The sequence below is a fragment of the Heterocephalus glaber genome, unplaced genomic scaffold (genome assembly GCF_053883595.1).
Source record: "Heterocephalus glaber isolate CG9 unplaced genomic scaffold, H.glaber_assembly_v1.0 deba00001481, whole genome shotgun sequence".
Taxonomy (NCBI): domain Eukaryota; kingdom Metazoa; phylum Chordata; class Mammalia; order Rodentia; family Bathyergidae; genus Heterocephalus; species Heterocephalus glaber.
This window is the reverse complement of record NW_028258317.1, coordinates 4,095,881-4,167,042: the sequence shown is the minus strand read 5'-3', so window position 1 is coordinate 4,167,042 and position 71,162 is coordinate 4,095,881. Positions and strand designations below refer to the sequence as shown.

Below are 71,162 nucleotides of genomic sequence, written 5' to 3'. Positions count from 1 at the left end.
CAATCAGTAAAGAAATAAAAATTAAACAACTCTGTAATCCTAGCACTCAGAAGGCTGAGGCAGGAGGATCGCTGGGAGTTCAAGGCCAGCCTAGTCTACATAGTGAGTTCAAGGCCAGTCTGAACTACACAGTGAGATCCTATCTTTTAAAAAAATAAAACAAAAAAAACCGGCTTCTTTTCAAAGAATTTTAGATACCTAATGTATTTGTTTCTCTAAAGTCAACGCTTCTGGTGGGGAGTGAAGAAAGTTGCTTCTTGTTCACTTGCAGGACACACATGGAGCCGGGAGGCTTCCTTCTCTTCTGACAGAATGGGCACTGATGAGTTGCCCTGGCTGGGAGCAGAAATATGAAGTTGCCCAAAGTCTGTGGAGGTAGGAAGAGGAGGCTCTGAGCTCAGCTGGAATTCTGGGGGTGCTGCAAAAGAGCAAATCTCTTTGCCTCTCAGAGCCTGTATCCTCCTCTGGAAGTGGGGCTCATGCAACCACTACGCATGGAACGGGCTCTTCTGGATGGGGCACTCAGCAGCTGCTTCCTCACTCCTGCTCTCCCAGGGCTGCTTTCCAAGCAGCCGTGAATCGGGCACTGTGGTCCTCCCCGCCTTGACAATGAGGTGACACCAGATGCACGGGTGTGCATGTGTTTCTCCTGCCACACCGTGGGCCACTGGACAACAGAGGCCATGTGCCCTTCATGTGTTTCCAAGCATAGAAATTGGTATGCTGAGTCGGGCATGGTGCCCCATGCCTGTAATCCCAACACCCTGGGAAGCTGAGACAGGAGAATGGTAAATTTGAGCTCAACCTGGGCAACTTAGTGTCTTAATAAGACCCTGTTTCAAAAGAAAAGAAAAAAAAGGCTGGGGATGTAGCTGCATAGACAGGCTCTGGGTTTAGTCCTCCATACGATGATGATAATAATAATAATAATAATAATAATAACAGTTTTAAATTTAAAAATTGGCACACTGTAATTATTCACCAAATGCTTGGTAAATAGAGTTTAAAAAATGCTGGACACAAAGAAAATCTTAACTTTTCAAAAGCCTGGGTCTTTGCAGTCTGAAAAGTGGAGCCAAGCAATGACCAGGTTTCTCATTTTTAGTTTGGCTTCTAAGTACAGTCATCACCTGATAGTAACTTATTTTTGCTTCCTGTGAGTCACCGTGCAAGAGGCACTGTCTCCAAGCCACCAGGGCAGCTTTTAAACAAACGGCCCCATAATGAATACTTTTGGTAAAGTAACAGCTGTCGTATACCTTGTCATAATACGGGAAAGCTCTCTAATTTGTTCAGAGCCCTGTATTAATATAGTTTGCGTCCTGTCATTTCTAAAGAGCCTGGAAGAATGCTTCCTCAGATGGCCAGCGAAAAGTCCCACGTCAGAGCTGAGGAGAACAGAACTTTTGTCTAACAGCGTGGGGATGGGGCCAGACCTGAACAACGCCACCGCTTTGTCCGAAGTCCTCTACCTCTTCTAGGGTCCTTTGAACAGTGAATTATAGTGACAAAGTAAGTGGTATAACACAGAAGTGCACTTCATTCTTTTTGTTTTGTTTTTGGTTTTTGGAGACAAAGTCTCACTATGTAGTTCAAGCTAGCCTTGAACTCACTGTGTAATCCAGTCTGGCCTCGAATTCTCAGATATTCTGCTTCAGCCTCCTGAGTGCTGGTATTACAGGCACATGCCACCATGCTCCGCTGAGTGTGCTAATTTCTAAGCCATATATAAATGTTAGACATTTTTCCCTGTGGAAAAATGTTTCTGTTGTTTCATTTGGGTGTTTATCCCATGGGGCGGGGGGTGTTTCTGAGGCAGGGTCTCCTTTTGTTACCCAGGATACTCTTGAACCGGCCAGCCTGTCTCAGCCTCTTAGGTGCTGGGATTACAGGCCTGTGCCATCACATCTATCCCATCGGAGTGTGCCATGTTTGAGAACTGGAGAAGTTACAGGGATGACACCCCAAAACCGCTGTTCCCTTATCACACATCCACAAGATGTCTCACATTTGGATATGTGTCAGGAATAGGGATACACAAATGCTCATGTAAATCACAATTACTTCCAAGTAATACTGTATCCTTGCCTTCCCCTCACTTGTCCAAAAGGATTACCAAAACAACAGAACAAAACCAATAGATTTCCATCTTGATGTTTATCTCAGTGCTTTTGAAATAAGTGCCACAAAACAAAATTGAAAGAGGTCTTTATCTTTAGACCCTTAACTTGGGAAGATCCATCACTCCAACTCAGTTCCAAGTACCAAGCTCTAGAAAGATGGCAGAGGAAGCCAGGTACAGTGGCACAGGTCTGGAATCCCAACTATTAGGGAAGCTGGGGCAGGACAGCAAATTGGAGCCCAGCCTAGGCAATTAGCAGGACCCTGTTTCAAAATTTAAAAATAACAATAAAAAATAAAAAGGGCTACCATGCACAAGACTCTAGGTTCAATTCCGAAGGTCTAGGGAGGAAAGAAGGAAGGAAGAAAGGAAGAAAGGAAGAAGGGAAGGGAGGGGAAGGGAGGAAGAAAAAAAAAGGGAAAGGAAAACACAGCTGGCAAGATGACAGGTCATGGGACAAGGCAAGGCCAAGGCCTGAAGGGAAGCTCCCCAGGTATCGAGCTCAGCAAAGGGGTGAGCACAATCCAATCCAACAAATACTTACTAGGCATCCGCTTTGTGCTAGAAATAATGACAATAACAATAACAATTTAGGTCTCAACGCCTCCCATTTGATAGGCAAGAATACTGGAGTTCAGAAAGGTTGCAGGATAAAGATAGCCAGAAACTGGTAGGGCTATTAGCTCTTATTATTTCTAACACACCACTTCCGGAAAGAACTTGAGGCCTCTGTGGGAGAGCTTCCAGGAAAGACGAGATAGAAGGACCCCAGCAGTTAAAACTTCCTGCACCCGTGCTGCCTGGTCACAGACAGGGATGCAGTAGGCGCTGGATGGTTGGGGGTAGATAAGGCTTGCACTAAGCACTTGGTAGAGTTTGTGTTGTTACTAAAAGGACCCAGGACCCAGTTGGTGGTATAGCCTTATAATCCCCGCACTCAGGAGGCCAAGGCAGGAGGATTGCCTAGAGTTCAAGGCCAGCCTAAACTACATAGTGAGACCCTGTCTCAAAAAAAGAATACAATACAATAAAAGGACCCAGGGGCTGCTGGCTGCGGGACAAGGGACAAGGGTTTGTGGCCACAGGGTACTGCGGTTTTCCGGTGCCAGGGGCTCTGCAAATCTTATCCCACAGCCACTCTGTGGGTGCGGTATGAGTACTGCTTTTTCGAAATGAGGCTATCAGGCACTAAGAGAAGAAAACTGAGACCAGTTAGTGTGGTTAGTGGCACGGTGGGGCTGGATCCCTGCCGAGGCCTCAAGGGTCCTTCCCCATCCCAAAGCAGAGGCAGGGGCTGGGCCAGCAGCTCCGTGGCTCAGCCTGCTTAGCGTGCGCGAGGGTTCAGTCCCCTAAAACGAAGCGGGCAGAAACCTGTCCTCCCGCGAAACCCACCCTAGACTGCCACAGAGGGCCAGAAACGTGCCGTCCAGAGCTCGCCAGCTGGGAATCACAAGACTGTCCGCCTTCTGTCCAGGGTCTACTACACAGCAGCCTCTTTATCTCACACTCGCACTTCACGTTGCAAGAACCTTGTCCACGATAATATCCACCTTGCCCAAAGGGAGCCTAGAAGTGCCCCCGGGGGCCCGAAGCCAGTCTGTGACAGCGCCAAGACGAGCGCCCACTTCGAACTGATTTTAAACTGCCCAGCTCGGCCCGGCCTCCGCCGAGGAAGAGCTCAGGCGCCGGTCGGCTCCCGAGGCGGAGCCGTCCTGTCCCGGGCCGGCCGGCGGGGGGCGCTGCAGACCGCGCGCCGCCCACAGCTTGGGCGTCAGAGCACCGCCGCGCCCTCCTGCGCCGGGCCTGGCCTCCCCGCGGGGTGCGGGGGAAGCCGACCCGAGTGGTTGGGGGCGCGGGTGGGGTCCTGCGCTCTCAGTGTGCACGCTTCCAAGTCCGGCTGCTCCGGGTGGGCAGGAGGCCCTGGCCCTGGGTCCCAAGAGGACCTGAGATTTAAACTCGGCCGGCTCCGAGCCGGTGGAGGAGAGGAGACTTGGCCCGGGAGCCAGGGTCCAGATGCCCACTTCGGAGCTGCTCCGCGGCTGCCCTCTCTGTGGCCCTCGCAGAGGCCCTCGAGCCACCACCCGTGTCCCCGGGAGGGCCCCGCGCGGACCAACTGCGGGGAGGTCTCGCTTGTCAGTCACTCCAGTCCGGCCGCAGCGGCCCCGGATCGGCCCTTTGCCCCTCCCGGCACCTGGGACCCGGGGATAGGCGTGGGCTGGTTAATGAGGAGTCCAGGAAGAGCACGTGGGCCCAGCCCCTCAGTCCTCGGCCCAGGCGTTCTTTACAAAGGGGATTTTTGCATAGATTACCCCCGGGGAGTTCTGCTAACAGCAGTGGCTTCGAATGTTAATTGGTCATAATTGCCCCATTAGAAGTCTGTGGACCCTTCCACAATTCTGAGGAGACCAGAGAAAGAATGCTTTTGAGATTTGTAACTGGAGGGAAACAGTCTGGGTTAGGTTATACATTAACATACTTGTTGAATTTTCCGCTTTCACTTTTTAATGTTTTTTCCAATTCCCAATTGTTCTCTGGAAATTTAAAAAGGGGCGGTGGGAGGATTGGTGATGTGTATGCCGCAGATGGCAATGGAAAAACTGCCCGGAACATGTTGACATTTATATAAAAAAAAGTTAACATCCTCACACACTTTAAAGCTATGACATTAGGAACAGCGTCTAATGGCAAAAGTTACTCGTACATCTGTTCCTTCCAATGGGAGGATTTCTCTCCTGCCAAGAATTTATGAATTTTATATAGGAGCTTGGTTCTGTCTGGGGAAAGAAGGAAGCCGGCCAAAGCAGACCCTTGGCTTGGAGGGATGCAGCGGCACTTCCCCTCCGGTGGCTCTCAGAGCGCAAGTCACCATTCTGAAGGATAGGACTGAGAGCCGAGGTCTCAACTTCGCCACCGTTGCCTGGGGGTGCAGCGATGCGAAGCAAGGCCAAGGCAGAGGGCTTGAGGACCGGGAAGGGTGGGCTCTGACTCCCTTCGAAAAGGCCTAATCTTTTTTGAAAAGGAGAGGACAGAGTTTGTTAGAGGGGAAAAAAACCCAAACAACCCCTATCAGTTTACTTCAGATGTTCCGTTCATTTGCACAGTGGCCCAGCAGGTGGTTATTCATTCCTCTCAAAAACTTTCCTCCCTCTCTTCTCCAGTCAGTTGTTTTACAGTTGCTCAAAGGACCTGGTGACTGGAAGGCTTATCTTTAGAAAACCATCAGGAAGGGGCTCAGAACCAGCCAGGGGAATGAATAGGAAGGACACTAAGTGGATTAGCAGTTGAAACAGTAATGATTACCTTTTGACTCACAGCGAGTTTACTAAGCAAATTCCTAGTGGTCTTGTCTTTAGCAATCCAAAGGACTTTCTGCTCTAGACAAGGTATTATGTCTGGGATGTTTGCATTTGAAAGTGGACCACTTTAGGTCCTTGACCTTTAAGTGAAATGTTTTTTTTTCTCTCTTTCAGAGGATTTCAGATGAAACATGAAAAAAAAAAAATTTTCAGCTAGCACCAAGCATGGTGATGCAAGTCTGCAATTCCAGTGCTTGACAGGCTGAGGCAGGAGGATCACAATTCTGAGGCCAGCATGGGCTACACAGAAGCTTCAAGACTGGCCTGGAATACATAGAGAACCCCTGAAAAGCAAGAACAAAGCACAGCCAAGCATGGTGGTACACACTTCTCATCCCAGCTACTCAGGAGGCTGAGGCAGGAGAATTGCTAGTTCAAAGCCAACTTGGGCAATTTACCAAGACCCTGTTGCAAAATGAAATAAAGGCTGAGTTAGGTAGTGTGCTTACCTAGCATGCTCAAGGCCCTGGGTCCAATCCCTAGTGTGGAGGGTGACCACATGTGACATCAAGACGGCATACACAACACACAATCTGATTAAGTATTAGGAGTCTAAATTGTCTCCCTAATATATGGAATTTTAAAAAGATGATGAGGAAGGAGACTGTTACTAAGAGGGGGGCATAGGGAGGGGGCTGGGGAATGTGTATGATCAAAATCTTTTGTAAAATTAATAGGCACCAATAAAAAAGGAAAGAGTCTAAATTGTTGCTGTTGGGCAGGAGAGAGAATGCATAACCTTAAGAGTTTGCTACATTCTTATAAGCCAACAAATGCTGCCGAGGGCCTACCAGGTGCAGGGTGCATTCTGTCAGGCACTGTTCTCCCCTTTGTTGTGGGGTGGGGAGCTAGGAAGGAAAAGATATGGCACACAGCACGGCACACTAGAGGGTAGCAAGGCAGGATGGGAAGCTGCTCTCAGAACTGACATCGAGCAGTCCTTCCAGAATTTCTCAGTGCAAGTGTATGCCAGTCACCAGAACACACTGACTCATTAGATACAAGCTTTTCACCTGATTAAATTCTGGACATAAAAAGCATATGGCTCACACCTGTAATCTCAGCACACTCTGCAAGGTCAAGGCCAGCCTGAAGTACATAGCGAGACCCTGTCTCAAAAAAGAAAAAAGTATATGGGTATGGAAGAGTCAAGTTGAGCTTCATTTCTCTCTCTGTGTGTGTGTGTGTGTGTGTGTGTGTGTGTGTGTGTGTGTGATACTTGGGATTAAATCAAAGACTTTCACACTGATCTATATCCCCAGCCCCAGCTCTTTTTAATTTTTTTTTTTTTTTTGAGACAGAGTCTTGGTAGGTCATTAAGATGCCCAGGCTGGTCTTGAATTTATAGTCCTCCTGCCTCAGCCTCCCAGAGTGCGGGGATTACAGGCATACACCGTCACTTCTGGAATCACTTTTTTTTTTTCTTTAATTCCAGCCAGAGTATCTAAGCCTCAGATCCCTTGTCCTTAAAATGAGAATAGTAATGTCTATCTCATGTGGTTACTGTGAGGACTAAAGGAAGAAAGGCCTAAAATGCTGAGTATAGGAATGAAGAGAAGTAAGCCTTGATAAAAGTCAGCCCTTGCCTTTTCTTATTGGTGCTGGGATTGAACCCAAGGTCTTGTGCACACTAGGCAAGTAATCTGCCACTGAACTCAATCCCCACCCCTTTTCTATAAATTTTTTTTTTGTTTTGGTACCTAGGATCGAACTCCGGTCCTTGCACTTGCGCAGCAGGTGATGAAACCACTGAGCTAAATCTCCAGCCCCCTTTTCTATAAATTTTATTTTGAGACAGGGCCTCACTAAATTGCCCAGACTATTGAATTTGGCATCATCCTGCTTCAGCCTCCGAGTAGCTGTGTTAGCTGGTGTATACCACCACACTCGGCCATAGTCATCCACTCTAAGATGTTCCATGACTTTCATAACTAGGGCCCTGTTGTTGGACACAGAAAGGACTGGATGTATATATTTTTTTCCTTGCCGTGCTGGCAATCAAACTCAAGGCCTTGCCAAGTGCTCCAGCTCTGAGCAACGCCTTTGCCCCATGCAGGACCTCCATGCGGACAATATCTCATGTCAACCCAGGCTGCAGGAGAGGCTCGTGTTCCTGATGCTGAACACACATCCTCATAAAGCCCTGGCTCCTCTGCCACCCCCCCCCCCGCCCCGTCTTGGTGAAGTGACCTCTGAATCTTGCTCAGCCAGGTACCTTAAGAGCTCATGAGCAAGGAGGGTGAGGCTTGGGGATTCCCAGCCAGCATGAGGTTCTGCAGGGACCTGACCAGGAGCACACCGGGCCTCAGCTTCCCCAGTTGTGCAAGGTTGGCTTTGGGTGTGTCATTGCACGGGCCACCTTCCAGCCCAGCTCCTGCGCTTCGCAGAGCCATCCTTGCTGCTGAGGTCTGAAATGGCTCTCCGAGTCATCTGTTCATGCCTATGGCCCATGCCCAGATCTATTTTAGGTTGAGATCCTGGTTAGGGGAAGAGGGATTATCTTTAGCTATTGGGAGCATTAGAAGAATGTTGGCAAAAGGTTTTGGAAGATGGGGAAGACAGAGGAGTGTTTCCCACGGGCCCTGGCTGAGAGTGGGGGCTCGGAACCCTAGACCCACATGTGCCACTCGTAGCTGCTCATTTCCTCTGCTGTATTCTGCATGGAAGGGGACTCAGAATGTGTGACCTTCAACAAGATACTTTCTTTTTCTTTTTCCTTTGACATGAGGACTTGCCAAATTCCCAGGCTGCCCTCAGACTCAAAATCTTCCTTCCCCAGCCTCCCTAATAGTGGGGATTACAAGTGTGAGCCACCGCTCCCCACAAGGTACTGTACTTTCTAAAACTGGCCCAACTATAAACAAGGCTGCTGGTCCTTGTTCTAATTGATTGAATATATGTGTAAAATGCTCTGAAATCTGTGAGCAAGAGATCCGGAAAGAAAGGTCATGCTTACTTACTCTTAGTGTTTGGGTAGAAGCTGTTGGGGTGCTATGATACAGGAAGGATTGGATTTTATTGAGTCGTTGTCCAAGGCAAAGCCTAGAGGAATGTGAGACATTTTTAATAGAATGACAAGTAAGTGTCCTTGTCTCTGTCAGAGTAAGGGACAGGTTAGGTCAATCTGCCCATACATCCTGTCTAGATTTAAAAAACAAGCGTACATTCCTAGGAGTTGAGGAACTCTACTTCATCTGAGAGACAGTCAGTGAATTACGGCAGGAGGGTCCTGGGTTTCCAAATCCGAGAGAGTTGGATCCCCTTCCCAGCTGTGTGAACTCAAAGAAGTCACTTGACTCCTCTGAGCCTTACCCCCTCCCCGAAAATAAAACATGTTTAACAAACCCTAAGTCCAAGGCATCCCAAAGGTGCTCAATGAATGTGAATCCCTTTATCGTCTCCCCATTGCTTTCAGATCTTCCTGCCAGTAACTCCAACTCCATATCTAAGCCCCCCCAGTACATTCAGCCTGGCACGAAAGACATGCTCACCTGCGGTCAGTGACAAAGATAAAGGAGAGAGAAACTAAAGAGTTAAAAAGAAAACAAACAAACAAATCGACCACACGGGCTAAAGCCACAATCTGTGAAACTGTCCCTCCTCACGCATTGCAGTTTCTATTCCAGGTTTTATGTTGCCAATCTGGGAACACTGTCAAAGCAAATGTTAGTTAGAAAATTGTTTACTGAAGGACAGGTAGTTAAACATCATGTACAGATGAGAATATTGTTATGGTAAACCTAAAATAAGTTTTTTCAAACCTTTATTTATAAAGGAAGACCTTGAAAGAAGTGTTGAAATATGTCCCGAGGCAGTCAGAGGATTTTGCCCTTCAGTTCCTTCTACAGATCTGTGGTCTGATCCTATCTCTGTAAAAATTTCTCTCTTCAGCAAGGGCCATGCATTTGAATTAAGGAAATCAATGAACTGTGTAGACCTCCACCTATGAATTGTCAGTGTCCAAATAGATGACGAGCTCAGTATTGCTGGAGCCCAGGTAGACTGCTGCTCCACTCACAGAGAAAGCCATCCTATCATGCGCCCTCAATCAGTGCACACATTTGACACAGCAGTTTTATCAAGCTTTTGGGGGTTTTGTTTTTTTTTCTGATTTTTTGAGATAGGGTCTCACTATTAGTTTAGGCTGGTCTCGAACTCATAGCAGCAATCCTCCTGCCTCAGCCTCCCTAGTGCTGGGATCACAGGCGTGCGCTACCATGCCCATCAGTTTTTAACATCCAGTATCTACTATATATCAGGACAAGAAAATGAAAATAAAGGAGAACCGAACCTGGAAGAGGTCATGTGTTTCCAAATGCAAATTGAGATCCAAACATTAAACAGTTGAGATCTTCTAATCCTTCCACAAAGGCACAAATTGCAAATCAGACTCCCTTGCCAGAGTGGTTTTGCCTAACAAAGTCTTTAATGCAAAGAATTCCCCTAGGCAAAGCCTCTTCTGTCTCTCTAGGCTTTGGCACCACCAACGCCCATGAAGTCAGTTATATTCCTCATCTGGACAGTTAATTGTGCTTAAAACAAAAACCAGTTTGTATCCGAGGCCTACATAATGCAGTCTCCAAAGCATAGAAGCCCGAGGTGTTTCTTGGGTTAACTCCCCCCAAAAAAGATGAAGTTCCATTCTGCCTGAATCACTAATTCCAACAGAAGTTCGTGATATTTTGTTGAATAAGGCCAAAACCTCATGCCAAACCTGACTAACACGTTTTAACATGACGTAACATGCAGCTGGTAACTAATTCAAATGTATCTGAATTATAAGGAATCCAGAAAAGTGTAAGGGGAAATATTGTGGATGTGCCTAGAGGGAATGAGGGTAAGCCTCTCAAAGACCATCTGATCCCAAGAGGGGTCAACATTTCCAGGGGCTGGACGCCAACTTCCCTTTAACATAAACTATGCACTCTGTCCAGTAGTTATGCTAAGAAGAAGTACCTGTGGACATGCACATCTACACCTTCTCATTCGCCTTCCCTTTGCACGATGCTGGTAAGGTAGGCCTTTGAGTAGATCACTCATGTTTGAGTGGAGCTGCCTGGAAAGAGACAGGAGAACACAGCCAGAATGCTACTGGGACGCGGAAGGGAAGGCTCTTGTGCTCTCCAGGAAACATGGTGCTGATTGCAGAGTACTTGTATGGGCCGGTAACAGGACACTAGAGAAGGGTATAGAGCAAATTAAATACTTTTTGAACATGAGAGTGTATAACATTTATTTATTTAGCAGTACTAGGGGTTGAACTCAGGGCTTTTGCACTGAGCTACACCCTCAGCTCTTTTCTGTTTTTATGTTTATTGCCACTAAATTGCTCCAGCTGGGTTTAAACTTTCAATCATCCTGCTTCAAGCTCCAGAAGTGCTGGGATTTCAGGCCTCTGCCACCAAACTTGGTATACACTGAATTTAGATCCTTTGGGGTGCGGTGGTACACACCTGTGATCCCCCCATTTGGGAAGCTGAGGCAGGAGGATTGAGGCCAGCCTGAACTACATAGCAAGACACTGTCTAAAAAAAAAAAATGGAACCCTCTGTTTTATTTTATTTTATTTTTGGGATACTGGGGGTTGAGCATATGGGTGCTCTACCATTAAGCTACCTCCCTGGCCCTTTGTGTTTTTTGAGACAGGATTTTACTAAGTTAACCAGGCTGGCCTTCAACTTGTTGTCCTCCTGATTCAGCCTCCTAAGCAGCTGGGATTACAAGCATCCTATGTGATGTTACAGCTTTGGCCCTTGCAATTTGTTGCCCTTTCCTCAGTGATCATAGTTGTACCTCAAAGACAGGGGCATCTTTTCATTTCATGCACTATTTTTTTGGGGGGGAGTAGAGGACAGGGTCTATATGTAGCTCAGGCTGGCCTTGAGCTCACTATGTAGACTGGCCTCCAACTTTCGGCAATCCTCCTGCGTTAGCCTTCTAAGTACTAAGATTTCAGGAGTGCACTACCATGCCTTGCCATGCACAATTTTCTACAGTGACTTTATTTAGAGAAAAGTAAGACTACTACTGTCTTCCATGCGGCACAAGCAGTCTCTGACTTGAAGAGCAGCAGACCATCTGGGGGCTTCAGCTGGCCCTTCCCATTTGGCTAACTGACCAATCCAGGAGCATACAGGGGAAGGGGACTTCTTAAAGCTTTTACAGTGCAATTTTTTAAAAGTTTTATTTGTTATCTGTCCTTAGCATGAAAGGAAGCATAAGGGATCATCTAAAGAAAAGGATAAAAAAATCTCCCTTTCCTCAATTTTTGCTTTCTGGAAGACATACCCAACAGTCTCCTAATTATTTCTGTAGGTCTGGTGACATTCATCTGCCTCCCCCAAACACCACAAACCCTTTCAGTGAACAAAACTTTGCAGAATCAAAGCAGAGAATCACCTGTCAAGGAAGAATCCTCAGCTGAGTAGGGTGGCACATGCCTGTAATCCTAACACTCAAGCAGCTGAGGCAGGAGGATCCTAAATTCAATACCGGCCTGGATAACATAGCAAGTTCAGGGTTAGCCTGAGCTACATAGTGAGACTGTATCTCAAAACAAACACCCAAAAGGAAGACTCCTCTAAAGAGAGATGCTAGGGTTTTTTTATTAAATAGTCAATTAATGATTAATTTTATTCAATTGAGTTCAGTAACTAGGAATTCAGTGGCAAAGAGGAAAAGCTCCCAGCGTGCTCTGGAAGCTCTCTGGTGGGGGATCCAGACCCATGAGGCCTGGTAATATGGAAAGATCATTGTCTCAGGAAAGACCTAGAGCGAGTAGTGCAGAGAAGCCTGCATAAGAGCCAGGCTCTGAGGGACACAGAGGCTCTTGTTAAGGGAATACGGGTTTTTCTAGAAGCAGCAGAGGCCAACCCTGCAAGCAAAGGCTCTCGGGGTTAAGTGGGCTTTGGGGGGTGGGTGTGAGAGGCGTTGGCATAACCAGTTTGCCTGAGCAGTGATTCCAGAGAGAACTGGACGAGTAGCTGCAGCCACAGCAAGACTGACCCTGTAAATCTGTGTCCAGTGGGCATGAGGGGTCCTGAGAAGAGTAGAGAAAAGCACCAGATGGCATGACCAGGACGGCTACCTGTGGTCTGGGCCAGAAGTGAGAGCCTTTTCTTCCACCTCAGAAGCAAAAGCTTAGATTGTGTTCATGGCACAATGAACCATTTCATGGTTTCATGACCGGCTCAAGAAACAGGTGCAGGAAACTCAGCTTCCCCCGTCTTTCTTGACAAAGGAAACAGAACACTAACAGGGAGACAAACCATCTCCGGCTTCTGACTCTAAACAAGTTTACTGGAAAAAAACCCTGGATGTTAGCAAATCCTTCTGAGTTGTGTGTATCTCCTTTGCCTCTAGTCCTACCTGCCCAGAGGATGGAAGACAGAAGTATCAGAAGTGCTTTGAGTATGTCAGAAAGAATGAGAAATGGAAATAAGACAAGCCTGGTGCAGTATCACATGCCTGTGATCCCAGCACTTGGGAAGCTGAAGCAGGAGGATTGTGAGTTTGAGGCCATCCTAGACTATATGGTCAACATGGACTACAGAACAAGATCCCTTCTCCAGGCGGGCAGGTGGTGGAACCATTGAGCTAAATCCCTGGCTACAAGATCCCTTCTCAAAAACAAACAAACAGAACAACAAAAACTGGTGGAAAATGGATATATAAAGGGAACCTCAGTTTCTTCATCTGTATAATGGGTGTGGGAGAAAATCCCACCCCTGCCTCTTATTAATTGAGGTAGTGGAAAATGTAAATACTTCACAAAGCTCACAGCACTATGCAGAAGTAAAGATTATTAAATATCAGCAAAAAAAGTGACCTGAATTAAAGGAGAGTTGTGCTTGTCCCTGTCGAGAGAATGCCTTAGACACTCTGCTTTCATGGTTTGCACCAATTTACTTATCTCTCAGGCTTTTACCAAGTGGGTCCAGGCTTCCTTCAATTTCTCTGTGAAGTTATTATCTACTTTAAAGGCTTTTGAGTATGTGTTAGAGCACCAGAGTGCACTGGTCATGTGTCGTGGAGATCCGGTCGCTGTGTAGTGAGAGACGGATCCTGTGTGACTACTGATTCAGAAGTTATAAGCAAGATAGTCATTGTAACCCACTCAGTCTCCTGCCCTCCGATGGAATGGACTGGATAGGTTTGACTTTTTGCTGTAGTGGCTCTAACTAGATAATTGTCAAACCTCCATCAGGGGCTCTATCCTATCAACCATCCACCTACTGCTGCATAAAAATCTACTTTTTTTTTTTTTTGGTTTTTTGAGACAGGGTCTCGTTATGTAGTTCAGGCTGGCCTGGAACTTACGGTGATGCTCCTGCCTCAGCCTCCTGAATGCTGGAACTGTGGTGTGCACCACCGCACCTGGCATCTACTTCTCTTGTTTCCTGTTTTGCTTAGATGATAACAGGTAACACAGGTATGAAAAGAAGCATAAAAGCCAAGCAAATGGTCCTAACACAGGTGTATCATAATATTGAGTTCATCAATAAAAACTATTCTTTTAGATGAACTCAGATGAGATCTCAGAGGATCCTCTAAGAGAGAACTTATTTTTGCTGTTATTAAATTGAGGTTCTATTTATTTCCTGCTTTTCCTTTAAGGATAAGTGGAGAAGGACATTTGGGCACACCCATTGCAACATGCTGACTCACCTAGGTGTAGAGAAGACTAAAGCAGTTCAAAACAATCATACTGCTTCAAGGGCTTGATGGAAAACAATTAAAAAGATGGACTGCAGATGGACCTGATTCCAGAAAAGCAATCTGCCTGATGGGCCTGCCTCCTCAGTCGGGCCTATGGGTTGTAGCAGTCTTGACAGCAGCCTGATTCGCTGTGTTTCTGCTAACCTCTTAGCCTTGGCTTCCCTGTTTTACCTGTGACCAGGGCACTGAGGCACCAGGTATATTTCAAGATTTAGGAATGTATTTATTTTACAAGAGATGGTGAGAAATTTACTTAACATTCACTCTTTTGTTTACAGTAAAGTTTTCCAAAAGTTGGTCATTTCCAACTTTCATTTTAGTTTCACTTAATGTAAAATTTAAAGACTTTTATTTTCATACAGCATTGTGATTTTGACAATTTTTTTTCCACAGGTGGAACATTCCATGGTGCATTCCACAGCCTACAGTATGTAGACAATCGTAGTGGTTTTATAGAAAATATTATTGAATGACTCTGCTGGTGAACAATGAAGATAGTTTCATAAACAACCTTTAGGAGGCAGACATAGCTTCAGTTTAGCCTTATAAAAACACATCCATGTACAATAGCCTGTAGAAGGTACTAAGCAAACACAACTAAAATAAATACATAAAATACAATACATAATAAATAAAGTGACAAAAATAAAAACATAAAAGGTTTCATGTGGAACTAGAGGGTGCTAAGTCTGGATCAGAGAGAGGGAGGAAGAAGGTGTATGTGGGGTGGAGGGCTATCTGGTCTACAAATCCACTTTTGCATATGTTGTGCTGAATACAGCGTGAGAAGTCAGAACACAGAATAGCTGGTTGACCCAGGCTGCTAAATTCAGATACTTAATGTACCAAAGTACAAATGGTATCACTACTGCTTGTTTTAATATTCTCCCTGTAGATTTTCTTTCCGAACATAAAGATTATATCCCTTGGGCTTCTTTATATTAAAATTTGTATGTAAAGATTGTTAATTTTGATTATGGACTATTCATGTTTCTAAAAGTTAGAGTAAATTTTTATTTTGTTTTGTTTTTGAGACAGGGTCTTAGTATGTAGTTGGTCTGACATTGAACTCAGGACATAGCCCAGGCTGGCCTCAAACTCACAGCAATCCTCCTGCCTCAATCAAAATTTTTTTGGGGAGGGGTACCAGGAATTGAACTCAGGACCTTGCACTTGCCTGGCAGGTGCTGTGGCACTGAGCTACATTCCTGGCCTCAATCAGAATAAGTTTTGAAAGGGAAAAAGTTATCCCCCTGACCATCCTACTTCAGATGATAGAAGTACCAGTTTGGGTTTTATAAACCAAAACAGGATTGCAAGAGTCAAAGATGTCTTAGGTAGAAAGGATATTTTGCCAGAAAAAGAGGTGAAGTGAGAATCTGTTGATGTGTGGGAAGAACTATTGTTCATCTTTTGTCTCTGTAAGCACTCAAGCTAAAATCTAGGACATATAAAATTAAATGTTATAAGGAAAATATAATAACCAGGCATCTCAATTATTAGGTGCTATTATACAGTGTAAATGGCACTGTGACAGTAATAACAGTGCAGAGTAATGCAGAACTGATAGGTATGAGGGTAGTTTAGCTACCTATGTACATTGAATAGTCCTGTTACATTAGTTTTGTTCTGTTACATTTTTGGCAAATCTTTCCTAGATACTGAAGCTTTCTTTTTCAGGTTAGAAAAAATATGTGTAGTAATGTTTCTGTATGACATCAGAAAAATATGAGTAAATTTAAAGTGTCTTGACAGTTTATTCAGGATGTTTCTTCTATTTTGGATTAATAGATGATTAGCAAAGATCCCAACAATGATTCAATAAACCATTTTCATACATTAACTATGTGCCAGAAGGTTCTGAATAAGAGGTAGAATATTAAGAGCAACCAATTTCAATTTAATAGGAAAGAAAACGTGTTAGAATGTAGGCATTTTATTGACACAATTTTAATTGCTCTTTTAAAAATAAAGCCTAAATATTTTTACCTTAATTCTTTGAAAAAGCTGTACCCATACTTATATTTATTTTAAAATATTTGGAAGCTGGAGAAGAGGAATTTAAACTGAGAAAACTAGTATTAATAATTTGGTGTTTCCTTCCAGTCTTTTCTCTTAATTTCCTTGTTTCTCTTGTCCAACACACACATACATATAACACACACACAATTGGAGTCATACTGTTTAGTCTTATATCCTCCTTTTTCCACTTAACATACCATGAGCATTTTTCCCTGTCATTAAATATGCTTTAAATATGTTCTTGGCCGCATAAAATTCCAGCCTATTGATGCACCTGTTTTCTTTTAAGCTAAGACACATGCCATGTTTTCCAGTCATGCTGGACTCTTTAAAGTCAAAGAAAATACTTTGGGTTGTTCCACCATGAGCCTCTTACGAATTTCTATTTTTTAAATTCCATTTATAAAATGTACTATGGTGCAAATACATTACTGAGCCTTAAATATAAAGGATGGTTAATAAGCACTCTCAGGAAAATGCCAGTCAGCTTCTGTCCCCTTGATGATCTGATTAGTCACCCACATCACCATTAAGTGTCAACAAGTGTCACAAATGCTTCTCCGTCTTGTGACAGACACAAATGGATCTACTTCAATCTCTTGAGCCCTCATCTCAAAACAATTTAAATTTTTTTTTTGGGTACCAGGGATAAAACTCAGGTCCTTGCGCTTGTGAGAAGGCCAGTGGAACCACTGAGCTAAATGCCTGGCCCAAAACAATTAAATTTTAATAATGGTTTAACTTAAGTAACTTCAAAAACATAAATGGTACAAACTTACAAAAATACCATTTAAAAACTGAAATCTATGGTTTAGCTTGGGGAGGGCAGTACTGGGGAATCTAGCCCAGGCTAACGTGCATGTCACCTAGCTCTGCTCCCAAAGCCCCACCTCTGAATTTGTCATTTTTAATTTCGTTCCAGTCTGTTTCCTTGTCTTTAGCCACAAGAGTAGAGAAAGTTTTAAAATAATCTGCTAGAAACTTTCTGACTTCTTTAGGGATAATACATGCTGCATAAATGAATCCTTTAATCCTCAGGAGGGCACTGTGGAACTGCATTCCCTTGCCTGGGGAAGGCTCTTTTGTTACTCAAATTTTGTGGAAAGTGCAAGGCCAGACCTCCACAGAGAACCCTTTATATGTTCATTTATTTTTAATTAAAGACAAACCATATATTTTTTTTTTAAACGCGAAACTAGAATGTGTGTAGTTTTGAGTACTCTCATATTAAAACAGAGCAAACTGAGAAAACAATTGAGCTGTTTCTACCTGGAAAAATCACATTCAGGTAAGGAAACTGCTTCCACGTAGTAGTTTTATGTACATTTGTAAAGGACAAACCCAGATCAGATGTTTTTACAATTTCATAATTTTCAATACTTGAAACTCTCAGCTGTGATAGTACTTATTATAAAACCAAGTAGCTTAAAAAACCAAGTCTTTTACAGCCTCTGTTGAGATGAACTGGGCTTTTTAGTGTGTTTCTCACATGCCCTACACCTCAGTCAGTGTGTTTAAAGTGAAATTTGTTACATGTTTTTTCCAGGACAAAAACAAAACAATGAAATTGTTATTCAGACAAAATATTATAGGTTTATTTAAAACTTATTTCTCACCTTGAGTATGCAAAATACAAACTCCACAAAATGTTCATTTCTTTACTTCGTAGTTTACAAATATACAAAATAGAAGTTTGCTTAAATTTATATTACATATTTATTAAGGCAAGGAACTATATAGAAAAAACACATTTGTCCTGTTTAAGGCATACTTGGGAATAAACCATTGTACAAAGTATTGCACATCTGAAACCACAGTGCATAACAGACTGTCTGCATAAAAATGTTAAAGTAAACCAGGTATATTTACCTGACTTAGGTCATAAATGTAGATCGGAAGGCAAAAATAGATTTTCCTTGTCAAAGTATGCAGCAGTTTGAGAAGAACTTTGGCTTCCTCATTTGGTACCTTTAGAACCAAGACTCACCAAGCACCATCATGTAGGCCATTAAAACACATTTTCTGTACCTGAATTTCTTCCTCTTCTCCTAACATCATACTAATGGCTTTTAGAAGGCAAAGAGAATACAAGGTGATCTTTATACTTATATTGCATCGAAACACAATTCAAGAAAATCCGGGTCTTCCCGCCCTCCCCAACTCATGGATCTAATTTATACCCTGATATCCACAACTTCCAGTCTCTCCCATGGCGTTTTGTAAGTCCGGGCATGTTCAAGTTGGATTTAGAATTGGAATGATAGAAGATCCAGTCACAGACCCCATCTGTTCTTTGATTTTTATGTCTTTTGGATTTCTCCTTTCTCCCGATTAACCACTCTCAAGCGGACCTCCTGGGAACTTGACCGTGATGATTGTTGTGCTTGCCAGCTGGGCTCCTCCTCTTGTGGGAAGACAGTGTAAAAGGTTTTAAAAAAATACTGAATTGTCTCCTGGCAGTGCGGGTCATGTCCACTCTGGGATTTAAAAGTGCCGCTTCATGTGTAAGGCCAGGTGGTCCGACCTGGAGAAGGCCCGGTCGCACTTCTGGCACTGGAAGGGGCGGTGCCCCGTGTGTTTGCGGTAGTGCCTGGTCAGTTCATCGGAGCGGGCAAACTTCCACCCGCAGCCATCCCAGTCACAGTGGTATGGCTTCTCACCTGCAAAGGGAAAAGGAAAAGGAAGCTGCTGAAGCCATCACTACACAAAGAACTGGCCCTTTTCAAAACTGGGGCCAAACATTTAAACCAACTCCCCATTTACCCCATTTCTGAAAGAATCCAGGAATGACCATACCACTGAAGGGTCATATTAAATTTGAGAACATACAAAAGAACAACACTATGACTTGTAAGTATTTGCTCTTAGTTTTAGGGGAATATTAGTTAAGCAATGAAAACACACCACCACCACCTAAGTCTACATTTCTATAGTGGTAATGTTAATTCTTTTGAGCCAAGGTATCACAGAGATCTAAGCAAATGTGGAAATTATGACAGATGATGTCTGTCTGCCCAGAGCAGACAAACTATACAAATACAAATATATATATATATTTATATTTGTTTTGGTTTCTTGAGACAGGATCTCACTATGTAGTTCAAGCTGTCCATGAACTTACTATGTAGAGCCTACGCTGGCCTGAAACTCAGTGATCTTCCTGCCTCAGCCTCACCCAGTGGTGGGATTACAGGCTTGTGACACTACGTCCAATGTCAAGAAAAAATCTTATTCCTCTACAACTGGATCTAAAAAGCTACAGGTGGCTATTTTTTTCCAGTACTGACACTTCTCTTATTTTAATGAACACTACTTCGTTTGTACCTAGTTGTGTGATATGGAAATTTAGGGGCACTCTTAAACACAAATTTGAGGGCTGGGGATTTAGCTCAGTGGTTTCGCCACCTGCTTCGAAAGCCCAAGGACCTGAGTTTAATCCCCGGTACCAAAAACCAAACAAACAAACAAGCAAACAAGTTTGAGCCCAGCCTGGGCAACTCAGTGACTTAGCGAAACCCTGTCTCAAACTAAAAAATAAAGGGGCTGGGTGGGATGTGGCTCAGTGCAAAGGCCCTGGGTTCAACCTCCAGTACTGCAAATACAAATTTAAAAAATAAAGACTAAAATTAAAAATATTAGAATAGGAGAAAAAATCTGGAAAGGAGACAATAAAAATAACCCAGAAGTTAAAAAATTGATTTAAAAAACATTATATTCTTATACTGCAAAATAGAATTTCTTTATTACAAGAGCACTGCTTTGCCCAAATTACAAGAGGCCCACATGCTGGGAATCTCCCTGCCTTTTTTTTTTTTTTGGTACCGGGATGGAACTCAGGTCCTTGAGCTTGCACAGCAGGCGGCGGAACCACTGAGCTAAAGCCCCAGCCCCCCCTGCCTTTTAAAAGCCTGGCAAAACAGAACATTCAAGCACAGATACCATCCATCAAGCAAAAGGCTCCTGGGCAAAAACGTTGGCGCCAGTGTGCTGTCCTCTCTCGTGATCGGAGAGATGAAGCAGATACACCACAGCACCCCAAGGAGGCCCTCGGAGAGTCCTAGCCTATCAGCTCCCCTCTTCCCCTGCTGCTATCCCCCTACCTGTGTGGGTTCGCAGGTGTGCCTTGAGATGAGAACTCTTTGTATAGGTCTTGCCACAGCCCGCATAATCACAAGTATGGGTGGCTGTCCTTTTCCGGGGCCACGACCTTCTTCCCCTCTTTGGCTTGGGCTCCTCTGGCAGGCAGGAACCGGGTGGCATGAGCTCTAGGGGTGAAGAAGTTGGGGTCAACATCATGGGAGCCCAACATACACAGACCTCCCCAGCCCGAGCTAGGAATCCCCCAGACTGACCTTGGTAGTGAATCGGTGGGACCTGCGGCTGCATCTGGTCAGGCAGGAAGGGTGGGTAGTTGGGTCCCGGATGGGGATGGAATCCTGGGGGAAGTGGCAGGGCGGGGTGACAGTCCCTGGTGCTCAGCAGTTCCTCGGGACTCAGGGTCGGGTTAGTCCTGCTCGGGAGCTGGCGCCCCAGGGGGAAGTCGTGTGCGCTTGGCCGGTGCCCGTTGCTGAGCGGCGGTCCAGCACCCAAGTGGGCCTCCAGGGGTCGGCCGACCGTGCAAGAGGGCACCGCCTCCTGCTTGATCTTGGGGCACATGCGCTGCGGTCCGCCGCTGTAGGGCGCCACCACCACCGGGTGGCTGCCGTCTGGGCTGCCTTTGCTAACACTGATGACCGAGGGACTGCCATACTCGCTTCCAGGGGCGCTCAGTGACGCCTTCAGCACAAACTTGCCCATCAGCCCGCCACCTGGCGGCGGCTGCTGCTGCGGCGGAATGTACACTGGGTCCAATTCGGGCCGCAGGAGTTCGGCCACGAAACCGCCCGAAGGGCTCACATCGTTGATATCCGCCAGGTTGAAGGGAGCCGTGGGAGGGGGCGCCGACTCCCGGCCGTACAGGTGGCCGGCGCCAGTGCCGCCCGGGGCCACGCCCGGGTCGCCCCCGGCCCGCATGGGGTAGCTGAAACTGCAGGTGGAGGGCGCGCCGGCCGGGCCGCTGCTCGATGGGGAAGACGAGGATGAGGCTGATGCCGACGAGGATACGGTGGCGGCCACTGACTCTTGATGAGACAGTGAGTTGGCGAGAATAAATTCTAGGTCTAGGAGATCATTGAATTCCTCCGTCTCCCTCCGGGTTAGGTGGGCTGGGTTGTTACCGCTGCAGGCTGCGCCTGCTCCACTGTCCAGGTCTGTGGCCACGGTCGCAGCCGCCAGGTCGTAGGGGCGGCCGGGAAGCACCGGGGGAGGTCGCTTCATATGGGAGAGCTCCTCCCGCCAGCGCTGTAGGGACACGGCGAGGCAGAGGCTGTGAGCGGTGGTCTCTGGTCGCCACCCGACGTCCTAATGGCTCCCGTCCGCACCTCCCAGACATGGGCACTGGGCGGGCAGACACTCCCCGGGACTCCGATGCCAGCGCTGCAGTCTGAGCTAACACTGGATCCCTCCCCTGCCACATCCCGGGGACGTTCCCAGCGCCCCGGGAACTGGGACACCAGCTCTCCCGGTACGCCTTCGCCACTGGCCGCCTACTCGCTAACCTATGGGGGCCAGCTGGTAGCCGGTGTCTCGGGATTTAGCCGCCTACCGCGAGCACCCACCCCACTGCCGGCTCGCCCGGGGACGTGTAAGGACCCGCTGTACGCGTTGGCAGCACCGCAGTGTCCGGACCACACGAACATGCAGCCGTGGCAGGGGCGCTGCACCATCCCGGGAAAGCTGCGGAGTCAAGGTGGTGACCGCCCCTTCCCCCCGCCCGGTGGCTCTAAGTGACCCCCGGTTCCCGCCCATCCCCACCCCATCCACAGAAACTCAACTGGGCGCTCCCCAGGGCCCTGAGCGACACTCACGTTATTCGGGGCACCTGTTGGACGCAGTGTCTTCTCCCTTCCCGCCGGCCCGGACGCGAACGTGGAGAAGGACGGGAGCAGCGCGTCGCTGACAGCCATGTCAGGCTCGCCAGGTGGCTGCCTGCGGCCGGGCAGGGCGCACAGGGAGACAGGAGTGAGGGGCCGTTCGTTCTAGGCCAACGCTCCGGGTCATCCCGCCGGTCCGCACCCCTCCCTGTCCTCGATACCCCGCACTTCACCTACCTCATTAATGTGGGGGCCCAGAAGGTCCTCGGGAGCCCGAAGCAGCGGGGGTACCCGAACTCCAAAGTTAACGAAGAAAAAGAAATCACACTTAGAAACGAAGTCAAAAGCCCCAAACGCCAAAATGCCCAAGATCCTTCTTTGGATTAAATATAAACTAGAAACGTCTCCTTAAAAAAAAAAAAAAAAAGTTCCTTTGTACACAAAAGTTCTTAGAAAAGTTGTAAGCTCTTATAAAAATAGACAATCAGCAAGGCGAGTAAGTAGTCCGGTGGCCAGGCTGCGCTCTCTTTGACTCAGAGGCGTCCCCCGCCACTGTCGTGGTCTCTGCGGCTGTCGTCGCGGGCGATGGGGCTGTGGCTGGGGCGGCGGGCGGGCGGCACCGCCAGGTGAGAAGGGCCGCGGTGGCTCGGAGCTGCGAGCTGGGCGGAGGCGCAAGGCGCGGAGTCCTGGGGGCTGCGCGGAGCACGCGCGGCCATGGGCGCAGGCCGCGGGGGGCTGGCTGGGTGGGGGGCCAGAGGGGCGGGGAGGGGCACTCGGCGGCTCCCGGGGCCGCCGCCGCCGCCGCCCGCCACTGCCTCTGCTCCCCGCGCGCCCGCAGCCGCGCTCGCTCTCTCCGGCGGGGGAACTGCTGGCGGCCGCCGCGCGCTTCTTACTTATAACTTCTTGGCAGCTCTTTCCCCCGCCTCCGACAGGCAACCGCTCTCGGGGTCCGTCGCCAGGCCCCGCCCCCCTTTCTTCTCTCCGCCCCCCGCGCGTTGCCATGGCAGCTAAATAAACAAACTAGGCACACGTGGGGGCGGGGGAGAAGGAGGGGCGCGGGCGGGACCTGGGCGAGCCGTGACGCCACCCGGGCAGCTGGCGGGCTGGAGCCTCGTTGTCGCCGGCGGCGGTGGCGGCGACGGCGCGGGGGAGAGGGCGCAGGTTGTGTCGCCGGGCGACTCGGACCCTCCGCGCCTCCACAGTCCTTTCCGTGGGTTCGAGGCCCGAGGCAGAGAAGGCCGGTGGGGGCGGGGAGGGAGGTGACGCGCCCCTAGCCCGGTTCGCGTACGCGCTCGCCGCGCCATCTGCGCGCTCGGGAAGAGCGCGATTATCCGCGTGACTCATCCAGCCCGTCCCCCAGCGTACGCACGCTGGGCCTGGCCTCCTCCGGGCCTCCTTGGGCCTCCAGCGGCTGGGGGCGGGGGCGGGGAGAGGCGAGTGCGCGGCGCTGGGTGGCGGGGCGTGCGCCTCCAAGGGCTGGACAGAGTTCCGTGCCGGTGACGGCCACAGGAGGCCGGAATGGAGACCCGGGTTTTGTTTTTTGAGATTTAAAGCGGCGAGGAAGGGAGCGAAAGGGCTCGAGGTTTCCTTGGGGGGGGGGGACTGTGAGGCTCGGGGACACCTTTCAACCAGCATCTTTACGAGCTACGCACTCTCCTTTCCACTTTATGGATGAGAAAACTGAGTCATAAAGAGGTGAAATGGTGAGGATGGGGTCAGAGGACAGCTCACTCCCTCCAGCTCAAGTTCCGGGCACGCCAGGCACACTAAAAGACACTTGGCTGGAACGTGGCTAGGTGCCAAGGAATGGAGCGACGCGGTGGGACCCTCGTTCCCAGAAAAGTACACACCGAGCCCTAGCGGCGGCTCTGGCCCCGCGGAGGAGAAAGGGAAGAGCACTTCGTAGTTTCACTCTCAGAACGCTGCCCCCCACCCCCTCCTTAGTTTGCGAGCAGTAATTTTCCAGCCGGGAAATGTTTTCAACTTCATCTCTGCAAACAGTACCTTTTTTTTTTTTAAACGTGAGTGCGGTGTTCAGTATCACTTGCTGAACGTAAATTTGCGAGGTGTTTATTTTGTATTCAGGCTCCACCCGCGCTCTACCAGCCGAGCCCCTCACCAGCGCTGCTGCCGCTTTCGGCCACAGACAGCCAGCCGGGGAAGAGGGGGCTAGGGAGCCGGAGAGATGCTCCAAGCACCGGGCAGCGTGTGCGCGCTCCCCTTTTAGAGCTCCGATTGCCACGTACTCGTCACCTGTTTGAATCCTGCGATCCTGGTACCTATTAGGTTTCTTCGGAATATTTGTTATCCCTGATTTTTCCACTCCTCGCCGACCACACAAGCATTCTTGGAATGTATTTCTCCCCAGTGAATCGAGTCGGCCCATTCTGCCAAAGGCAGGAATCCCTCTTAAGATCAGAGCACGGGACGCCTTTGAGGATGACTACCATCCTCTAGTTTTGCTTTGGCCAAGAGGGCTTGCAGCTGGGGCGAGGGGCGTGCCTTGGCAGGGCAACCGGAGGCCCTCCCTCTGGTGGCCTCCAGCAGTTCAGCCCCACCCCCAAAGGACATGGGTAGCTACACTACAATACTTTAACTCTGAGAATACTGCCCTTTCAAACGGAGGAAGCAAGAGAAAACACCTGCTATCTTACTCTGTACCCCTTTCATTGTGATGGCAGAAACTACTTGGGGAACTAGGACCTGAAGGCTCCGAGGAAAGATAGGCACGTTTCCATGCAGACCAAGGTCCCTAAACTCTAGTGAACTTGGGTGAGCCCTTGGTTGGCAGCCCTCAAACTTGGGATGTAAACACGAAAGTCAGGACTTGCTCCATTAACCCTTCCTCCTCAGAAAAATAACCTAACCGTAACCAGCAGAGTGAAAAAACAATACTGCGCAGATGAATTTGGAAGCCACTATTATTACATCATATAATCAAGACAAGATTCTGAAACCCAGTTGAAAAAGAAGTTTACAAACAGCTTTTGGAAGGATGGAAGCTGGGGCCTCTTTGTGGTAGGCAACTATCTGGTTATTCCTGACTGCATCATAAAGGGGAATCTCTCTATTCACCCCAAAGGGAAGGAACTTGGAGCTGCTATCTCATCTCCTTTCATGACAGGTGCCTGCTGTGACAACAAGGCTATGACCCTCCCTCTCTTCAGAACAGGTAGGGCCAGAAGAGTTAAATCCCTGCCCTGTATAATTTATAAACATGAGGCTGAGTAAACCTTTGATGACTAAATTGCACTCTAAAATAATAGTAATGGAAGACACCCTTTAAAGAAGAATTAAATACTGGTGACTTTATTTCAGCAAACTGATATTACAAGTTTTGTGGTATGGAAGTTAATTATTAATGTCCTTGGAGTTATAAAATAATTTTTTTCCGGAATAAACTGCATCAGTTGGCAGAGGTGTGATGGAAGCCGTGTGTGCTGGGGGATTAACTTGGAGCCTTAGAGGGATGTGACAGATTGAAGAGACAGAATGAATGCTTCCTGGAAGGGCTGTGCACCCATCATGGGCCTGGGCACTAGAGCACCCTGGGGAGCCGAGCTGCCCCTTGGCCTGGGCAATCTATGCATAGCTGCTGCAGGACTCAGGAAAAGCTGCTTTTTAATTTATTTTTATTTTTTATTATTTTTCATTGGCAGAACACTCAGATAAAAGCTACTTTTTTAAAAGCCCAAAGGTTTTAAGTACCCAAGTGGCTTTAAAATGCAATCCCTACTAATGAATAACTGGGGGGGGGGGTTGCAACTTCTGCAAGGTGGCAAAAATTTTATTAGCTTCCACTCCCATCTACTTGTAAACTCCAGCCTCATTTTAATCTCAGGTTTCTTTTCTTCCTTTTTTTTTTTTTGAGAACAGTTCTCATATTGCCTAGGCTGGTCTTGAAATCTGTGGCTCAAGCAGTCTTTCCTCAGCCTCTGGAGTAGCTGGTGTTGGCCTTCACCTCTGTCTTAGGTTAAGAAAGTAGGCTTTAACACAAGATTTCCTCATCTGACTGCTTTCTAGCTGGCCAAGTGACCTCACTTCACCTGTTTCCTCTTCTGTAGAATGGCAGCAGTAATAGTATATACTTCTTTTCTTTTGGTACCGGGAATCGAACTCGGGTCCTTGCACTTGCAAAGCAGGCAGCTAAACCATTGAGCTAAATCCCCGGCCCAATAGTATATACTTCTTAAGAGTGATGAAGATCAAATTAGATCATACAAGCGCAGGATTTGACACTCAATCCATACTAGCTATTACTATCACCGGTATTCTCCAGGGCACCCAAAATAAACTTCAAAAGGGTAGGAGCTATTGTTATATTCTCTGCTATATCCCCAGTTTAGGGCCTGCTTAGCACATGGTCATCGTCTATAAGTATTTGTTGAACGAATGAGTACTGGACTTTTCCTTTTTGAACAGTCTCTTAGCAGGAAGTTGGTCTTTCAGCTTTCACCACAATCCATGCAGACTTATAATTTCTTCAGGCTCTTCTGGCTTCTTAAACTAGAAACCTAGATTTCTCTGTTTCTTCCTCATTTTCTTCGACCTGGGCACACAGGCATCGACAGAATCCATCCATTTCTATTCCTAAGTATCTCCACTGCACTTTTCCTACTGGAACCGCCTTGGTTCAGTTTCCCATCTGTAGCTTTTCATTATGGCTGTAGCCTCTAAATTGTTGTCCCCTCTTCTCCCATAGCTCCAGGGGAATGTCCTGGCTCAGCCTAATCCATTTTGTTCCTGGGCCATCCCAGTCCTTAGACTCTGTATCTCCCCACCTGCCAACCTTCCTAAGGCCCCTTTGCGCGGAGGAGCCAGACCAAACTGCTGGCCACATGGACCAAATGTTTCCAACTCTGGCCCTAGATAAACTTTTCAGAATCCTCTCCAGAGACTGACCCCACCCTCCCTAAATTCGTAACTGGATGTTCTCGAAAAGCCCTGAAACCATGATGTGCTTTTCCATCAGCTGTTTTTCCTGTCTGAAATGCCAGTTCTCCCCAAAACCCCTCATCATACCTAAACTCCAAAGTCCCTCTTAATTGTCTCTTGCTCTGAGTCCCGTGGGAGGTTAGTCTTTCTTCCTCTGAGTTCCAATCAAGCTGCATGGCTACTCTGCCATTACATTTCCTCCCAGGACCTCTGTTATATAGCTCTTGTTGGTAGCTCCGGTCCACTGAGGCACCTTCAGAGCACATCCCCAGTGACTGTAGAATGAATGCAGGGAACCAAACTCTTCTTGGGGTAGGGCTGGGAGCAGGGATGAGGGGGCCTGTCCCTACCCTCAGTACTTCCCTCTGAGAGCTCTCAGGCTCGGGGTATTTTCAACTCTTCCTTTCCTCCACCCACTCCTTTTCTTTCTTTGAAAAGTTCTATGAAGGAGACAAAAAAATAAAATTCATCTTAACTTTGTCCCCTCAAAACAGTTGGACAAAGTGAGAGAACAGCCTGAGCCAAAGCATTGTAATAAAACAAACTCAAAAACACAAACAAAAATAACCAAAACCCAAACCAAAACCAAATGGAGAGTCAACTCTTTTCTGCAGCCAAATTCATTGCCTTTCAAAACCCAAACGTTGGTCATTGAAGTTTTTAGAGCAGAAAATGAATCACAGACATTTAAAAATCAAATCTCAGAAATTTAATTAAAATCTTTTTCATGAGCTCTTAGGTTTAATAATTTAAGTTACATCACTTAAGTACAAAAAAACTTAGGCCCAGTACATTCTTTAAACTATTTAAAAAGATAATCCAAAATGAATAGGATTACCTTGAAGACTTTTGAGCTACTATTTTGACAACAGGATGTTAAATTCAGTTTATCAGTGTCCTTAGCTTGTCCTGAGATGTTAAGGAGATAGTAAGAAACAAATGCTTTTCAGATTGCTTATTCCTTTTTTTTTTGGTGAGAAAGGAGCCAACTATGTAATTCAGGCTGGCCTTGAGCTTACTATGTAGCCTAGGCTGACCTCACCTCCAACTTGTGTTGACCTCCTGCCTCAGCCTTCTGAGTGCTGGGATCACAGGCGTGTGTACCTCCATGCCAGGCTATCTGTGACTTTTTTAAAACGGAAGAATCCTTTGGATGCAATCAGCATTTGAATCAACTTTAAAAGTAAATGAGCTAACATTTAAAAATACTGAAATTTAGCCAGACCTGGTGGTGGAGGCCTATAACCTCAGTAGTATGGTAAGAGGGGGGAGAATTGAAAGCTCAAACCCAGCTTGGGCAATTTAGCAAAACCCTGTCTCAAAGATTTTTAAAAAGGATAGAGATTCAGCTCGGTGTGAAGGCCCTGAGTTGAAACCCCAGTACCAAACAAACAAAACCCAAAATACCTAAATGAAAAATTTAAAAATAATTAGGTGAAATAGTAAAGAAGGCAAGTGCATGGAGGAAACTTGCTGGAATTTTCTTCTTGACTTGCTCCACCAAGTTTTGCTGATTCTGGGGGAGGGGCAGAATTAGCTACAAAGGAGAACTGAGACGTTACACTCTCCAAGATTCTACTTCCTTTATGAAAAGCCTCAGTGCCTCAGATTCTTGGACTAGGACCATGTCATCCTGCAGAGGAAAACACAATTCCCTGCATCAGACTGAATCGGAGGTGAACTTTTTGCATTCTGGAAAGAATAGGACTTAGGAAGGTTTGAAAATGGACACATCACACCCTGAGAAATACAAACAAGAAAGAAGCAATTCTTTGTTTAATTTTCTTCTCAGTTTGTGGGCCAGACAAGCGGGTAGATTATTTTTTGTATTGGAGCCGGGGAAATGTTTTTTTTTTTTTTTTAAAGTTAACAATAGGTTTGATTACTCTGGGGTTCTTTTTCACTTAGGTTTGTTAATCGATCTTAATATACTGGCTGGCGGAAAGAGTGATGGAAGGCAGGCTTGTGTCGATGTTCAAAAAAGAGAAAGGCCAGAAGAATTTCCAGATAGTCTCTGACTATCTCACATTGTGTCTGATGCATTGTTTCAGAGTTGGCAACCTGAATCTAGACCCATCCTTCTCTCCAGAAACATCTCAGAGAAGGAAGCCCTGGAAATGCTACAGAATCTTAGAGAAATTCCCAGCATTCTAGTAGATACTCAAAAAGATGATCTGTTCAGAGTGAACTCAATCTATGTAGTCAGTTACTGATAAATATTTGTTTGTTAAATTTAACCAGCAGAGCTCTCGGAGCCAAGTGTTGTGGGAAACACCGAACTATTGGATTTCCAGGTTCTGACGTTTCATTCTGCAGACTTGGCTTTCCCTCAAGACAGAAACTCATTTGGGCTTCCTTCAGGACATAACAATGTCTTTGGCCGATCTGAAGATTTCAGATTGCAGGGTCATTATCTGAGTTTAATGCTGTGAGTTACCTTGCTGTAATTCCACTGAGAAGGGGATGTGACAGAATTCCTGGGCCTATGTGCCATGTGGACTGGCAGGGAAGAAAAGTATGCAGCGACCTCAGAGGTCACAGGTGGACGCTGCTACCCAAGAATTCAGGTTCCAGGCCCTGCCTGTGTTCTAGCCCCTGACTTTGGGCAGGTTGGGCCATCTGGTTGCACTATACTTTCCTTGTCGACAAAATGGGTCTCTGAAGGTACCTGCCTCCCAAGACTGCCCTGAGCATTAAGCAAAATATTGGATATTAATATTACTTTCTCCCCTGGACCAGTGAAAGTAGACATAGTTCATGAAATTGGTTCTGCAGTAGCCAACACTGCGAGGTAATGGGACATCTTTTTTGAAGACTGAAATGCTTTGTCACATTATGCTTTTCCCCAGATACCCCAGCATCCCTGCAGGTGTAACAATCAAGGATCAAGCTCACCTAAAAATCTGTAGGGTTGGGTACCAATTAAGGATCACACTTTCTTTATTTATCCTGTGATTTGCAAGGGTTTTTTGTTTGTATTTGTTCTTCTGAAATCCAGAAAGAGGATGACCCTGAGCCACAGAAACTGGTCAAGAGTCAGACAGGATAATCCAGGCATGGTGTCACACACCTGTGATTCCAGCACTCAGAAAGCTGAGGCAGGAGGCTCACCAAGAGTTGGAGGCCAGCCTGGGCTACAAAGTGAGTTCAAAGCCTGAACTGTAAAGCAAGACTCTGTCTCAAAAAAGCCCAAACCAAACCAAACCAAGCTCCCCCCAAAAACAAAATAAAAAAGAGTTAGATAGGATAGCCGGCTATAGTGGTTGGTAGAGACCTGTAATCCCAGGACTCAGGAGGCTAAGGGAAGAGTACCACCATGAGTTCAAGGCCAGCCTGGGCTACATAGTCAAGTCAAAACTAGCCTAAAACTACAGCTGTACAGCCAAAAATAAAAGTTGAGTTAGGCAGGACAGAGGAGAATTTGAAAGTAGAGTTCACTATTGGAAAATTACATCTTTATTGACCATGTTAGCACACAGTCCTAACCGTGTTTTTCTTAGAAGAGATACTGGAAGGCTCTGGTGTGTTCTACCTCTAGGAATCAGAAGGAATCAGAGGGGATAGGGACTCCCTTGTTTTTTGGGGTATTTTTCTTTTCTTTTTGGCAGAGGATTTTCAGATTGCTAATTAGCATCATTCACTCTGATCATCAGGTACTGTGCTAAGCACTTAATATGCATTAAGGCATTTTCTTTTGGTTTTTTGAGACAGAGTCTCAGACTGTAGTTCAGTCTGGCTTTGAACTCAGTATGTAGCCCAGGTTGGCCTCAAACTCATGGTGATCCTCCTGTCTTAGCCTCTTGAGTGGTGGAATTACAGGTGTGTGTCACCATGTCCTGCTGCACTAAGTCATTTTGTCTTTGCATTCCCCTTATGATGTTGGCACTTTTCGTAGGAGCACATGAGTGCAGGCTTTAATAGGTGGACACCCCCCTCAGCCCCCAGCACTTGGGAAGCTGAGGCAGGAGGATGAAGAATTCAATGCCAGCACCTGGGCTACATGGTGAGACCTGTCTCAAAAACACCCAAACAAACAAAAAGCAGAGAACTTGCCTAACTTACTCTTTTTTTTTTGTACCCAGGATCGAACTCATGACCCTGCTTTTGTGAGGCGAGTGCAGTACCACTGAGCTAAATCCCCTGCTCTTGCCTAACTTACTCTTATTTCAGATCGTAATGCAGTTTACTAACACATAGTGACTAGTAAATATTTAATAAATGACCACCATTTTGCAATTTAAAAATTTTCACTATGAGGCTGGGCGGTAGTTCAGTGCTAAAGCCATGCTTTGTTTGCATGAGGCCTTGGGTTTAATCTGCAGGAAGCAAGCACACAAACAACTCTGTATTATGGAGCAGTTAAGAAAGTAGCCAAGGTGGTACTAGGGAGGTCACACAGAGAAGGAGGTGTGTGCTGTGCCTGCTTCCCCAAGTCCAGAGACCCTGGGTCAAATTCCCCAGATAGTAAAACCTCTTCTCAGGCTCAGCGACAGTCACTTCCTCAGCTCCCCAGGGCTAGGGAGGAATCTTGGTACCTAAGTGCTTAGAAGTAGGTGTGCATGGATAGATTTTCTACCTGCTGCTTATATAGGTTTTCAATCAATAATCATGTTTTCTGCATCCCAGCTTATAACCATTAAGATAGCAGTTTCTTTTCTTTTTCTTTCTGTTTCTTTAGCAGTGCCGGCAATTGAACCCAGGACCTTTTATGGTAGGTAAGTCTTCTACTGCTGAGCATATTGGTTTCTTTACATGCTGCCCAGGACTGAATATTATGTTCTGTTCTTTTACTATTTCTTTTAAATATCGGCATCTGTGTAGAGCATTTTTTGAGCTAGTTAGACTTTAATGGCAGTAAGTTTGGACTTCCTGTGAACTGCAGAGATGGAAACTGTATGGTGTTAGAGTGTAATTGGAGGCCTTCCTTTGCACACAGGGAATAGAAGCCTGGGAGGAGAGGTAACTTGCACAGACTATGTATTGGGAGAGCAGGGATGAGAAAACAGGTATCTTGGCTCCTATCTTAAGTTCCAGCCTCCTTCACTGCCCCAAAGGGCACTGGTCCCTGGCCTGAACCCCTTTCCCTTCTGAATCCAGAGTGCAGACCTCAGCCAAGCGTGAGAACCAACTTTCAAAGGATTCTTCTAGGGCTCTGAACCTGCCTGGGGTACTTTGCGTACATTATTCCCACAATAATCTTTAGAATTTTTTTTTTTTAATTGGAACTGGGGATCGAATTTGGGACCTTGTGCTTGCAAAGCAGGCAGCGGAACCACTGAGCTACATCCCCGGCCCTGTTTTTGTTTTTTGAGACAGGGTCTCACGTTCAGGTTGGCCCTGAACTTACTATACAGCCCAGACTGGCCTTGAATTTGAAGTGATCCTCCTGCTTCCGTCTCCTGAGTGCTGGGATTGTAGGCCTGTGCCACCACACCTGGCATATTAATCCTATCTTGCAGAGGAAGAAATAGAACTGGTGATGGAGTTAATCAAATTAATAATCTGGGGACTAGCACAGTTGAATTCAAGGGGAAGAAGAGAAATAGCGGCATGGCCAGTCTGCCCTGTATGGTAAAGGAACAGAGTTTCTGGGAAGACTGAAGACATTCAGAGGTCCCCATCTCCCCTAAAAGATCCTAATTCAGATACAAGAGTCAGCGCAAGCAACTTCTCAAGACACTGTCCAACTGCCGAGGTTCTTGGGAGCTGAAGTAGAACACAATCTCCCCTGGCTGAGCCCCTGTCCTGGAATGCCTGAGCTGTCCAGCACGGCCAGTGTGTAAATGTCAAGTAAACACCAAATTCAAGTGCAATCTAACGATTGTGCTGGGACTGTTTGCTTTAGATATAATAGTCAGCAGGAAGGGAGAAGGAGAGGGAGGTGGGAAATAGATGTCACTTGGTAGAGCAAAATATGAACATCGTCAGTCCTTCGTTGGCCAGTGTGAATGTCAGAGAGACCCATGTTAAATAAATAGAGTCTGAGCACTCCATGCTGCAAAAATAAGCATGTCTCTTTGCTTGAAAAAAAAAAAAGTCAGATGAGGGAACATTTTCCAGTCAATCACACTGCAGCAAAGTCATCCTGTTGAATTTGTGACTCACAGGCTGTGTCAATAGACAGACAGAGAAAGCCCAACGATATGACTTCACTGGGAGCCGAAGCAGAAGTGGGGATGAGGCAGGGCCAACTTCATGGCAGGCTCTAAGCTCTGACAATAAATAGCAGAGGAAACCAGCTGGATAATCATATTTGTTGTTCTTTGTTCTTTATTTCTTGCTTGTCCCCTAGAGAAGAGCCAATTTAAATTTGACTTCATCTTCTTGTGGCTTAAATGTTGACCGAGGACACGGTCACTGCGAGGGCTATGGGTCATGTAGCATCTCCCTTGCCTCGCGCTCCATACACGCCATTCAGCTCCATCTGTCCTCCAAGCAGCTCTGCAAGGTAGGTGGTATTTGTATTATTTTATTTATTTTTGCTATACCAGGGATGGAATCCAGGGACTCATGCATGAACCTAGCACACTACCACTGAGCTCATCTCCATTCCTATTTATTTTATCATTTATTTATACATTTATTTATTTATTTTTGGTTTTTTGAGACAGTGTCTCTCACTGTATAGTTCAGGTTGGCCTGGAACTCACTATGTAGCCCAGGCTGGCTTCGAACTCCAGGTGATCCTCCTGCTTCAGCCTCCCAGTGCTGAGATTACAAGGATGTGCCACCACAACTGATTTAAGCCCTTTATACTTTTAGACAGGATCGTGGAAATTACCCAGGCTGGCCTCTGATTTGTGATCCTTCTGCCTTAAGCTCCCAGGTAGCTGGGATTACTGGCATGTACTACCATCCACACCAGTTTTATTTTATTTTATTTTTTGTGGCGCTAGGGATTGTATCCAGGGCCACAGACATGCTAAGCAGGTGCTCTGCCAATGATCTATATCTCCAGCCCTTTGTATTATTTTATAGTTAAAAATATTAGCCAGATCCAAAACAAAAACACAAACAAAAAAATATTAGCCAGGCATGGTGGTGCATGCCTGTAACCCTAGCACTCAGGAGGTTGAGACAGGAGGATCGCCGTGAGTTCGAGGCCGGCCTGAACTGAACTACATAGCAAGACCCTGTTTCCAAAAAAAAAAGAATGTTGATATTGAGGCCCACTGAGGTTAGGTAACATGTAAGCTTCTGCCCAAAGTTTCTAATCCAGTTCTGTCTGGTTCCAATTTTAAATATTGGTTTCAGACAGCATCTCGTTTTGCTGACCTACTGTGAGCTCAGCACTGGCTTTGGCACAGGGTTCTCACAGATCAGACATAGTTCTTGCCCTTAGGGAGCTGAGATGCCAGTCAAAATATTCCCGTCTTGGTATTTAAGACCGTGGTGAGCTGAGTGTGCTGAGTGTGGTGACAAACACCTGTCACTCCAGCACTCAGGAGGCTGAGGCAGGAGGCCAGCCTAGGCTACACAGCAGATCTTTTTGTTTTTTAAAATTTTTATTTTTATTGATATGTAATGATTACATAACAAGTTCAAGGCCAACCTGGACTACATAGTGAAAGATCTGTCTCAAAAATAGCAGCAGCAGCAGCACCAACACTCTGACACAATCGGTTTAGATTACCTAAAAACTTAGTTGGTATTTAAGGGGAAAAAATAGTGCCGCCCCGCAAAAAATGTTGCCAAGAGACGCACTCCCCATTTTCCAAGTGGTTGGTGCATGTAGACACCTTGGCAAGGCCTGTGGGGATAGAGAAAGCAGGAGAGGTAATAGACCGTAGTCAGTGTACGGGGAGCACAAACAGCCGATCTGTCCTGCGTGCTGGGCCAGGCAGGGAGAAGTGTGGCCTTTCTTTAGTCTGTTCGCAGAGCAGGGTGCACACAGAGGGCCGGGGAGCAGAGTAGGCAGAAGGCCTGTCCTGCGGTCTTCACTTGGCTCCCACACCTGTGAGCTCGGGTCAGGCTTCTCACTTTCAGGCTGGGCTGCTCGTCTGTGACGCGGAGGAGGAAGCAGATCAAGTCCTTTGTAGCTCAGAACATCAGGCCACATCTGATAGATCAGCTCTTTTCCCTTTTTTTCCTTTCGGGGCTGGGGATTGCACCCTGGGCCATGCGAATTCTAGGCAAGTGTTACACCGCAGAGCTCACCTCAGACCTAGATGAGTTCCTGACCTTGGTTGTCTGGATGGCCCCAGCCTAGATAGTTTCAACGTAAGAAGTAAGGAGTGCTATAGACCTGCTGGCTCTCAAAACTGAGACGTTCCATCTTCTTGGCTCCCCTGCAACTCTGCTGAAAATTGAGCTTGGAAAGTAGCTTTGATCATTAGAAAAAAACCTGTTGTCTACCCTGATAAAAGTAGTTGTAAGTGTGGCTTTACCTTCATTTTAATATAGCACTGATTCTTTCTTCTTTCTTCTGTGGTCTCTGTACTATCTCCTCTGAGAGGCTGTCAGCATATGTATTGTATCCCTTAGCTGCCTCAGTCCTCTTAAAGCTTCTGTTCTTTTTTTAAAATAAATTTTATTTTATTTTATCCCATTCTCCCCCTCAAAAGCTTCTTTTCTTGATGGCTGAGAAAATTCTTGAAAGGATATAACTAATGCTCTTCTGCTGGGGGATACTTTAAAAAAATATTTTGTCTCTGTTTTATTTATTTATGTGGTTTTCATTTTTATTTTGAAACAGAATCTCAGTCTATAGTTCAGGCTGGCCTTGAACTTGTGGCAATCTTCCTGCCTCATCAACCTGAGTCCTGCGATTACAGGCAGGCATCACCGTGTGCAGTGGACAGAGATTTTGGATCATGGTGTATTTTGGATCGTGGTTTCAGATGTTTCAGTCATCATCTAGTATTGGTTCTGTCATTTTGGGCCTGTGTTGAGGCAGCAGGTCCTGGTGGGACAGATGGTGAATCTGTTTAGCTCTTAGCCAGGACATGAAAGAGAGATGCAAGAAGGGGCCCGGGGTCTTCATATCCCCTTCAAGACACACCCACCATGACTGAAAGCTTCCTCTAGGCTCCGCTCCTTAAAGGTTCCACCACTCTCAGTAGCGCCCTGGGCTGGGAGACAGGCTGTTGACATTGGGACCCTTGGGAGATATGTACCCAAACCATAGCCTGTGAGATAGTTAATATATAACCATCACAATAATAAATGTTTCTCTTTGTGCCCTAAAGTCACCATGAGTCCAGTCAGTGGCCCCTGTATTGTACTTTGACAGAAACTGTGAAGGTTAATATTTTTAAAAATTGGTTCACTTTTTTATTGGTTATATAGATACATAGGTTTTATTCGGGCAGATTCATACATGCACATGACATACTTCCTCCTCCATTTAAGGTTAGGCTTGATAATAAGCTTGAGAGACACCTAGGAAATGAATGGAGCACACTTCTGGGTGCATCTGCATGGGGCAGGGGCATGACTTTGGGCTCCGTACCTGGTCCCTGGCCCCTTTCTCTCTTGCTCTTCCTCTGCTATTTCCTGCCTGCCATTCAATGAGCACCTTTTCTCCTCCAGGCCCTTCTGCTGTGCTTTTCTGCCTTGGCACCAGCCAACCATGGACTGAAACCTCCAAAACCATGAACCGAAACGAACTTCTGTTTTACATTGCAGATCTCAGGGATTTTGTCCTTGCAATGAAAATCCACCTAACACACTTATATCACAACTCCAGGGCATTTTAGATGTTAAAAGTCAAAACCCATGATGTCTTCCATTGTTTCATGTGCTATGTTCAGCAATCAAGCAGAATCTCCTTAATCTAAAGTGCTGGTTTCTAGCAGGTAAGGGCCATTGCATCTGTCTGCTTTTGCCCTCAGATTCTCTCTTTTATTTTCTCTACTTCTTATGCTTCCATCCCAGTGACAACCTGCCATATCCCCCCTTTCCCCAGTCCTGTACTCTCCAGCAGTACAGCTTACAGGGATCGTTTGCCCTGGTCCTACAATATCTCTTCTCCCCACCGAATACTTAAAAGTCAAAGGAAGGTAATTTGCAATATTAAGCAGCTTGTCTCTGAATCCCCAAAGCAACTGTAAAACAATATGGTTAAAGCCTCATTTTACAGATAAAGAAAGTGGGGTTCAAATAGATCTATAGAACTGTTCTCAATGCTGTGAATTTGTTTGTTTATTGTAGTACTGGGATTTGAATCCAGGGCTGAATGTATGCTAGGCAAATGCTCTACCATTAAGCTACTTCCCAGCCCTTTTCTATTTTATTTTTGAGACAAAGTCTCACTAAGTGGCCTCAGACTTTCAGTCCACCTGCCTCAGCCCCCCAAACAGCTAGGATTGCCAGATGTACCACTGTGCCCAGCTCTTTCTGATGACGACTTCCTCTTCTCCCCCTCCTTCCCCCTCTCTTCCTTCTTCCTTCTTCTTTGTTCTTTTGGTTTTCTGAGACAGGGTCTCACTATGTAGTTCAGGCTGACCTTGAATTCATTATGTAGCCCAGGCTGACCTCAAATTCATGGCTATCCTCCTGCCTTAGCCTCCCAAATTCATTTTTTTCTAATTACAGTCACTTGGGTGAACATTTTTCCCCATGCACTTCACAAACCATTGCTAAAGGTGAAGATACATTTCTGTGTGATTAGAGATTCAGAAATGAATATGAATGGTGTAAGCTAAGCTATCAGAAAGCTTGTAGGGATGTATTATGTACATGTACCAACTCCCCATGATGAATGTAATCCTTATGTGCTGCAAACATGTACTGATGAAAAATTTTTAAAAAGAAGCTTATAGGGCTGAAGGCATGGCACAGAGGCAGAGTATATTCTTAACATGTGTGAAGCCCTAAATTCAATACTGCCAAAAAGAAAAGAAGAACATCATAATTAACTCATGCCTGCATGTAGTAAGAGATTTAATTTATGAAACTTCTTTCTTTTTCTTTCTTTTCTGAGACAGATTGTCATCATGTAGTTTGGGGTGGGCTGGGGCTCACTATGTGGCCCAGGCTGGTCTCAAACTCAAAAGGATCCTCCTGCCTCGGCCTCCTGAATGCTGGGATTATAGGCTGCCACCACCTGGCTGTATGAATTTGTTAAGATTAATAACAGGCTGGTTGTGCTAGTGCATGCCTGTAATCCTAGCATTTGGGAGGCTGAGGGAGGAAGAGCAATGTGAGCTTGAGGCCAGCCTAGACTATGTGGTGAGTTCAAGGCCAGCCAGAACTACAAACAGTCCCCACAAACAAAACAAAACAAAACATTTCCTCATAAGTCCTAAGTACTAGACCTATTCTATAGTGAAACCATCAGGAATAGCTTCTTAATATTTTACTCTGCCATTTTACAACACTTAAAAGTAACTCACAGATGGGCCGGGGATTTAGCTCAGTGGTTCCACTGCCTGCCTTGCAAGCACAAGAACCTGAGTTCGATCTCCGGTACCAAAAAAAAAGGTAACTAACAGAGGGCCAGGGATTTAGCTCAGTGGTTCTGGCGCCTGCCTTGCAAGCACAAGGTCCTGAGTTCGATCCCTGGTACCTGCCCCCCAAAAAAAGTAACTTGGCAAAGTATGTTTTCTTTCCCTTTATAATGTTAATAATATAGAAATAGAAAACTAAGTCCATTAAAAAAAAAAAGGAAGCTAGCATGTGATATAGTTGCTAGTATTGAATATCAAATCTGTCTCTCTCAGCTTCCTGGCAGCCAGGACAAAAAAGGAACAAGCTGAGTTCCACAGCGCTCATTGTCAGAGAGGAAGAAGTCCATGGTTATTTTGGTCCTTAAACCTCAAGTTCACTTCTCACCTGGAAGCCCACATAGGGACATTGATAGACATGATAATTAATGTTTTTGGCAAGAGCTTTACCACAAATGCCAATTTTTGTCTGCCATTTCTTGTGAAGGCCTTTAATTAAGGTCAAGGGCTTAACGCCGAAGCAGACATCAGTTCACCGACCGCCTGCAGCTCAGAGCGGGATGGAGTCAAGGACTCCTTTGCCCCTCAAGGGACCCATCCCAGGAGCCCAGAGGATTGCTCGGTTATTTACAGGTCAGGCAATGAAGAAAGCATTTACAGAGGAGATGGCCACGGGACTTGGAGGAGCAGAGTCATCAGGCAGGGACGGGCGAAAGGCAAGGGCTCACCAGGTTGGCGAGCAAGTGCAAGGGCAGAGCGAAGTGGAAACGCTTGGCCTGCTTGGAGAATGTCAAGCTGTCTGGGGTCGAGAGCGAGACATTCTAATAAGGCTTCCATTAGAGAGGCTGGATTTGCTACTTGGACATTTTCTGGTTCTTCCAAGACAACTTTTTGTTGAGTTAAGCGAAAATGAATGAGAATCAGATGGACCATATTTCTCTTGAATACACACGGGTTTAAAAATGAAGGGGAAAAAAGAACTTGACAGAATGTGTCTTGACTTTTGCCAAACCCAAAGTATTCGAAAAATCACACAGGACGCATCTCGGACCCAGACACATGCCTGGATTCTCCCACTCTTAATTGCAGCTGCAGCCATTTAATAAAGTTAATTGTCCAGAGGAAAATGGGGTCTGAGTGGAGGAGCCGCATGAAAGGCCCTGACTGCCGCAGAGCCGTTAGCTGGTTTGCCCTGGAGAACCTACGATCCCACTGCCTTGAGCAGTGAGAGACAGGGCCCGCAGTGTTTGCCAATCAAGCCATTGAATCGAGCTCTCCTGTAGAGAACAATTAACCTCCCATTATTTAACTTCATTGTATCATGTGTAGAAAGAATTCAGCATCTCTTGTTTTTTTCCCTTCCTGTTTCTCAGTTTTACATTCCAGGGTATAAAAATGAAAAGAAATATGTTTTGCATCAGTCGCTATTCGCATAAAGGGAGACCCAATGAGAGGCAGTAGAAATAGAACAAGATCGCACACATACTGTTTACTCTGGTTCTGAGCTCTTGGCTGCAGGATTATGTACAGTTGAAAAGGAGCTGGGCATGGTGGTGCACACTCTGGGAGACTGAGGCAGGAGGATTGCAAACTCAAGCCCAGCCTGGGCAACAAGGTAGTGATTTAGCAAGATCCTCTCAAAAGGAAAAAAAAGGGCTGGGGATGTAGCTCATTGTGAAGGCCCTGGGTTCAATCTCCAGGAAAGGAAGGAAGGAAGGAAGGAAGGAAGGAAAGAAGGAAGGAAAGAAAAGAAAAAGAGAAAAGAAAAAGAGGCTGGACACGGTGGTGCACGCCTATAATCCCAGCTCTTGGGAGGCTGAGGCAGGAGGATCACTATGAGTTCGAGGCCAGCCTAGGACCTCATAGTGAGTTCAAGGCCAGTCTGAATTACATAGCAAGACCCTGTCTCAAAAAACAAAAAAAACAGGGCCGGGGGATTTAGCTTGGTGGTTCCACCGCCTGCCTCCCAAGCATAAGGTCCCGAGTTTGATCCTGGGTACCAAAAAAAAACCCCCAAAAAACAGGTCCAGGGATTTAGCTCAGTGGCACAGCACCTGCCTTGCAAGCACAAGGACCTGAGTTCAATCTCCAGTACCCACCCACCCCCACCAAAAAGAAAGAAAGAAAGAAAGAAAAAGAAAAGAAAGAAGGAAAGAAAGAAAGAAAGGCAGGGGAAACATACAAGAAGAAGAAAGCAGGCAAGCCAGCCAGCCAGGCGTGGCGGTGCACTTGGGAGGCTGAAGCTGAATTGTCGTGAGTTTGAGCCCAGCCTGGGCTACATAGCAAGACTCTGTCTCAAAAGAAAAAAAAAAAGTAGGAAAGGGGAAGGAAAGGAAAAGAAAAGAAAAGAAAGAATCTGACACTCAGGTTAATTGATTTATCAGTGGACCACAGTTGCTCACTTGTAGAGCTGAGGATCAAAAGAGGACGTCTGATTCCCATTCTTTTTTGTCTTTTTGAGACAGGGTCTTGATAAATATAGTCCAGGCCAGCCTTGAACTCACTATGTAATCCAGAAAGGCCTCGAACTCACCATTCTCCTGCTTCAGCCTCTTGAGTCCTGGAATTACAAGTGTGCACCACCATGCTGAGCAGATTCCCATTCTTTCATATAAAATCATTTTATTTATTTATTTTATCAGACTCAGGAACTGAGAATAAAAGTGAATTTCCTTTCTCCCTCCATCCCTCTTTCCTTCTAGAACAGATGTCTGTTGAGTGCTCAATGACAACAGGATCCAAAGACAGTTTAAGTGTACTCAGACTCACTCTGCAAAGACTGCCGTGTGAAATGTGCTCTCATAAATACTAGAAATCAAAAAGAAGCAGCAACTGAGATGGAGCAGGAGGAGTGAAAGATAGGAGTGGAGGAAGTGCCAGGAGGGGCCCTGAAAGCAGAGAGTACTTTCTCTGGATGCACTTGCTGCTGGGGACGGTTTGAGAAGCAGGCTCCCTGTCACAGGATGGAGAACAACGCTGAGGCTCAGGAAGCCTGACCTGGACTTGGGAAGAGGATGGTGGTGGTGGCGGCAGCAATGAGGGGGAAGAGGGTGGAGGCCAGATCCCAGAAGGTCTTGTGTCCCATGGCCTTGATGGTCTTGCCATCCCCGGGACTGCTCAGAATTCGTCCTGTAGTGAGAGTTCTTAAACCACGGTGGGAAGGTCTGGCTCATGCTTTCCTATCAGTCTTTGTGGGTGTGCACGTTCTTAGGATACTTAATACAACCACACTGACATACTTGTTGAGATGTCTGCTTTCTTGCCTTTTGTATGTATGTTTTTTGTCTCTGTGCCTTGCTCATACTGTCCCGTCTGCTGTCCACTGGGATGTTCTTGCTATCCACCACTGCCCTGAGGGGGAGCAAGAGCTAAATGAGCTCTGCATCGCCTGGCACATAAACTGTCACATTGTAAGTGTTCAATAAAATAGTTAACGATGAGGGCTGGGGGTATAGTTCAGTGGCATAGCACTTGCCTAGCATGTGTGAAGTTATTCCTAGCACCACTACCAAAAAATAAAAAACAATTCACTAGATGCGACCATTCTTGACTCATGGGCACAGTTCAAGAGGCCCAGCCACTTGCTCATTCTCTCATTCATTCATTCATTCATCTTCATGTCCGTTTTGCTGCTTTTCTCATTGCTGGGATAAAATCCCCAACGCCCAAAGTTAAAGGAGGAAAAGCTTATTTCAGCTCACAATTTCCAGAGGTTTCAGTCTGTAGTTGGCTGGATCCAAGGCAGGTTGGCACAGCAGAGGGACATCACAGAGGAGAAACAGTTCATGGCAAAGCAGGGCAGGCAGAATGGAGCCAGCAGTGAAGTAGCAAGCAGCAAGCAACAGCAGCAGCCCCTGTTCTGTCCTTCTATTCTATCCAAAATAGCTGCCCTTAGCTATTTTAGACCTGAGTTCAATCCCCAGTACCCACCCACCCCCTCCAAAAAGAAAGAAAGAAAGAAAGAAGGCATTATCTAATGGGTGGCACTCATACCATTAATCCCAGTACCACACCAGGAGTTAATCCCATCATCCCACCCTGAATCCCAGCATCATACACCCTAGATCCAGCCACCTCCGAAGAGCCCCCCCTGTGAGCACATGCGGCTCTGGGGGGACATCTAGACACAAGGTATAAAATGACCTTGTTTAATCTTCTCTGAAAGTCCATAGGTTACCACTCACGAGACACTGGTAGATGTGCAGCTGTGACAATTTTCTATTGATGCTGCAGTAGTTGGTAAATAAACAGCCACTGCTCTGAGACCCCTGAGTGTTCTACACCAGAATGGCTCCTCCCCTGCAGCCCCCTGGTTGGTCCTGTGCTCCAGCACTGAAGAGTGAACCCTGGGTGTGGGTTATTGGCTATGCTCAGCTTCGGCCATGTCATGGGTGGGGAGTATAGTGGATCCTAGGCTCCCTTAGACCTGTGGAGTTTAGAGAAGTTAAGTAATTTGCTAAGGTCACTCAGCAGGCTCCTGGGTGCCTGCCTCCTCCTCCCTCTTCTGTTCTGTATGACGTGGGCATCATGGCTGCCAGAGCTTGCCCCAGTTTTGACACAGTGCTCTGTGCACAGAGCGAGGCCCGAGGCAGCCCGATGTCAGGGCTTGAGGACAGCTTTCTGAGTTTACCTAAGCTTAAAATACAACCCCAAGCAGTGGGGTCTTTCTTTTCCCCGAGGTAAAACTCTGTATGTGTGTGTGTTTTGCAAATTCAAGATCAGCCAAATTAAATTTAGTTCAACTTGTTCAAACAAAATTCCATTCACTTGGAGACATAGTGGGGTGTTTCTGGCCTAAAAGGGTAATTATTTTCCTTAGGTTATAACTGTTTCCCCCTCTGTCTCTTTCTCTCTCTCCGAAAACTAGAGTCCCCTGTACAACTCACACTCCACTGGGGGAGCACGGGCAGTTGGAGCCAGCACAGGGCACGGTACTCATGGCTCTTTCTGGACACGGGGTCCAAAAGTTTCCACACAGATGCACAAGATGGACGGCCAAGATTTTGTACTCTGAAGTTCACTGCCTCAGCCCAGTTCTGCTGCATATCAGATTTGAAGGACTTCCCATCTGCCGCCTGCCTTTCCAACAGCACTTCACTCCTGCCCTCGCTTGTACCTGGAAACCAGGACCTCCTCTAAGGCTGGATGCTGCTCCTCCCTTCCCTCGAGCCCCTCCTGAAAGACTTTTGGGCACAGCCTCGCTGCCAGCCTGTCGCTCTGTAAACCCAGACACATGTAATGATGGCAAACCCATGGCACATGTATTGTTTTTCTTTTAAGACAAGAGTTGGTAATGTGTGAGTTGTTTTTTCTAAACTAAAACCTCAGTATTCAGGTTTAATTGTAGTGCTGGCACTTGGCAGTAAGTGGGTTTTGGGTTGCAGTTTGGGCACTCATCTCTAAAAGGTTTGCCATCACTGACACAGGGAAGCCCAGGTCAATATGGAATGACTCCTTTTGCTTACCACTGGGCTGGTGTATGTCACAAACCAATACCAAGCCTATGAACATTTGTCAGTCATCTGCTGTGTGCCAAACACTAGTCCAGGAGGAGATAGGCTGTATTTCCTTGAGTTTGGACACACTTTATTCCCCTGATAGTTTAACATCTTTAAAATGGGGGGGGGGTAGGCATTGCAGTCAGGGCTCTTACAATTGCCACTGGACCCTTGTTAGTCACAGAGTATTAATGCCCTGGTCAGTTGATTTCACATAGATGAGCTGAGCATGTGGGTATGTGCTTGTAATCCTAACACTCTGGGAGGCTGAGGCAGGAGAATCACAACCTGGGCAGCCTGAGCAACTTAGTGACTTAGAGAGACCCTGTCTCAAAACTAAAAAATAAAATAAGGGCTGGGGACATAGCCCAGTGCAAAGGCCCTGGGTTTAATCCCCAGTACTAGAAAAAAAAAAGCACAAGAGTGATAAATGATACCAAATTCTTCTTCAAAGTCCAGAAATCTTTTACTAAGTAGAAAATAAAAATCCCAAGGGATTAAATGTGTCGTGGTGTAATTGGCAACACCTTTTTTCTTTTTTGGTGCATAAAATAATAGTGAATCTAAAAATTTGTTACTATGTTGTACAACTTGATGACTACTGTTTAAAACAACAGCACATAGTTTGAAATCATTGAGAATAGATTTGAAGTATTGTCACCACAAAAACTGGTTAAGTATAGGAGGTAATGTGTAAATTAATTCGCTAAATTGAATCATTCCACAACACATATAATTCAATCATCATGTTGGGTATAAAAAATTTATACTATTTTTATTTTTCAGTTAAAATAAGTACATTTAAAAAAATACGTGTTAGCAAGCTGAGCTGGGCACAGAATGACATATGAGGAAATGGTCCCCCTTCAATCTCAAGGCGCTCACGTAGTAGAAAGAAAAAGGACAATTAGTGAAAGACAGCATAGCACTGAGTGCTGTGACAGGAAAAGCAAAGGAAGTTGTGGGCAGACGGGAGTGGGAACTGACCAAGCCAATGGATACTGGGAAGACTTTACAGGGAGCTTTGAAGGCTGCATTGCAGGTTATCAGGCAGAGAAGAGGGTGCGTTCTCACTCCCAGGAGATGTGCAATGGTGAGAATGCACCTGGCTTGGGAGAGAGATGAAAACTCAGTGTCTGGGTCAGTGTAGAGAGTGGTGGGTTCTGGGTTCGTGCTAAGGGGTTTGGTTTTATTTCGGGAGGGACATGTCAGGCCTGTGTTAAAAGTAGCATCTGCCTACACTGTGGTGGATGGGCAGGAGGGTGCAGCGAGGCACTTGGGAAGTGCAATCAATAAGGGACTTTGGAAGCACATATACAAGCAGAGCATTCCATATCTTTAATTCCTGATCTGTTTAAAAAATGGACGAGCCTGTCAGAAAGAAGAGTGAGATGCAAAATGAGGAGTCTTGCTGGCTGTTGGGCATTTTAATCTCTTTTGGTTCTCAGAGCCAGGCTGGAAAGTGGAAGTATCAGGCCCATTTTATGGTTGGGCAAGCAGAAGCTGGGTGAGATGCGGTGGTTTGGATCAAACATGGGATGCTTCGGTCAGAAGAGCACCCAGGGAAGGGCTCCACATTGTAAGTAACATAGGTATTCATAGTCCACTGGACTTAGGGTCCAGTCCACAGCCCTGGCAGGTGCAAAGACTGAATTAGGGCACTATCTGGGCCAACATGTGGGGCTGGAAGTGCATTATCCAGTCTCAGGGATGTGGATATTTACAGTGTATTATATTGGTTTACATTATGTAACATAAACTGATTTATATTATGCACCATATATTGATTTACAGTGAAAATCAGAAGCATCACAGTGAGGACAACACACAAGCTGCCACCATTTTTTCCTTCTAGAAAGTCTGTCTGTGGGAAGCCAGAGTATGAGCAGAAGGTAACCTCATGGGCTTGGGATCCAAGCAGCGCCATTATGGGCCTTTGCTGCTCCAGGTGTAGGCCCAAGACAGTGTGCTGTACCCACCCTGCCACTGGGAGGAGAAGGCTCAGGATCCGCCAGTGAAGACTCTTCCTCCCTGAACAGAGCTGGGCTCCACCTCCACATCTTCGCAAGTCCTGGTGTGAACAGTGTTGGGATCACCATATGATATCTAACTTACTTCCCTTGTCATCCTTTGATTATCTGACTTCCTCTTAGAATATGAATTCCACAAAAGCGGGATTCTTGTCTGCTTTGTCCACTCTTCATCCTCACACCTGCACAGTGCCTGTCACAGGGAGAAGATTTAATCATTATTTGTTGAATGAATGAATGAACTCTGCCTCTTCTGTGGCTGTGAAGCTGACAACATCTCTTTTCTCCCTGCCCTCAGCCCCTCTTCAGGGACACATTTCTTCCTTATATGTATTCATCTTGAATCAAGTTTGACCTTGCTCTGGAGCAGCCAGGCCATCTCTACAGCTTTGCATATCACTTCCCTGATGCTCCAGGGCATGTCACTGTCATCTCTATCTAACTCCCACCTGCAAAGGTCTTGTGACTGGCAGGGGCGGGGGAATAGATATCGGTGGCCTCAGAGTCAGGCTCCTCAGAAGCCCAGGTGGTCCTCCTTATCTTGGGCCCTGGTGGTTGCCAGAAAAAAGCCAAGATGGATTTGGGAGTTCATACAAAGAAGGCAGAGTATAATGACAGGGACCAGGGCCATTGACTATGTGGAAATCCCCTGGCAGCAGCCTATCATTTGGGGAGTGCTATGGCTTTGACATTCACTCCTGCTAAGGCTGGGACTCACTTGAAGGAAGTGAGTTTCAACTAAATGACTCACAGAGAATGTGGTTCGTAAGAGCGAGGAGCTTGGGACCCACAGCCCTCCAAGCCATCCTTGAAGGATCTTCTCCATGCGGATCCTCTGAGTGTCCGGGCCCAGCCTGCAGCCCCCAGCACCCCCAAGGGGCTCACTGCTGCAGAGAAATGTCAGCCTGAGACACCAGGGGTCACCTCATACTCTGTACCTCTTCGCTCCTGGCTTTGAAAACTCCTTGTTTACTTCTCTGTCTCCTTAATCAGACAGTGAAAGCTCTGAGAGTGGTACGGCCCCTACTTGCCAACTCCTTATAATTTAAAAAACTGTAGTAAAGTATACATGACATAAAACTGACCATTTTAGGAAAGATCCTTGACCCATTCCTTACCAAAAATCCCATGTATGCTTGCTACGTGATTTGCTTCCCCATTGGATCCCCATTTAATCAGTATTACCTAAGTGACTTTACTTGCTGTAAGCTTATTGGTTGATCATAGTTTTGTCCCACCTCATGTCCACCTTGTGATTTCCCATTGGACCAATACTACCTAAGTGACTGTACTTGTAATTGTACGAGTTGACTATAGTTTTGTCCCACCTTCCCTCACTTCATGGCTTTGTCCCATAAAACACCTTTGAGAAGCAGGGTGGGTGGGCAACTCACTTTCCAGTCCCCCTTCTGTCTCTCTTAGAAGCTATCTTTCTCTCAATAAATATTTTCTACTCTTAAAAAAAACCCCAAAACAAAAACCTGACCATTTTAACAGTCTTCAAGCATATGGCTCAGTGGCATTAAGCGAATTTTCATTATCATGCAGCCCTCGAAGCACCCATCTCCAGAACTCCAGAGGAAAACTCTGACCTTATTAGACACTAGCTGCCATTCTCCCCTCCCCTAAGCTCCAGGTGAGTTTCATTCTGCTTTCTATCTCCATGGATTTGAGCACTCTAGTTAGCTTATGTATGTGGACTCATAGACTATGCCTTTTTTTGTGACAGTCTTATTTCCTTAGCAAAATGTCTTTAAAATTCATCCATGAGCCTGGCGTGGTGGCACACATCTGTAATCCCAGCACTCAGGAGGCTGAGGCAGGAGGATCATGAGTTCAAGGCCAGCCTGGGCTACATAGTGAGTTCAGGGTCAGCCTAAACTATAAGACCCTGTCTCAAAAAACAACAACAACAAAAACAAAACAAAAAAACCTAAAATTCATCCATGATATAGCATGTGCCCGAATTCCCTTCCTTTTCAAAGCAGAATAATATCCTAGTGTAAACCAAGTGTGGCACTCTGGGAGGCATGAGAGCCTTGAGTTCAAGCCCAGCCTGGACAATTTAGTGGTTTAATAACACAATCCCCAAGAACAACAACAACAAAAAATTCTATTGTATATGTGCACTGCATTTTGTTTATCCATTTATCAGTCAGCTACTTGGGTGACCTTCCCAACTGCCTTTGAGTTATCTCAGGTCCAGAATACTGGGTAGGTGCTCAATGGTTGCTTAATGGATGAACAAACTGGAATGCCACCTTCATAAGATCTAAGGGGAGCCAGGCGTGGTGGCGCAGGCCTGTAATCCCAGCACTCGGGAGGCTGAGACAGGAGGATAGCCACAAGTTCAAGGCCAGCCTGAACTACATAGTGAGACCCTGTCTCAGACCCTTTCCCCCCCAACCCCCTCCCTCCCAAAAAACCCAGAAGGTCTGAGGGGAAGGACAGTTGAAAAAAATTTTCCCCTTGAAGTAGTGGCTTCATTAGCCACCCAAGCTGCTGTCACTGCAGGGCTGAGGATGCTGAAGGGAGAATAGGTACAATCTTTGTCACTTCTGGTGCTGGTTTCCATTGTCTCCTGTCTCCAGCAGTGATTAACAGTAACATCCTCAACCCTCAGAGAACCTGTGGATCTGTTCTTTGGGAAGACAAGAATCTGAGGACCAAGGTGGTACCCATCCCATTCTCAGCTCACTCCAAGGAGTTGAGACTCATGTGGAAAAATCTGGCATTTATTAAACATCTATGGGCCCCAGACACTCTCCTAGCCCTTACCTATCTGGTTTCACTGATGCTTCCTCAGAAGGCCCTGAGGTTGGAATGGTCACCACCGGGGACTCCCTTGAGCCGGCCCGGGGTCTCACAGCCCTGGTCTCACAGTCGTCTAGGTGTTCTGTGCTCACCTGTTATGCTGGAGTGCCGTGGAGAGCCTTCTGATACCAAAGCTCACTATTCCACCATATCATCCAAACATAGAAAACTGAGGGGAATATTCACACACTGTTCAATATATCAGCCAGCAAGGGTGGCACGCACCTGTAATCTCAGCACTCAGGAGGCTGAGGCAGGAGGATTATGAGTTCAAGGCCACCCTGGGCTACACAGTGAATCCTGTTTCAAAAAGCCAAAAAACAGGCCAGGGATTCAGCTCAGTGGTTCCCCTGCCTGCCTCAAAAGTGCAAGGTCCCGAGTTCAATCCCCGGTACCAAAAAAGAGCCAAAAAACAGGAAAAGGTGTGGAATAAATGATGGTAGAGCATTTGGGGGAAAAATGATTGTGTACATGCACAACTAGAGTCTCATGCAGAATATATTCCAAGTGATTTAAATATTTAAAGATAACAAATGAAATATTTAAAAATCACATAACTATTTTATAATTTGGAGATAAAAGGGCTTTCCTAAATATTTCACAAAATATAGAAGCTATAATAGATAGGCTGGGTGTGGTGGCACACATCTGAAATTCTAGCATTCAGAGGCTGAAGCAGGAGGCTCATAAGTTCAAGGCCAGTGTGGGCTACTAATGAGTTCAAGGCCAGCCTCAACTACATAGTGAGACCTGTCTCAAAAAAAAAAAAAAAAAAAGAGAAAGTTATAAAATGAGTTATAACAGACAGTATAATTTAGTATATGAACATTTAAAATTCATATAAGAAACAAAAACCTAGCACAAATAAAGGAGAGAGTCAGGCATGGTGGTGCACACCTGTAATCCAGCACTTTGGGAGGCTGAGGCAGGAGGATCACAAGTTCTAGCCCAGCCTGGCCAACTTAGTAAGACTATGTCTCAAAAGAAAAAATAAAAAAATGGTTGGGAATATAGCACAGTGTGAAGGCCCTGGGTTCAATTCCCAGTCCCATAAAATATAACAGATTAAAAAGTTAATACTCTTGTACATAGATTATTGTTTCAAAATTACAGGGAAAATTTAACGGCAAAGTGGTCAAAATATGTGGACTGACAATTACCTAAGAAGAAACAGAAATGCATTTTAAAATCTGTAGCCTCACAAGCGGTCAGGACATAAGTAAAACAAGATATTGCATTTCACCAATGATGTTGACAGAAAAGGCAAATATATACCTCCGGCGTATGTATACTGGCCAGTCTTTCAGGAGGACAATTCTGCAACTTGAATCTGTAGGGAAATGAAAATGAGCGTAACCTTGGCTACCAGTAATTCATTTGGGGCACGTCCGGGAGAGTGGGATACTGCCCGGTCTCTGGGGGAGATTGGAACCACAAGGTATTTGTAGCTTGTGCCTGTTTGTTTCCCCAAGAGCGAGAGAGCCCCACCTGGTAGGAGTCCAGTCTCACCCTCAGGGCACTCACAGACTCTAGCAAAACACCAAGCAGAGAACCTGGCTCCGGGAGTGTCTGATGTCTGGGTACAGGAGCAGAAAGAAGAAAAAGAATAAATAGAGGCTCCTTCCAGGATGGATAGAGCAGATACTCCCCGACGGCGACAGCTCCCAGTGCGCATGCTTGGTGGTGCCAAGCCGCCATCTTGTACCTCCCACTTGGAAAGAGAAACATTTTTGAATAGATTCTGTTAATTTACTTTGAGATCGTCAGTAAATCCAGAATAAAAAAAAGTACAGTGTATGGATCAATATTAACTTCCCCAGCAGGGTAGAAGAGCTTGAGGTAACGTTCTAGCACTATTACTTGACTTTTTCATTTTTATTTACTTATTTTGTGTTACCCCGGTTGAATGAGTTACCCAGCCTGGGCTTGACCTTGCAATCCTCCTGTCTCAATCTCCCAGAATGCTGGCCAGCAAGAGCCACCACACCCAGGTTGACTTTTTCATTTTAGTCCTTGTCAGTATTGCAGGTGTCTCCTGGTAGTTTGAATTTGCATTTCCCTATGTGCCTTTTCATGTGTTTATTGTCACTGGAATCAACAGTTGTTCCCTCAGGATCTGTAGGGGATTGGTCCCAAGACCCCTGCTGATATAAAATCTGCAGCTGCTCAAGTCCTTTATGTAAAATGGTATAGTATTTACATGCAACTTCACACATCCTTCTGTATACTCTAAGGCACCTCTAGACTACTTGTAATACTCAACACAATGTAAATGCTAACAGTTACTATTCTGCATTGTTCAGGGAAGAATGGTAAGGAAAAAAGTATGTGCTCGTTGAATACAGAGTTTTTTTAAAATAATACTTTCGATGGAGTGCAATGGTGAATGCCTGCAGTCCCAGCTACTTGGGAGGCTGAGATAGGAGGATCCCCTGAGTCCAGGCATTTGGGGCCAGCGTGTGCCATAGTGAGAACCCAGCTCAAAGAGAAAGGCAAAGGGAGAGAAGAGGAAGGGAAGGGGGAAGGAAAGGTAAAGGAGAAGCAAAAGGAAAGCAAAGGGAAAGGAAGAAAGAAAGAAAGAAAGAAGAAAGAAAAAAGATTTTCTATTCTATATATAAGTTCTTTTGTGGAGATATATATGATATATATTATTAATAATATATAGTATATATTAATATATACTAAAATAATAATATTATATATATATATATATATATATATATATAGGTTCTTTTAAGAAAGGGTCTCACACAAAGTAGTTCAGGCTGGACTTGAACTTGCAGTGATCCTCTTGCCTCAGCCTGTGAGTGCTAGGATTACAGGTGCATGCCACCATGCCCAGGTTTTGTTGGATATACTTTTGCAAATATATTTTCTCAATCTCTGCTCTGTGTTTTCAGTCACTTGATGGTGTCTTTTGATGAACAATACTTATTTTATTTTATTTATTTTTAAAATAAAAGACAGGGCCAGGGATTTAGCTCAGTGGTTCTGCCGCTTGCCTTGCAAGCTCAAGGTCCCGAGTTTGATCCCCGGGTACCAAAAAAAAAAGATAATTTATTTGAAGGTGGAGGAAGGGGAAGAGAGAGAGGCCATTCAAAAGGGAAATACTCCTCGTATTTTAAAGTAGTCCAAAAAATAAATAAAAGTAATCCAATTTATAAATTTTATTCCTTTATGGCTAGTGTTTAATATGTTTAAGAAATATTTCTTATCCCAAGTTGCATTCTACTATATACACATGAGTATGTGTACATGCACTCATACATGTGTGTATATGATATATGGATCTTACAAAGCATTATTATTTCACTTTAAATATATATATATATCCCTCAAAGCATTATTGTTTTACTTTAAATATTTTAACATATAGATCCACAATCCATCTGGAATTAATTTTAATATGTGGTTAGTTTTTTAAAAAATAATGTGTTTATTCAGTTGATCTGGCTCCATGTATTGAAAACATCATCCTTTGGTTTCTGAAGTGCAGTGTCACCAATGTCATAAATCAAGTGGCCTGTATTTGTGAGTCTGCTTCTGTCTTCCAATCCACTCCTCTATCTGTGCCAACACCACACTGTCATAATTACGATAATTTTATAATAGATAGTAGTGCAAAACCTCCAACTTTATTCTTCAGGGTTGTCTGGATGGTATTGGGGGGTCTTTGTATTTTCACAATTTTCTGAATTTTAGAATCTCTGCTCTGTGTCTTCAGTCCCTTGATGGTATCTTTTGATGAACAGTTTTTATTTTATTTTATTTCGTTTATTTTTTAAAAAGAAAAGACAATTTATTTGAAGGTGTCAGCTTTTACAACCACTCTTAAAACTGTTTGCAGTATTGACTAATGCTGAACAATTGTGCCTTTAGGCAAATACTCATCAAAGAAATATATAAGAATGTTGATGGAAACTCTGTTTATAAGAGCCCCGAATTAGAAACAATTTAAATGTCCATCGGCAATAGAATAGACAAGTAACAGCATAGTCCGAGTGGAATGGTTTGTAGCAAAGTAACCAGTGCCACACAACACCACAACTAAAGCTCACCAACAGGGTTTAACCCAAAACCCAAAACAGGGGCTGATGGTGTAGCTCAAGGATACGGCACTTGCCTAACATGTTTTGTGTTGCATCCCCAGAAACACATATGTAAAGAGAGACAAACACATATGCACACACACACGTGCAAAAAGCCAAAACCAGGAGTTCCTACTGTATTCACACTGTGATTCTATTCATAGCAAGTTAAAAAAACTAGACAAGCTGACCTATTGGGTTACAAGTCAGGAGTTGGGATAGAAGACAGAAGATAGTTGAAGAGAGAGAGAGTCACAGTGCAGGACTTCTAAGAGTTCTAGATATGTTATCTTCCACTATATGAACATTTGAACATTTATAACTATGCACATGTCTACATGCATATTATGCTTCAATTGAAAAGCCCAGCATGGTGGTGTAGGCCTGCAATCACTGCACTTAGGAGGCTGAGACAGGATAATCTCATATTGGAGAATACCCTGGGCTACTTAGCATGTTTAATGCTGGCCTAAATTACATAGTGAGACTCTGTCTCAAGAAAAAAGTAATTCAGTGTGACCTCATTTACTGAAGGTTAACTGTGTCCTGGAACTCTTAGCCTGCACCTGAGGAGATAGACATCAGATTGAATAGGAATACAATGCAGATGCTCCCCAAGGGAACTTCAGGGATGGAGGAACCAGCCCCCCAAATTGTATACAACTTTGTGGGAGCAAAGGGATCACTCCAGTCACCTTGCCTGGGGGCTGGGGATGCTGTGTTGGCTATTGAGTGCTAAATTGGGCTTCAACTATTGCAGTCTCAGAGCTGTTAGAGACTTTGAGGCCAGGAAATAGGAACATATGAAACTAATGTGCTAAATTGTATTTTTAACTTGAAACAAGGTTAAAGTTTAATTTAAGATCTGACTAATTTCCTTGGAACTGTAGGGTAGTGGATATGTTGTAATCTGGATGGTGAATTAAAAAACTCTAAAACTTCTAAATGGGGTGCAGTGACCCATGCCTGTAATCCCAGCACTCCAGGAGCCGAGGCCAAAGGATTGTAAATTTAAGCCCAGCCTGGGGAATGTAGTGATTTAGGGAGACTCTCTCTCTCTCTCAAAAAAAAAAAAAAAAAAAAAAAATTAAAAGAAGCTGGGGAGGTCACTCACTGGGTTTAATCCCCAGTACCTCAAAGAAAACAAAACAATCCCTCTAATATGAAGAAAGTTGGTACATGAATGTCTTTTTGTATTCTTGGGTACACTGAACAAGTTATTAACCAATGTCACTGGCCAGATGTGAATTCACGGATGAAGTAGTGAAATGCAGTTGTATGTATTCAAATGATAAGAGGACTTTTTTTTGGATAGTAAGGGATACCCAAACAGCCCATAAATGAAGTATACGCATAGGTAAGGAAAGGGGAAAGTGATGGATGCTGTAAAGCACCAGGGAGATGGAATTTTCTGTCTAATCTCTGGCAATTTTGGGAAATCTCCAAGGACTGATTGTTCTGGAAGAAATTTTGTATATTAAGAATGTCCCCAAATTAGGCCTGGTGTAGTGGAGCACTCCTGTAATCCTTGCACTTAGGAGGTTGAGGCAGGAGGATTGCCTTGAGTTTGAAGCCAGCCTGGGCTGCAGAGTGAGACTGTTAAGGAAAAAAAAAAAAAAGCTCTAAATTAGACATCTCAGCTTAATTCAGGCCTTCTGGAGCATCCCCCTCTGGACTGCAAGAAGAGCATTTGATTGCTCCTTTAGAAATGTAAACAACTCATTTATACCAACCATGGGTCAGAGGGAGGCTGGGGAGGACTTGGTTACTTATACATCATGGGCTGGTATGAACTGAGGTTTCAAAGCCACTTTGCTGCAAAGCATCTGAGACCGGTGGAAAAAGTATGTAATGAAAAAGACTCCAGAGATGGACAGATAAGGGCTCCTATGCTACCTCGATCATTTACCAGTTCTGTGGCTTTGGAAGGCCACTTTATAACTTCTCTGTGTGTCAGTTTCCATTTCCCAAAAACGAGTATTGCAGACCTCGAGTAGCATATACCTTGTGAGAATGAGCTGAAGTGTATGTAATTTACTTTGCCCAGAACCTGGCACAGAGCAAGCCTTCACTCACTGATCATAATATTATTATTTTCGCAATGCTTTTCAGATGATGTCATGTTGGACAATAAACACTGCACTGAGTGTCTCCTTTTCTAGGTCACCGTATCCACGGTTAGAAAGTTGAGCCAAATTGCATGTTCGTGTGGAGCCAGGCTCCGTCTCAGGCCAACAATGGGAGATGAGTAGTTAGGCAGTGAATAGTACGGCCCTGTTCATGGTCTATATCCCTGTTTCTGAGCCTTGAAAAACCCGCTATAATTAGTATGTCTCGAGCTTCCTTTTCCTCTAAGAGTAACCCATAGTGGGAAATGTATTTTGTGTTGATATCGCCACCTCTGTGTTTGTGGATGAAATAAACTTCACAAGACAATACTGAAAGTCAGTTGTGATGGTACATGCTTGTAATCTTAGCATTCAGCAGGAACAGAGTTCAAGGCCAGAGTGGGCAACATAGTTCAAGGCCAGCCTGGAGCCTGGGTTTTATAGGAAGACTATCTTAAACAAAAAGAAAAAAGAAAAAGACAATACTTAATAACTCCCACACACTCTGGCATTTTATATTTTATACTATTCTGTGTCACTTTTTTTTTGAATCGGGGACTGAACTCGGGTCGTTGTGCTTGCACAGCAGGTGGCGAAACCACTAAGCTAAATCCCCAGCCCTTCTTTTCTTTTTTTTTTTTTGCTACTGGGGATCGAACTCAGGTCCTTGTGGTTTCAAGGCAGGCAGCAGTGTAACCACTGAGCTGAATCCCTAGTCCCCGTCTCACTTTTAAAAAATTGGTTTCAACCCACTGTACGAATGTATGCATATTTATTGTGTTGCTGGGGTTTGAACCCAGGGCTTGCACACTTAGCTACTCCCCAGCTCTTTTGATTTCTTATTTTGAGATAAGATCTCACTAAATTGCCTGGGATGGGGTTGAATTTGCAATCCTGCTTCAGCTTTCCAGGGCTCTGGGATTACAGGCAGGTAGCACCATGTTTGGCTTTGATTTTGTTTAATAATGAATTGAACTTTGCTGTTTGCCAGACACTGCTTTCGTTCAGTTGCTCAGGTTGCAAATGAGAAAACTGAGGCATATGGAGTAAGGAGGGGAATGCTTAATGAAGGGGCAGTGTGGCATAGGACTGAACTCAGATGTGTGGACCCTACAGCATTGGCTGTTTGCCCAAACTACTGGATGGAGGTTATATTCCAGGCTCTATTGTGTGAACAGTGCTGCGTGAGCCTAACATGAGAAGGTGGAATATTAAAAAATTATTATTAGAAGCCAGGCATAGTGGTGCATGCCTGTAATCCCAGTATTCATGAAGCTGAGGCAAGAGAATTATGCATTTAAGGCCAGCCTGGGCTACATGGCGACAACTTAAAAAAAAATTATTATAAAAGTGTCTGCAAAAGCTCTTAGGTGGAACCTTTCTAAGAACAGGTCTGTGGCTAAGCAGAGACACTGTTATATTTTCCCTTGGAGTTCAGAGCCTCACCTTCACCTGCCAAATGGAAACAAGAAGTCTTGCATTCTGCCAGGCAGCCTCTGAACTGCCCAAACTGTGGTCAGAAGAACAAGTTCTTCTCCTCAAGGAACTGAATAGTTCACAATTCTATCCTCTCGGCAAACTGCAAAGCATCTTTCGGGAAGCAGTTTGCCCATTGGCAGATCTGGGTCTGTTCCCAGACCTGCCATCGTTCGTGGGGCAGCAAAGCGGGTCAGATCTATGATAGCTGGAGGCTGGAAAGGTTACTCCATGGAGGGCTGGGCTGTAGATTTCTCTACAGGATGCACTTTCACTTTGACAGAAATACCAGGCCAGAGTCTTCCCGGGTTGATCATTTCAGGTGGGGCTTCTGAATCCCTTTGGTCCTCCGAGAGAGAGTGCTTAGTGCTACTTCATTGCTCTTTCTTCATTCTGCTTTGTGTTCATTATTGCCACTTCTATGAGATACACACTGAGGCTTGTTCGTCCTGTTATAGGACTTGATCCAAAAACTGTGGGTCGAATCAAAAGGAGCTGTAAAATTTCCCAAGAATTTATTTCCCAGGGCTGGGGATTTAGCTCAGTGGTTCCACCGCCTGCCTTGAAAGCACAAGGTCCCGAGTTTGATCCCCAGTACTACCCCCCCCAACCCCCCCCCAAAATACAAAAAAGAATTTATTTCCCTTGAGCTAGATTTTTTTCTTTCTTTCTTTTATTTTGCAACAGGGTCTCATTAAGTTGCTAAATTGCCCAGGCTGAACTTGAACATGTGATACTCCTGCCTCAGCCTCTCAGAATGTTGGGATTACATTTATGCACTAGATTTTGTCTTTTATTTTTTATTTTGGGAACAGTGTGGTCTTTAACCCTTATATCCATTACTGCCTCAAAGCCAAGGCATACCAGCAGGTGTATGCTTACAGATGCACAATGCTAATGTTGATACCAAACTAAAGGTTTCTGCTATTGGCATAAGTCTCATTCCAACCACTACATACAGCTTGGCTCTGGCTACCAATTGTTCTTGGGCCAAAAGGTCTGAAGTTTGGCCAAGGTCTAGCACATCGCCTTTTCTGTCAGCTGGGAGCTGGGACACAGCTGGCCTGGCCCTTCCCCATCATTAGCAATTGTCATGTATTCAGTAGTTCCTTTATTGTCAAATACCTCCTGAGTGCCTTGCTAGTGTTCTAGGCTAGAGATAGTGTGACCAAGTGGAACAATGTCTCTTGCCTAACAGTGCTTACCTTCTATAGAAAGAAAGGCACACAATGGGCATGTAAACAAAAGAGACGATTTTTAGATAACATATAAATGCTGTGAAGAAAAGAATGAAGATAATGAGACAGAGTGACAAGAACTCTGGAAGGAGATAATATTGAGCAGAGGCCATGGAACAGTGGAGCAGAGGTGAAGGGAACCCAGGACCAAGGGCTGAAGCCATGGCTGGCCAAGCTGGCTGCAGGACAAGCAGCTGGGAAGAGAAAGGTAAGAGCTGCAGAGTGCCTTCTGTATTCATGGAGGTGCATTCAGGCCCCAGGAGGGAGCTCCTCACTGCAGTGAGAATCTGTCACTCTAACATCTGACTTTTCTTTCTGTAAGTTGCAGACTTTGTCTCTACTGCTTAAGACTTCTGATCTTTAAGGCATCCTCACACCCAAAAGCTACCACACAAAAGCTTGTTTTGTTTTGACTTTACCAAAACAAAAAAAAGTTGTATTACTTATGCAAAGGATATTGTGACAAAAAGTAAAGGAAAAGCAACCATTTCTTTTATCACCACCATACTTGACAATACTGTTCTCCTTTTCCCTATGATGTTCCAGTTCTTGCTAGTGTGTACAATGTTGATATATTTCATTAGGTGACAAGGACACATGGCATGAAGCCAAACTGAAATAACTTGCGAGTTAAAACATTCACTCTCTCTTTTTCCTTCCTCAGCCCACCTACGTACTGAAAATACAACTGACATTGGTAACAGAACTGAGCGAGGCATTGTGCAGATTGTTTTAAGTGCATTATCTCAATAATCAACATAACAACTCCAGAAAGGTAGATGCTGTAGTTATTCTCCTGCTATAGAGAAATACCAGGCTCAGAAAGATTAAATAAATTGCCTAAGAGTATGCAAATTGTCACCATTAGTGATGCAGGCAGGATTCAAACCTGAATCTCAAAGCTGTTGTGTACAATCCCAAAGTTCAACCGCAATCTAGCACCCTCTCCCTGTGGCTGCATCAATTCCTGGAAGGCATTACCAGCCCTGTTTGTTTTTAAACAGAAACTTCTTCTGCCTAGTACAGGGCCCCCAAAATGGGTTGTCCTTGCATTGCCTTCATATTTATCTCACATACTTACCGATTATTCACATGCAGACAGCTTTGTAAACAGTTGCTGTTTACCAGTCTTTCAAATACGTGACCTCACTTGAGGCTCACACAATAACCGGGCAGGGAGGGCTCTCTTTGTGTCCCCAGCAGGCAGGTGAAGAGAGGCAGGACTTGAAATGATAAGCCCAAACTCATCCAGATTGAGGGGTCTTCTGCTGCCGGACCAAGCAGCTGAGGGTGAAGGTTGGAGGGCCAGTGGCTCATTTTATCAGCAGGTACTGAAATTCTTTTTTTTTTTCCAGTTACTGGATCTTGCTGTGACTGATACTACTACAGAAGAGGAGGAACAAATGTTCTCAATTTCCTTCTGTATAAAGAGTTTGCACCACAAGACTTGTCCCTGCCATTTGCCATTCCTGTATCACTATCCTCCAAAGACTCCTGTGGAGCAATGCAACCATCCTATGTTCAAAGTGACTTCTTTGGGTCAAGGTGAAGTTGGGCTGCTTGATTGACAGTTCCTGTTGTATTTTCTAATTTTTATTTTTTGTTCTTTCTAGCATAAGTCATCAATGATAATGGCTAAAACCAACTGTGTTGCCCATTTAAGAATTAATGGTAGGGCTGGGGATTTAGCTCAGTGGTTCCGCTGCTTGCCTCACAAGCGCAAGGACCCGAGTTCGATCTCTGGTACCCCCCCAAAAAAATTAATGGTAGAACTCACAGAAAGGTTCACAAAGCTTGCAGTCCACAAAGGGCTTTCAAGTTTCTTGTCTCAATAATCCTCAGGCAGGCCGTCTATTATTTACACCCACTATACAGATAAGGAATCTGAGCTTTAGCAATACCATAGAGCTAGCAAGTGACTTTGTCAGTCAGGATGAGCACTGCAGTCCAATTTTGTCCAACATGAATCCATATTTAGTCCATGCTGTTTCCACTATGCCATCCCCCCTTTTTTTTTTTTTACATTTTAGGTATACAATATAATGACATTCATCATTGGAAATCTGCATCTTTACATAGTCTCTCTTGGTTCTTATTTTTCACCCTTGCCCAGCCCTCCCTTCAACCCCTCCAGTCCTCCCTATTTACAAAGATTTTGTTCCTATTTTTCCATTTTCTCATATTAATCCCATTCCCTTCTATCCTTTCCCCTAGCCCTCCCACTTCCTTCCCCTTTGCCTCTTTTCTTCCTATTTCACATGACCTATTATACATTTAGTCCTTATTTACACTTTCAGTTTCTCACACCAGAGAAACTGTTTGGTATTTACACATGTGTGTCCTATTTATTTCACTTAAGAGTATTGTCTCAATGTGCATCCACTTAGCTATAAATGTCTCTAATTTCTCATTTTTTATGGCTGAGTAGTACTCCATTTTATAAAAAAACCACATTTTCTTTATCCAGTCTCCAGTTGATGGGCATTTGGGCTGTTTCCAAGTTTTAGCTATTACAAACTGTGCTGCTATGAACATGGGTGCACATATATCACTGTGGTATGATTCTTTTAATTCTTTGGGGAAGATCCCCAGCAGTAGAATAGCAGGGTCAAATGGGACTTCCAGTCCTAGTTCTTTGAGGTATCTCCATACTGATTTCCACAGTGCTTGCACCAGTCTACACTCCCACCAGCAGTGGAGCAGGGTTCCTCTTTCCCCACAGCCCTGCCAGCATTTGTTCTTGGTTGATTTCATGATAGCAGCCATTCTCTCTGGAGTGAGGTGGAATCTCAGCGTTGTTTTCATTTGCATCTCTTGAATGACCAGTGACGTTGAACATTTTTTCATGTATTTCTTTGCTATTTCTACTTCTTTGTCTGAGAAATGTCTGTTCATTTCAGATGCCCATTTTTGGATTGGGTCTTTAAATTTGGGAGGTCTGATCTTTTGAAGTTCTTTATAGATTCGAGAGAGTAGACCTTTGTCTGAGGAAGAGCAGGTGAAGATTTTTTCCCACATTGTGGGTTGTCTCTTCACACTGCTGGTGGTTTCTCTTGCTGTGCAGAAGCTTTTTAATAAAAAGAGATCCCACTTGTTGATTGTTTGTGCTAGTTCACCCCTGTCCCCCTTTTTTGAGACAGTCTCACTATGTAGTTCAGGTTAGCCATGAACTCATGTATTCCAGGCTGGCCTTGAATTTGTGGTGATCCTCCTGCCTCAGCCTCCTCAGTGCTGGGATTACAGTCACATCCACCACGCGTGGCACTTTTGTTGCTCCTCCAAAATATAAAAAATTTAAAAATTTCAGTTAGTGGTAGAGCTCTTGCCTAAAATGCAAGAGGCTCTGGGTTCAATCTGCAGCATTGAAAGAAAAAAAATTCAGCAAACTTAAAATTATTTATTACTGGAGCACTCCCTCCTAGATAATGCCCTTTAAAGATTATTCTCCAGGCACCATCTGAGCATCTGGCAAATGGTTGGATTTCTCCTCCTGGCAGCTGGAAACCAGTGAGTAAAACATTTACCAAGTTATTGACATAATGGGTCTGGGTGTTTGCTTAGGTGTCAGGCAGTTGTAGATTGCCTTTTAACACTCTATTTTGAAATGAAAATAAATGTGAGAATAAGCCCAAAATGACCTTAATAGAATGTCAAGAATAATCAATACTCAGGTATGATTAATTTGTAGTCATGGTAGGGAAAATAGAGGGGGAACAATTAGTTCTGCTGCCTGTGAGATGGGGAAGGGAGGGAACTCAGGAGGTCTTGGAGGAGGCATTGGAGGAGGGGCCTGCAGCAGGGTGAGGAGGACAGGTGAAGAGTTTGTGGGTGGAAGGATCAGGAACTCCAAGTGAACATCTCACCCCAGGCCTGGATCCCTCCTCCGGGCTCCTGCTATCTCAGCCACTTGCAAATTAGGTTGCTTTCTGAAAGGTGGAGACGAACTCTACACTAGCATCTGTGGATGGGCCACAGATATGCAAAGCTGAAAAGAGATAGAACAGGTGGCTAGAGCCAGGACTTCAGGAATTTTAGCATTTCTAAAGAAAGACAGAGCCCATCTGGAATCTTGGAAAACCGGAAGCAGAGGCTGACGGCTTCTCAGCACTGGACTTGGAGTCTTTCTCTACTGGGAATATGTAGACAAAGGTGCCCCGGGCCAAGTTAGCTCAAAGCTGCTAACCTTTCAGACTTGGTACTAGGACCAGGGACCTCCCAAATGGCAGCGTGGCTCCCCACGGGCAAGTCTGGCTGCGGGCGTAGTGATCCTGCTTGAGGGGCAGGGGCCGCCGAGGTTGGGAGCTCAGTGTCTGGATGAGGGAAGGATCGGTATTCAGGCCAACCACTGGCTTTGGCCAACAAAAGATCCCAGTTAACCTTGGTAGAACTGGCCTGACGCCAGTTCGTGGGCTGCGCAAGAGAGGTGAGGAAGAGCAACGGCAGTGAGAGCTAAGGGCATAGCTGGAAGGATTGAGGTGAAAGGATTATTTGCTTATGTATTTAGTTATTGAGACAGATCTACACTAGGTAGCTCACTGTGGCTCACTGTGTAGCCCAAGCGGGCCTCGAACTCATGACCTTTCTACTTTAGCGTCCTGAGCTCTGGGATTGTAGGTGTGCGCCACTGGATCCAGCTATTGCTTTTTTTAGTGCAAACGACTTAAACTTTAATGGAAAGAGTGGTGGAAAAGAACTGGTTAAAGACACTGGAGTGAGAAGTAATGATTGGCAGGGTGGTACCCCGAAGCAGAAAGATGGTGAAGTGTCAGGTGGAAGACCAAAAGTAGGACCGGAAGTGTTAGCAAAGCAGGGCCGGAAGTGGGGACAAGGAGCCCAGAACGTAGCGTCAGAAGTCTTCTTTGCGGGAGTGAATGAGCCATTTTCGGGTCCGTGCACCTGTTGGCTGTGGAGGACTGGGGATTTGGAATGTGCTACTGAGAGGAGCGAGGGAGCATCTTCAGCAGGTTTCCCAAGCAACGTTGGAGGCCCAGGACATCCCCAACATATCCGAGACGGCTGCCTTCGTCAAGGAGCAGTCTCTCTCTGCCAGCGGAGACGCAACCGTGGGTGAGAGTCCGCGGAATCCTGTCTTCAGCATAAAAATGAAAGTGATACTAGAAATGGGGGCGAGCGTGGTGCATGCCTGTAATCCCAGCACTCGGGAAGAGGCTCGCCGTCGAGGCCAGCCTGTCGACGTAGCAAGACCCTATGCCAAAAAAACACAACAAACAAAAAGTTACCAGCCGGGTTCCTTCAAATTCCAAGCTTCCCAGTGCATTTAAATTAGGAAGTTAATATCACAAAGACACTTCCAGGAATACCTCTTGGCATGATGAACAGGGCCACCTGGACAAGCCACTTCCCTTGGAAGGCAGCTTGAGATTCCAAAGGGATTTGGGGCCTAGAGTAAGAGGGAGTTTTACCGAACTTCTCTAGCAAGTGGATTTGTGCCCGCCTTGGATGGAGGGAGAGCAGATGCCCGGTGGCCCTGGTTTAGGAGGAGGGCAGGAGCACAGTCCTGGAATGGAGCCCATTGGTGACAGCAAATTTGAAATACCAGCCAGAGGATGTGACTTCTGTAGCAAGAGTAAATGGCATGTTGGGCCAGGGATTTAGCTCAGTGGTGCCGTGCCCTGCCTCGCAAGCGCAAGGTCCTGAGTTCAATCCCCAGTACAAAAAAAAAAAAAGAAAAAAAAGCAAGTCATGTGTTTTGTCTAGACTGGACTTGTAAATACTCAGGACCACATGTGAAAAATGACGCATAATGTAGATCTGCACGTGTCCTCTCGGGTTGGCAGTGCAGAGCAGAGGGAAGGCCGGAAGGCCAGGATCTCTGACTTCCGGTGGTGACGTTGAGCAGCCCTTTGCTCTTCCAGCCTCACTTTCCTCACCTGGGAATGGGGGTGACAATATCAGACCTCAGGGCTCTGTGAGGATCAGCGGAAGACATGTCATTGGAAGTTCTGTGCAATTTGAGGTGCCCATCACAAACATTCATCCTTACATACCACTTTGGAAAGCAGGGTTGAAAAGTTAGCCATAATTCAATATTTTGTAGAAAAAACTATCCCTTTTGCTTGAATCCAAACAAAGTTGACATTTAGATGTCTTGCCTTTCTTTTATCTCCTTAAACTCAGTCCTCAGTATAGGGTGGCCAAGATACAGAGACCACCTCCTTTTGGTATTTATCTTTTTTTTTTTTTTTTGTAGTGCTGCAGATCAAACCCAGGGTCTTGCACATGCTAGGCAAGCACTCTATCACTAAGCTACGCCCTCAGCCTCCATAACCCTTTTTGGTTAATCTGTGTTCCAAAATGTTCTTGATCTCTCTACCCCAAGTCCTCTCCTTTTACCTGAAATATGTATATAGTTATGCATTTGGAACATGGAGGAATAACTATTTCTCATTGTTAAAATACAGGCACACTAATTCTGATAAAATTAGGCTGAGGCTGTAAGATCATGGCTGCATAGTGGAAAGGGCATACAGGATGTGACTGACAGTTTAGTGGATGTTTAAAAAGTTATTATAGTAAAAGACACATTGCCATTAATCCCCCTCAAAATACTCCCCCTCAATTCAAGCACACATCCCATCATTCTTTCCATGAGTGTTTTTAGTTACCATGGCTGCCTTGATGTCCTGAATTGATTGAAAACATTTCCCTTTCATGGTCATTTTGACTTTGGGGTAAAGCCAGAAGTTGCACGGTGCCGGACCTGGTGAATAAGGTGGATGAGGACACACCGTAACGGTTTTATGAGCCTCCCTTTTCATTGACTGGCAAGCAGTAGCAGTGTGCATTATAGTTTTGCTATCTTACTTTGTAAAGACACTTACAAAAGAGGACTTCCAGAACTGCTTCATAAAGTGGCAAGAATGATGGGATAAGTGTATTTGAATTGAGAGGAAATACTTGGAGAGGAATTAATGACAATGTATCTTTTACTGTAATAATTTTATTAAAAAAATTTTTTTTGAGATAGAGGCTTGCTATGTTGTCCAGGCTGGTCTTGAACTCAGTGAGGAGCCCAGATTGGCCTGGAACTCACATGGTTGGAGATCCTCCTGCCTCAGCATCCCGTGCTGAGATTACAGGTGAATGCCACTATGCCTGGCACTGTAATAATTTTTAAAAAGTGTACTTTCATTGAATATTTTGATCGCTCTTGCAGCTCATGCTATTTAAAGCTAGATTGGCAATTTTTGGTTGTATCTTGATTTTTCCTTGGGCTGGGTTTCTCCATCTGCAAGGCAGAAATATTAGAACTACTGTATAAGCCTTTAGAGTTAAATGACGTAGCAGTTGTGGCAATCACTCAGTGTGCTTGGTATATGTGCTGCTGAAGCGAGCACATCGCTCGGCGTGCTTAGAAAGGAAGAGGAATATAGGACTGAAGGAGGAGTTCAGAATGTGTGTATCACTCTTCCTCCAGTTTCAGGTTGAAGAAGCCAAGTGATAAAATGAGTCATACGTAAGTTTCTCCTTCCAACTCTCATGGCCAAATATGTGACTAAGTTACAGGAATGGTATCAAATATTCAAAAGTACTTGAGGCAAGATAGCATGGTGATGAACATGGACTATACGGTCAGACAGACCAGAGTCCAAATCCCATGCAAGCTGGGTTTAGCTGCTTTGAGCCTTGACTTCCCCCCCGCCAATACTGGGGACTGAACCCAGGGCCTCATCACTAAGCTACATCCCCAGCCCTTTTTACATTTTTGCTTCGAGATAGAATCTCACTGGGTTGCTAAGTTGCCCAGTGTGGGCTTGAACTGGTGATTCTCCCTCCTTAGCTTCCCAAAGTAGCAGGATTATAGCTGTGTGCCACCATGCCTGGCACAAGCCTTGACTTCTTCATCAGTGAGATGGGTATAATAGTACAGGTTCCAGGCATAGTGGCACATACTAGTAATATCAGCAGGAGTCTGAGGCAGGAGGGTGGAGAGTTTGGCTTTGAGATCAGCCTGGGCTATGTGTAGAATTGAAGGCCAGCCTGGAGCTCCTAATGAGATTCTGTTTCAACACTGCCCTCAGTACACCCAATGCAGGTTTCGTGCTGCTGTGTCCATTTCCCCCTTTTTCTTTTTTCTATTTTCTTCTCCCCTCCCCTTCCCCCTTCCTTCCTTCCTTCCTTCTTTCTCTTTCTTTGGTTCCTTCCTTTTTTTTTTTTTTTTTTTTTTACAAAGTTTATTTGAAAAAATACAAGCGAAGAGTGAGCGAGAAACTGGCTTTTCAGAGTGAGGTTGGGCAGAGTAAAAGAGGGAAAAGCAAGATAAAAGTACACCCCAGAGGACACAGGGCGGGCTGTCCTGAGGAAAGCCAAGAGAGTTTTAAGGCAGGGTATCACTATGTAGTCCAGCTTGGCCTTGAACTCAGAGGATCTTCCTGCCTCAGCCTCCCAAGTGCTGGGATCACAAGTGTGCACCACTACACCTGGCCTGTCCCAAATTTTCTATTAAATGAGGTTCCTTGGATGACCTTGAAAGTTGACATTTGTTTATAGCTTCATTTATCCAACACATATTTACTGAGCTCCTGCTATGTGCCAGGTACTGTACTACAACATTTTGAATGAGAGAGCATTTGTGGATCACACCTCCAATGCGTAAGGCTCCCTTTCTGCTCTCATAGCACTTTGCCAAGTTAAAGCACATGACTTTAAATCAGCAATGAATTTTGCATCCTTTATTGAGAGTGGGTCTTGCTTTGTAGCCCAGACTGGCCTTGGACTTGTAATCCTTCTCTTTCAGCCTCCTGAGTGCTGGGGTTACAGGTGTGCCTCACCACGCCCAGCTTCTCTATTGAATTTAGAAGGTATATGTGATTGCACTTAAGAGAAGGGTTGTGTACAAGTGTGTTGTAAAAAATTTATCACTATATTATTATTATTATTATTATTCTTTGAGACAGGGTCTCGCTATGTAGTTCAGGCTGGCCTCAAACTCATGGCAACCCTCCTGCCTCGGCCTCCTGAGTACTGGGATTACGGGTGTATGCCACCATGCTTGAGTCTATTATTTTGTCTTTTAAATATATTTTCATTTATCATTTTAGTTTTTGCAGTGCTAGGAATTGAACCCAGTGCCTCACAGATACTAGACAAATACTCCACTTCTGAGATATACCCCGGCCCTATGTTATTGTGTATTTATTAAATTTTTTTGAGACCCAATCTTGTTGTGTTGCCCAGGCTGACCTTGAACTCATGGGTTCAAGTGATCCTCCTGCCTCAGCATTCTGAGTAGCTGAAACTATAGGTGCACACCATGATGCCTGCCTCATATATATATTTTTTCCCTAGGCTAAATGACATTGGTTTGGTTGTTAGCAGCACTAACATCACCAGTGTGATGTGGCGGTCAGGGCATTCTGGGGTTTACAGGAGTCCCCTGAAGAGGGAGCAGACTGTGGACTCCAGGGGGAGGCAGCCTGGCTTGGGAGGCCTGTGCTGTGTACATGGAAATTGCACTTTGAGAAGTTTTCCTCCTTGTTTAGTAGCAGTTCTTGCACTCTTTCCTCTTTTCCCATCTGTTTCTTCATTGTTGTCTCATTACTGTAATCGCAGATGGAATTTGTTTTTGTTTTTGTGATACTGGGGATTGAATCCAGTGCCTTGAGCATGCTAGCAAGTGCTCTACAACTCAGCTACAACCCCAGACAATTTTTGCTTTAAATTTTATGTTGAGACAGGATCTTGCTAAGTTTCCTAGGTTGGCCTTGAATTTGTGATCCTCCTATGCCAGTGTTTTGAATAACGGGTTACTGGGGTGTGTACCATAATGCCCGGTTACACATCCTTTTTGATCAGTGTAAGTCTCCACTCTAGCCAACTATCCATTCACAAAACGACCCATCCACCCACTTTTCCTTATATTTAACTATTGTTTCCATCCATCCATGCATCCATGTATCCATCCATCCATTCATTTATTCATCTATCCACACACTCATTCTCTTTTCAGCCACATTCAAGTTCCTAGTCTCCAGTGTTTGTTTGATATTTCTATTATTATCCCATGGACATAAATATATTAACTATGGATGACTATTTTTTTCTTTAAGAGTAGGAAGAATATATTGAGAGAAAGATAGCTTCTGTCTAAGAGACAGGAGGGGGACTGGAAAGTGGGTTGCCTGCTACCATTTATTTTATTATTATTGTTCTTATTATTAATTAATCAATTGAATCATGAATTCTAAAAAGTTAGTAGCTTTCTCTGTGCCTAGAATTGTTGTTAGGTACCACTGAGTGTACTGTAACAAGCCTGAATTGAATTTTGAAGGGTGAGTAACCATTTTCCAAGTGTGAAAAGGACAGCAAGGAGCGGGGAAAGGCCACTCAGGTATAGTGAACAGCCACTGCGAAGTCTTAGAACTGAGAGGAAGTGTGGCTTTGGGGAGCTGTAGCAGTTCCTACAGTCAGGGTAGCAGGGTGGGAGGCATGGGGTCTCCAGCAGTCAAGACTGGAGAGATAGCTGGGAGTGGTGATGCTCGCCTGTAATCCCAGCACTCAGGAGGCTGAGGCAGGAGGATCTCTGTGAGTTCAAGGCCAGCCTGGGCTACATAGTGAGACCCTGTCTCAAAAAACAAAAACAAAAGACTGGAAAGAGGAGCAAGGGTCAGGCAATGAAGAGTCTTGTGTTCATGCTAAGAAGTCTAGAGCTTTTGAAGGGATTTCATCTTCGAAATTGCATCTGCAAATTACTCGATGATTTTGTCTGAAACAAGAAGTGGTTGATGTTTCTTGACTTTCTGAGTTCAGTTGATAGAGCCAGGTCCCCTGACTGTGGGGCAAGTGCTCCCTGTCCACCACTCTGTACTGTCTGGCCTTCTTCTGACTCATTCTTCTCCTTCTATCTAATCTTTTTCATTTGTCAGTTTCTAATACAGGTCTGCAAATCCAGTCAGAGCTCAATAAATGTTTGTTGAGTGAATCACACCCCTATCAAAGTTATGTATACATATGTGTACCTAAAAGCCATCTTGAATTTCCTTCACCCTCCTAGGCCTACTGAGATTTGCACTGGTAGAAAGTGACTGGATTAGAAACCTAAAAATAAGGCTGCAAGGCCTGGTTGCCTTACTGACCAGTCTGCCTCTGGGCCAAGTCTCCACGCAGTCTGGGTCACAGGTCGGTGCTTGAGATGGAATTGGTGACCTCTGACCTGCCCGATGCTTACGGGGTGGTTGTGGAGTGAGAATAAGTCCATTATAGTTGGGATCTAGAATGCACCCTGGAGGCCCATGTTTTGAAGGCTTGGTCACTTGCTTGTTGCGCTATTGGGAGTTAGGGAAGCCTCGGGGAGCAGGGACTGGTGGGTGGAAGTGGATCACTGGGAACATGCCCTTGAAGGCTGATGGGACCCTGACCCCTCCCCTGCCCCCCTGGTTCCTGGCTGCTCTGAGCTCAGCAACTTTGCTCCACCATGCTGTGATATTCTGCCTTGCATCAGGTCCAAAGCAACGAGACCAAGCAATTGTGGACCAGAACTTCTGAAACCTTGAGCCAAAATGCACCCTTTCTTCTTCTTTTTTTCGTTTTGTTTTGGTTTTGGTTTTGGTACCGGGGATCGAACTCAGGACCTTTCACTTTCAAGGCAGGCGGTGGAACCACTGAGCTAAATCCCCAGCCCACCCTTTCATCTTCTAAGTTGTTTCTCTCAGATATTTTGTCACAGCAATGGAAGGCTGACTAACACAAAGTCCATTCCTGCTGGCCTTGGTGGTGCTGAGCTGTAGTCCCAGCACTCCGGAGGCTGAGGCAGGAAGATCGCCGTGAGTTCGAGACCAGCTGGGGCTACACAGTGAATTCAATGCCAACCTGGACTACATAGTAGGACCCAGTCTCAAAAAAAAAAAAAAAAAAAGTAAAAGCAAAACAAACAAAAATCCTTTCCTGGAAAAGGGCTTTGTTAACTGCTGAGTGCTGAACATTCACAGGGTGATAGCCCTGTTCCTCCCCTAGCTGTAGGTGATTGCAATGTCATATTTTGATGATGAACAACCTCCTCTATACTCATTTTTCAGGACACAGGGCATACATTTGAGGGTTATTTTTACAAGGGTGGATGTGGTCTGGGGAAACCAAAGCATCAGGGCAGTACTTTGGGCAAATGTGAGGAAATGTGTGGGCCTGGGGGTTCAAGTGCTAGGTGTCTGGAACCCCAACTGTACCCGCATTTGTTGTCCTTCCTCTCCAGAGAGGTTCCTGTTGCTGTAAGTGCCCTTGCAGCCCCTCTCCCTTCATCTGTCTCACTCCCATTGCCGAGGTCTGCCTCGTCCAGGAAACCTTCCTGGAGCTTCTTTCTGTCATGATACCTGCTGGGTTGTGGGGATTTGTTCTGTGTTCTTTGTCTCCTACTTACCACCTCTCCTTGCAGCCCTGTGCCTAGTAAGGACCCGTGTGGAGCAAACCTCAAGAAGTGTTTGCTGCCTGGGCTGAGGTATGGGGCAACAAGGCGCTTATGGAGGGTCTCCTTTCCTACAAGACTTTAACTGGCTTTCTGTTTTCCCCAAGTCACACTCACAACGATTGCAGCCCCCTTTTGCCTCTGGGGAGCTCCCTCATCTGTGCTCCCCTCCCCGATCTGGTCTCCAGAGACCGAGCTGCCAGTCTTGTTCCATGGCCACACCTTGGGTTGCTCCGTGATTCATTCCAATCTGTCCTGTTGAAAATTAGTATTTTGTGGTGATGCACACGATAAAGGGTTGCCTAGGCACCTCTGGCCAACTCTACAGAGTCATGGGAGAGGGAATCAGAATGCCCGGCACAGCAGTGCACATGCGCATTCCCCTCTTCCCCCACCCAAAACCACTTATCTCTTGTGTAGCGAGATAAGGGGCTGCTGCCCTGTTCAGCTCCAGCAGATAAGGTGCTGTTCGGTCCCTTCCTGGGCAGTTGTCTTGCATAGGTTACTGGACAGCCCAGAGATCTGCGGACTCATCGTCCTTCCTTTCACTAGCCGTGACCTTGACTGTGAACCCTTTTTACTACTTCTTCAAGAAGAGAGACATTGTACCCCTTTCCTGAGACCTGGGGAGATTTATGTGTAGGACGCAGGACTTCCAGTGGAAATGGTATAGGGAGGATCCCCCCCCCCCCCCCGCCAGGGGCTGTCAGTCTGCCCTGAGGCGTGAGGTTCTTTTCCATTTGGCCTCTGCTGCTGTGTGGCAGCCATGCACATGTATGTGATTTCCACCTGAAGTTTCTATATCAGATGACAGTAGTTGCAGTTTTCTTAAATATTATTTATGCTCATTTCTACTACTTAAAAATTAGACTCATAACAGATCTCTCTCTTTTTTTTTTTTTTTGGTACTGGTTATTGAACTCAGGTCCTTCCACTTGCGAGGCAGGTGGCGGAACCGCTGAGCTAAATCCCAGGCCCAGCACATCTTTTTTAACAAGCCATGTACACTATTGTATCACAAATTTATTTCTGAACTTTTT

General features: G+C 45.4%; 1 protein-coding gene and 1 long non-coding RNA gene across 16 annotated transcripts; one reads left to right on the top strand and one right to left on the bottom strand.

Moving 5' to 3' along the window:
* Positions 1-17,348: 17,348 nt before the first annotated feature.
* Klf4 (KLF transcription factor 4) lies at positions 17,349-22,993 on the bottom strand. 2 transcript variants are annotated; one of them, XM_004848164.4, is made up of 5 exons: positions 22,368-22,987; positions 22,125-22,245; positions 20,571-21,558; positions 20,319-20,483; positions 17,349-18,878 (listed from the first exon to the last, which is right to left on the bottom strand). In XM_004848164.4, the coding sequence occupies exons 1-5, from the start codon at positions 22,370-22,372 to the stop codon at positions 18,703-18,705; spliced, it is 1,455 nt and encodes a 484-aa protein (XP_004848221.1). In that variant the 5' UTR covers positions 22,373-22,987; the 3' UTR covers positions 17,349-18,702. The 2 variants fall into 2 exon arrangements, with proteins under 2 accessions (XP_004848221.1, XP_012928844.1); XM_013073390.3 differs by having other exon boundaries at positions 20,319-21,558; positions 22,368-22,993.
* Positions 22,994-23,206: 213 nt separating this feature from the next.
* On the top strand, positions 23,207-43,748 carry LOC101726386 (uncharacterized). Of its 14 annotated transcripts, none has more exons than XR_002396253.2 (5): positions 23,207-25,302; positions 30,064-30,206; positions 31,744-31,776; positions 33,358-33,513; positions 43,320-43,748. It is a non-coding gene; the product is annotated as an uncharacterized LOC101726386 (long non-coding RNA). The 14 variants fall into 14 exon arrangements; XR_002396252.2 differs by having other exon boundaries at positions 31,744-31,780; XR_002396258.2 differs by lacking the exons at positions 30,064-30,206; positions 31,744-31,776 and adding an exon at positions 36,693-36,862.
* The last annotated feature ends 27,414 nt before the right edge of the window (positions 43,749-71,162 follow it).

Bases quoted from the DNA above. Each gene is read 5' to 3' on its own strand.
- Klf4 (XM_013073390.3), bottom strand. The intron at 21,559-22,124 runs GTGAGTGTCGCT...GTGTCCCTACAG, and splicing joins CAACAGGTGCCCCGAATAAC to CGCTGGCGGGAGGAGCTCTC. The intron at 18,879-20,318 runs GTAGGGGGATAG...TTCCCTTTGCAG, and splicing joins ACACCTGCGAACCCACACAG to GTGAGAAGCCATACCACTGT.